General features: G+C 37.0%; 2 protein-coding genes across 2 annotated transcripts in view; both read left to right on the forward strand.

Annotated features, from left to right (window-relative positions):
- Positions 1–7,121: 7,121 nt before the first annotated feature.
- Positions 7,122–10,387, forward strand: LOC143583411 (putative serine/threonine-protein kinase PBL22). Its single transcript, XM_077065723.1, has 6 exons — positions 7,122–8,124; positions 8,471–8,715; positions 8,925–9,066; positions 9,150–9,289; positions 9,884–9,971; positions 10,053–10,387. Exons 1-6 carry the CDS (start codon positions 7,128–7,130, stop codon positions 10,385–10,387), a joined length of 1,947 nt encoding a protein of 648 aa, XP_076921838.1. The 5' UTR covers positions 7,122–7,127.
- A 52,663-nt stretch (positions 10,388–63,050) lies between these two features.
- LOC143583420 (uncharacterized) overlaps positions 63,051–72,089 on the forward strand; it is a 9,064-nt gene continuing 25 nt past the window's right edge. The window contains exons 1-6 of the mRNA XM_077065730.1: positions 63,051–64,205; positions 64,710–64,969; positions 65,728–65,893; positions 67,254–67,343; positions 70,819–71,117; positions 71,849–72,089. The exon at positions 71,849–72,089 is cut by the window's right edge and continues 25 nt beyond it. Coding sequence (XP_076921845.1) covers positions 63,164–64,205; positions 64,710–64,969; positions 65,728–65,893; positions 67,254–67,343; positions 70,819–71,117; positions 71,849–72,058 — 2,067 coding nt within the window. The 5' untranslated portion in view covers positions 63,051–63,163 and the 3' untranslated portion in view covers positions 72,059–72,089. The remainder of the gene's footprint in view (positions 64,206–64,709; positions 64,970–65,727; positions 65,894–67,253; positions 67,344–70,818; positions 71,118–71,848) is intronic.

The following is a 72,089-nucleotide window of genomic DNA, read 5'->3' on the forward strand; positions in this document are numbered from 1 at the left end:
TCTTAAGAATTGAAATTGATAATTTAAAATTTGAGATAAAAAATTTAAAAAAGAATAATGAATATCTTGGAGAAAGATTAACAAGAATAGAAAAAGGAAAATCCATTGACAATAGTATTGAAGAAGAAGAAAATTTCTTGTCTGTAATTGAAAGGATAACGTCACAAAAATGGCATATAAAAATTAAACTGTTAATAAACAATGATTTCACAAAAGATTTGATTGCTCTAGTTGATAGCGGAGCAGATTTGAATTGTATCCAAGAAGGTATTATACCAACAAAATATTTTCAGAAAACAACTCATAGACTTAGTTCAGCTAATGGTGAACCTTTACAAATTAATTATAAACTGTCTAAATCTTATATTTGCAATAATAAGATGTGTATAGCTAATAGCTTTATTTTAGTCAAAAACCTTACTAATCAGATTATACTTGGAACACCTTTTTTAAATCAAATTCTTCCTCTACAAAGGGTGGATAAAAATTCAATTGTTGGAACATATGAGGGGAAACAGGTAATTTTTAATTTGTTTCTGAACCAATTACAAGGTTCATAAATAATGTAAAAGAATATTTGTTACAAGCAAAAGAGAATCAAATAAACTTTCTTAAACAAGAAGTAAATTACATCACAATAGAAGAAAAGCTAAAAAATCCTAAATTACAGGAAAAAATAAATTTAGTCCAACATCAATTCTCTTTACAAATATGTAATGACCATCCTAATGCTTTTTGGGATAGAAAGAAACATATTGTTTCTCTTCCTTATGAAGAAGACTTCAAGGAAAGCCAAATACCTACGAAAGCGAGACCATGTCAAATGAATTCTGAATATTTACAATTATGCAAAAAAGAAATAAAAACCTTAATTGAGAAAAGTCTTATTAGACCCTCTAAATCTCCTTGGTCCTGCACAGCTTTTTATGTAAATAAACATTCTGAACAGGAAAGAGGAATTCCAAGGTTAGTAATAAATTATAAACCATTGAATAAAGTTTTAAAATGGATTAGATACCCTATTCCAAATAAAAAAGATTTATTGGATAGATTACATAATGCTGTAATCTTTTCAAAATTTGATTTAAAATCAGGATAGTGGCAAATCCAAATATAAGAAAAGGACAGGTATAAAACTGCTTTCACGGTTCCAATAGGACATTATGAATGGAACGTAATGCCATTTGGATTAAAAAATGCTCCTAGTGAATTTCAAAATATTATGAATGATATATTCATTCCTTATAGTGATTTTATAATCGTATATATTGATGATATCTTAGTATTTTCAACAAATATTGAAACACATTTTAAACATTTAGAAATATTTAAGAATATAATAATCAAAAATGGTTTGGTTATAAGTAGACCCAAGATGGTTTTATTTCAAACTAATATAAGGTTTTTAGGACACAATATTGAAAAAGGAAATATAATTCCTATTAACAGAAGTATAGAATTTGCTTCAAAATTTCCAGATGAAATAATTGATAAAACCCAATTACAAAGATTTTTAGGAAGCTTGAATTATATTTCTCCTTATTATCAGGGTCTAGCAGATGATACTGCTATCTTATATGATAGATTAAAAAATAATCCTCCTCCTTGGACTAAATATCATACTAAGGCAGTCCAAAAAATTAAACATCAAGTAAAAAACCTACCATGTTTAATGTTAGCTAACCCAGAATGGGAAAAAGTTGTTGAAACAGATGCCAGTGAAATAGGTTACGGTGGCATATTAAAACAAATATCTCCAATTGATAAGAAAGAATTTCTTGTTAGATTCCATTCAGGAAAATGGAATAAAAGTCAGAAGAATTACGCTACTATTGCTAAAGAAATCTTAGCCATAGTCAAATGCGTTTTGAAATTCCAAGACGATTTATATAATCAAAAATTTATTATAAAAACTGATTGTCAAGCTGCTAAATATATGTTTAATAAAGATTTTAAACATGATGTCTCCAAACAAATGTTTGCAAGATGGCAGTCTAATTTAGCACCATTTGATTTCGACATAATATATAAAAAAGGTACTGATAATAGTTTACCTGATTATTTAACAAGAGAATATCTTAACCATATTCTGCAGGAATAATGGTGTATAAGAGACCCGTGAGAATAATTATTTCATCAATAGATAGAAGAATCAATTTTTATAATCAAATGAGCACAATGCATGCTTTTCATATCCATAATTTAAACATGGATTTTTCATTATCATCTCATCAAAAACAATTTCTTTTAAATTACGAATGGCAGCAATATAACTGCTACAAGGATCGAATTGAGATTCTAAAGGAAAACAAGAAAATAATTTCTTGTGGATAACTTATATTTTATTTCAGGTATGTATCCTCGTGGAAGAGGAAATTATTTTCATTCCTCTAATAGAGGAAGAGGGAGAGCTAGTCAAAATAATAGCAGAGTAATTGCGCAAATTGGGCAACAAAGGCTAATAGCTGCTAATATCGCAAATATTGCAACCACTTCTAGTAATACTGGAAGTAATGAAAACCAGGATTCTTTATTAGAAGAATTCCTTTCATGGAAAAACTCCAGAAAAGAGGCTAATAAACCCTCATATGTGAACATTACTACAGAAGACCCAGATGATGGAGCATATAATCAGACTCCATACAAGGAGATAATTGCTCCTAGAATTTAAAGATCTTAAATATAAAGATCAACCATGGATTTTAATCCAAAAATATATGGATACAGGATCATATCCTGCAGGATCTTATAAACCCAGATTATATTATGAGACGATTCTACGATCCACAGAATCTTGTGAGATTACACATTATAATTCGGGTAATACCCAGATTTACAATTTCAGCAAAGTAATAATTAAACAGATAATATCCGTTGAGACATGGGGAACATCTCCTCTTAAAGAAAGAGAAGTTTATCACCCTGAATCTAGGGCACCATTAAAATTTAATTATTGGGATTATATAGAGGCATTTAATAAAGCCTTTTTATATGAAAATTCAAAGAAGAAGCATTCTTGGTTCTTCAAAATATGTCCACAAGTTTATAACTTGGATATTCCAAATTGGTTTAATAAATGGTGGATGTCATATGGTCCAGCTATAAAAATTCTACCTGAACCTTATAAATGATTTTTTCAGAAATGGTCTGAAGTTTCTCCAACTCTAATAGAAATGGAGTATAATAATATAAATATTGAAGGAATATCTTCATTGCATTATTTCACTCAGTTTGGAATCCCTTGGATCTGGAAGTGGTCTCCAGAAGTTGGTTATACCCAACAAAATATCCCATGTTTAAGAAGGACTTTTTATACAAAGTTCTGGAAGAAAATGAATAAAATGGATGATCAAGGTAATATTGAAGGCCAAGAAACGATAGACTTAATAAAGTCTACAATTGAAGAATATGAAGAACAAATACGTTTGAAACAACAGAAAGAGGCTCCTAGTCCATTCAGACAAATTGTCAAGAAGATTCAACTATCAAATGATCAATTATCAAAAGATGAAATTATTCAGAAGTACTTAGAAGAAGTCAAGAAGGACCTAATTAAAAACCTTCAACCAGAAAAAAGGTCTGATATGTCTATAACATCTTCAGAAAATAATGAAGCAGCTGAAGATGCTCAAAATGTTTATGAAGATGAAGAGCTTGATGAAGAACTTCTGGAAGCTGAATTAGCATCGTTAAAGGAATCCCTGACAACACAGAAAGACAAGAAAAAGATGGTCCAATAATACTGGATAAAGAAGAATCTACTTTAATAAAGCTGACTACTTTAATAAAGGAGAATCTGCTTTAATAAAGCAGGCTGCTTTACTCAATTATAGCAGACATAATTATGAAGACTTTTAAAAAATTTTCAAAAAGCAGAATTATTGTAAATTATTGTAGTTTGTTTGTATACTGAGACTCTCATTATAAAAGGAGCTCAGATTAATTCAGGAAGGGATCACTTCCTTCTCTAGTATCTATGATATCTTAGCTATTGTAAAAATTCTCTCTATTAAATAAAAAGTCTGAAGTTTGTGAAGAAAAAAAAAAAATAAAAAATTAGGTTGGTTCTATATTAAAACAGGCATAATATTAATATCGTGGTCGAATTATGGTAGCCCGTTTGTTGCCGTGTTGATTAAAGGCGTTTCTAGGGCGTGGCCTGTACTGACCGCATGTTAATACTATTAGCCAGTTGAAATATGAGTAAAGAAACCATAGTACCTAAAGTTTCATACACGATTCTTTACAAGTTTCAACAAAAATGAAAAATGGTATCAACAAAAATGGTATCAACAAAAATGACAACAAAAATGGTATCAACAAAAATTATTTTAATAATAATAATATTTTAATAAATACAATAATAATATTTTATTAACAATAATGTTTTAATAAAAACAATAATAATATTTTAATATTAATATTAATACTAATAGTTTAATAGTAATAATATAATAAAAAAAGTTAATAATAACGGTAATAGTATGGGAAACCTGGTTTAAATTTGGGAGGCCCGGCGAACTATGGTTACCGTAAAACTGTTCAGGCTCATGTAGGTGGTGTCTATATAGTAGGCATGGTGTAGTATACCGGTCGGTGCCTAGACAAATTTCAAATCGTTATCATAACGGAACCCAAATTACAATTAAATACATTTTGGTTTTTCAAAAGTCCCTATAAAGTACAAACCGTCTCTCTTGATATCACATAACAAAACTAAACCAGTCACCAAATCTCTGTTCTAACATGTACAACTACCGACTTCATACTAAATAAAGATAAAACGAAACCTGGTTCATGTCGGGTAGCCACGACGTGCCAGGCTGATCACTAGCGGCGTAACCCGACTCCTCCTCGTCCGACTCTGGAAATAAATGGTTGAACCATGACATTTACATGTACCAAAAATTGTGTTGTTGTGTTGTTGGTTAAATGAAGATGGTGAGGGTGATGTAAAAAAAAAAAAAAAGAGAAATGATGGAGAGGGAGGGGAGCTGGGCTCCAATAATATAACCCACCCAACACGCCGTATAGGGATATACGCGGCGTATTAGGGTACGATATGACAACCCAGCCTAACTTTTGCAGGCTAGGACGTCAAGTCGTACCTAATACGTCGCGTATAGCCTTATACGCGGCGTATTGGGTGAGTGTCCATAGTAGGACCCATATAAAATCTACCTTTTTTTAGTATAATAAAATATCAAAAATCTTTTTATATTCTATATACATAGATAGGAGAAAGTATTATATAATTACAGTTATAATTGTAAATTATAATTATATTATATTATATTATATTATAAGTAGATTTAATAAGCATGGTGTTGTCACAGCGCTTTTGACCGATTCACATGAGAGTTTTTTTTTAACTGGTGTTGGTGAAAAAAAATATTTAACATTTTAATATTTTTTTAAAAATAATTACCAAACTAGTGTTTTCCATTTATTTTGTATTCATATTTTAATTTTAAACCAACACATTAAAGTCTTTTTAATTTTTCTATTTAGTTTCTATATTATCTATTTTTTATTGTATTTCCTATATATTTTTATCCAATCAAAGTAGTAGCTACCTTTTTATATTATCAATCAACGTTTTCTTTTGGGTTTTTTTTACATATTTTCTCTTACTTAACACCCCTAATTACATATTTTCTTACGCCTAAACAAACAATTACATAATTTCTCTTTTCATCAAATTACTAAGTCACCCATATCCCTTACCATTAATCAATAACGGGGCATTTACGTATATCCCATTGCTAAGTTCCCTTATTACATCTTTACCCACCCTTAAAAATCAATTACATATTTCCCCTTCCTAAATCACACATATTACATATCTCCCTATTTAATTAAAATAAACTAGTTAAATAACTGTTTACCCCTAATGACATAATTAAATAAGTATTTACGTATATCCACTTCCTAAAAACATCAATTACATATCTCCTCAAGTTCAATCCAAACCGAGTCGGTGTTAAGACGAACATATCAAACACTAATAAACCAATTAGCATTGAACTTTTTAATCAATGGTCAATATAAAAAAGTTTTGTATTTAAATTTTTTTACTAACAAAAACAATTCAAGTATAATCAAAAAGTGTACATGAGTGTCTCAGCAAGAAACTGAAGCTGCTACTATGTCACAAACAAAAAATATTAAAACAATTTATACAACACCCTTGTTAGCCGTAAAGTCTTCTTCCTCAGCTTTTCTTATTACTTTCTTCTTCAAGCTCTTGTTTTTTTCTTTTTCATTTCTTTTCCTTATGCAGTAGTATACGCATGAGGTAAGCTTTTTTAACATTTTCACCACCACCACCACAGATAACCCATCTCCATCATTTTGCTCAATCCCATCTCCGACGACCAGCATTACAGTCATGTAACCATCTCCGATGTTCATCTGTGGGGTAGGGAAATTGGCGTCTTTGGTGAGGTCGGGTAGAGGGAGACGGCATGATTCAGAGGGAAAAAGTGGTGGTAGTCATTTATGGCGGTGATGAGATGGCCGGTAGCTTGCCGGAAAAATCGAGCTTGCCGGAAGTAGGTTGGAGAAGATGATTTGATTGTGTGGGTTTAACTTTATAATTATTAATATGACTTTGTTTTTTAATTAATTTATTAATGATAAGAGATACGAGTAACTTGGTAATTTGATACGAAAAAGACAAATATGTAACTGTTTGTTTAGTTGTGGAAAAATACGTGATTATGGGGTTAAACAAATAGAAATATGTGAAAATTCCAATAACTTGTGGGTAACCTGTTAGCTGTCTTTTCCATGTGGCCCCAAGAAGAAAAGGCACCACACGTAATCATATATCCCCACTTGTTATTTATCAAAGACTTTGTGTCAACTATTATTTTTCTATGTATATATGGAGACACTATTTACTTTATTATTCTTGAACAACATGAAGATTCCTTGTGAACTTTCGTTTGCATATAAATTATTAAGTTATTAAAATTTTATAAAATGCAGATATTTAAATCCTAGCCGCCTTTATTGATAGGAGGATCCTTCATCTACATTGGCATTGAAGTATTTTGGATAATAAAACTCTTAAACGATCAAGAGTACTTTCTTTGGCTCTTCTTCGGCAGTATAATCAAGAAATGGTCTCTGTATTAGCAATCAGTGATGAAGGGAAATTGGAATCATTAGCAACGGAATATGCGTTTCATCGATTTTCCCTTGAAGAGATTCAGTTAGCTACTCAAAACTTTGATGAAGATTTGGTCGTTGGAAAGGGAGGTTTTGGGAAGGTATACAAAGGTCATATTATTGGTGGTAGAGATACTACTCCACGTCTTGTGGCCATTAAACGGCTGGGTTCGCATTCTGGACAAGGGGCAGCTGAGTTCATGACTGAAATTGAAATGCTTAGCAAGGTGCGACACTGTAACCTGGTGTCTTTAATTGGTTATTGTTCCGAAAACAATGAGATGATACTAGTTTATGAGTACATGCCCAATGGGACTATTGAGCATCATTTGCACAAAGCTGATGCTCCTTTATCTTGGATGCATCGGCTAAAGATAAGCATAGGCTCTGCACGAGGATTAGACTACCTTCACACTGGTGTGGGTACCCGAGAAGGAATCATACATCGAGATGTGAAAAGCTCAAATATTCTACTTGATGAGAATTTGGAAGCAAAGATCGCAGATCTTGGGCTATCAAAAATTATAGATCAACAATTTTCAGTTGTGAGTACCCGACTTAAATTCACATTTGGGTATGTAGATCCAGAGTATTTAAACACAGGGCACTTGACCAAGAAGTCTGATGTTTATTCCTTTGGGGTTGTATTGTTTGAGTTGTTATCTGGGAGGCGTGCAGTTGATAAAAGGTTTAGAGAGGAGGAGTGGAATTTGGCAAATTGGGCTAAAAAGTGTGTCAAAGAACGGCGGTTAGATCAGGTTGTTGATTCCAATATTATAGCACAAATTTCTCCCAAATGTTTGAAGGAGTTTGTCCAGATTGCAGATAGATGTTTAAATAGCTCCAGAAAAAAACGCCCCACAATGGCTGCTGTTGTGGTTGCTCTTCAGCAATTAATGGAATTACAGGAGCAATTTAACAGTTCTGCCCAGGCTTCAAGTTCAACGGGTTTCACCTATATGCAGAATCTACTTTTTGGGTCTAGACAAAACTCTGGTATAGCCAAATTCCTCTATAGTGACGTGTCATATATTTGATTAAGTTTATTTGCGTATGCTATTTAATAAGCGGTATCTTATAAGTTTTCATTTTTAGCATTAGTAGAGCAATGAAATACGAAAGTCATTTATATTAACAAACATTAGAAGAACTATATTATTTTTGTCATATTGTTAAAAGACTTGCAATCAGCCATTGGAATCAATTCAAGATTTTAGAGCATTCTAATTCTCATGTTTTTCGGTTGTTACATCTTGAATATGATTTATTTTCTTGTTTTTCCTATGTTATTAAGGTGGGCCTGACACACAGTCATCTACGCGTATGGAGCATTCTTTTAGAATATTTTCATATAGAGATATCAAACGTGCCACTAGGAATTTCGGTAGTCACATGTTGTTGGGCCACGGAATTCATGGAGAGGTATTTAGAGGTTGGCTTAATAAGAAGACCTATTCCCCTTCAATGTCTGACAGTGGATTGATCATTGCAGTTAAGAGACTCTTTACATACAAGTTTAACCCTCATATGGTAAAGGAGGTAAATCATTACTCCCTCAAAAAAAATGATAGAATGCATCTTTTGATTGTTTGACACTGTTATCTATTTTCTTAAAGTGATATAACTTTTCTGAAAAGATTTGGTACTCAAACACTAAACTTGTTTCCTTTTCGTCTTGCCTTTTCTCTTTCTGCAAAGGTAGTACAATTTTTTGATTTCCATGGTCACAAGTTACTTCATCTTCACAGATACAGCAGAAGATGAAAAGTTTGGAAGAGTTTAATAATCCCAATGTTGTTAAGATCTTAGGGTATTGCGCAGAAGAAGATTCGATACTGATTATTTACGAGTTTATGCACCAAGGAACACTAATTGATTATCTATTCAGTGGTAAGCGCCATTTATTTATACTTAGCAAGTAGCAGAAACATAGCAGCATATGAGTTCTTGAGATAAAAGAAGTTGTCTTGCAGATGAAAGAAGAACAGAGCGACACCTATTTATTTCGAGGGTTAAGATTGCAATAGGAGTTGCTAGAGGTCTTGTTTTCCTGCAAACACAGCCTGAACTTGCGGATTGCTCATTGCAGATGCACAATATATTGTTGGATGAGGTATTTGTGCTTTATAAGATTAAGTCTAATAAAGTTCCTTCAACATGCCTTAACCCAATCTAGCGTGGGTAGGCATGCAAATGTTGAAGGAACTTCATTAGTGTTTTAACCCAAACTTGTCCGGATAGGCTATTAATCAAACATAAATAGGTGAGGGTGAGCTACTAGGATTGTGAGACATGATAGAATGATATCACTCCATCTCCATGCATAATTTATTTATACACTACTCATCCAGATCTTTAAAAACCATTTGGTGTGGTCTCAGTTTTGGCAGTTTGGGTCTAAATTACTTGCTTTTTTTGTTGGCATATATATAAGTAAGTCCATATGTTAAAAGATAAAGAAAAAATCCTTCTACTGATCCTAGAAAACATAAATTTGGAATATCTTTTTAAGAAACGAAAGAAACCGTAAATTGGTATTGTATGTTTAAAACAAATTAAAAAAAAAAGAAATGTTCGGTTAAGGAGGGCCAAGTGCACATCCCTAACCGAATATTCGAACCGGTTCAACAAGATTAACTACCATGACTTTTTCCTTCTTTGGACATGCCAGTAACAATTTTTCTATTTCTCTTAACTAAAATCCCAGGAATTTAACGCAAAGATTTCGGATTTTGATGTGGCAATGTTGGTACCGAGTAGTGATGCTCCCTTGTATCTCCAACCAAATTCATCGTGTGAGTTAACTTTAATTCGCTTCCTGCTGTTTTCGTTTCCATGATTTTCGATATAGATCTTACAGTATATAAGAGTTTCAGATGATTTGAAGGTGAAGAATGGTGTCTTTGGTTTTGGAGTGCTATTGATGGAGCTACTAACTGGGAATCCAGTTGCTAGTGAAAGTGATCTGACAGCAACGAGGCATTGTTTACCAGGAGAACATGGGTTCGTTTCATTGCCAAGCATTTATGGTGCATTGGACTGCAGAATAAGATTAAACTTCCTGCAAACAAAACCAGCAGTCCAATTAGCTTTACTTGCTCAAAAATGTGTTGCGGATAAATACTATCTGCGCCCAACCCTTGAATCAGTCTTGGAGGAACTAGAAGAAATCTATGTTGTTATGTTAAATATTGAAAATAGTGGTAACTAGAGGCGTGATCGCTTAAGCATTAATATTCATTGTAGAAATACCTTTTAAAAGCATTCTTTTGTCTTTTGAAACTTGAATAATCTTTGCTAGATACAGATGTAGATATTGTTTGTGTTGTTTATATTTTTGAGGTACATGGATGTGAATTAAGCTAACCCCGTTCACTGATGCCAAATCCGATGATACCTTGATCAATAGAACCGTTTGAAAACTTAAAATCCTTGTACCAGCCTCCAAATTAAGTCATTTGCCTTAAGATTTTCCATGTAATGACTAATCAAACTAACATAATACGTGATATGTTCTCGCGTTGCTGCAAGGCACATCAAGCTCCCAACGTATAAAAAAAACGAGTCCATAGTTGTTTCGGGTGAGGGCTTGGTTGTAAACCAAAATCCATATGGATTGATGAAGGGGACATATCTATCATGTTGAACTAATTAATAGTTAATTCTTTGGCATAGGTATAGCATTTCCTATTTGTTTCATTAATACATATCATCATTCATTATATGTGCATGACTATACCATTTACCAATTTCACCAAATTGACTTGTATCATTTCTAATAATAATTTTAAGGTCGAAACTATTCTTATAAGTGTGATTGATTAATTGAAACCACTATATGTTATCGGTTAAGTAATTCATGATGTAGGTCCCAACGTGGGTGGATCTAACAACGTGTCTTGGATCAACCAAACTTAGTGCTAGCGGAAATCACACTAAGTCACCTAAGAGGTCTCGAATCTTGAGAGTTATTTCGGGTAGAGAGAGAGAGAGAGAGAGAAAGAGCTAGAGAGAAACTAAGTATGTGAGAGTTTGAGTTTTGGCTAAAAGTTGTTTCTCTCATGCCATGCTTCCTATTTATAGGAAGCATGCATGAGAAATATGTCATATCAAATGCCCAATGGGCTTGTTTACATGGTTTCCCTTGGGCCTAAATACATATAACAAAAACATCACAAGCCCAAATACATACAAATCCAATATAAAAGACTAATATAACAAAATGGGACCTAACAATCTCCCTCTAGTCTTTAATATTGGAAACCGTCGGTGTTGTATTCCAGATATTCGTCCTCGGTCAGTGGAAGTTCAACAAGTGTTTTGACAATCTTGTTGAAGGCTTCAACTATCCGGTCAGTGTTTTGACGACCCAGATCCTCGACGGTCCCTAGAGGTGAGTTGTAGAGCTTCTTCACATCTTCAATGTGCAGACCCATAAGCTCGTGCTCGTCAAACACACGAATTTCGTGCATGTTCTTGCAGTGGATGATGGCTTCACCTGTCTTGTTATCAAATTCCCAGCCAATGAAGTCTCGAAGAGTGTTAGGAAGATAGGGCTCACCATGATAGATAACGTGACAGTCTTTTGGTGCCCTGTATCTCCACATGATTCGTGGCTCTCTGGTGGCTGGGTCTATCTCCCGTGGGTTCTTGTACTTGCGACCCTTATTAACCTCAAAGTCCTTGTAGTCCACCTTTGATTGATGATGTAGATAAGTGGTGACCCAACCTTCCAAAGTATTATCATACTCACCACGGCCTAGAGCTTTTCTGAGATAATTGATGTGAAGCTCTGGTAACAACTTTAGCTCGTGGTGGTTGAGATAGATCAGATCTCCGCTATATCTTCTGATGGCCCAACAACTATTATCCTTATCGTACTTCGCGTAGACAATCAGCGAATCATCATGATAAGGGTAGTTGAGCGAGCGGGCACATGCACGACTTGACACAATATGGGTCTTTCTCTTCTTCTTTGGTGTTTCGTGTGTCAAGCCTGCGGTTGAGTTGGAGACTGGATCAGTTGCAGGAGCCTCTGAAGCTTGAACTGGTGGTGTATCTGGATTTGGCAAGTAGTTGATGTAGTCGTCTTCTACTGCCTCCTCTGTTCTTTGTACATTGAAAGGTTCCAGGCTCTTTCCAGCTTCAATAAATGCATCCATAATACCTGCAATGTTACATGCAGGAAACAACTCTTTATATATATCGTCAATTCTTGAGTCGTCTTCCCTGACTTTGCTAGCAGAGTCGTGTGCAGCAAGGTCTTGAATATGTTCCTGAGTGTGTGGAGGTGATTGAGTGTTACCTCCACCTCCACCTCCTGCCGCACTGGTTCCAGCATCTCCACCGTCTCCACCTGCACCATCATCATCATCTTCATCAAAACTGTCGTGAACGTTGTCGTCCACATCATCGTCGTCCTCATCATCATCATCACTGTCTTCATCATCACTTTCTTCTCCTTCTTCATCACCACCAACTTGGACCTGAGGTTGTGCTTGTTGTTCAGGACCCAAGCTGGTACCCACACCACTTCCGGTTGGCCAACCTGTTGTACAATACGACGAACAGTTGCCTCGCCCTCCGAATCCACAACCTGAGCTCCTCGCAAGGACACACTTGGACCCGCGGTAGGTTGTGTTCCACCAATCCTAGAAGTCTCACCAGACCTTCTCCAACTTCTGAACACATCATCAAGTCTGTCCTCTAGCCCATGAAATTCGTCGTTATGCATACCCATAAGATCGGAGGCGGCTTGATGCTTGCTCACAAACTTCTCATTTGTATTTAATTGAAGTTCATTCAGGCGGTCGTGCTCCTTGATCTTTGTGTTGATGGCCTTTATCTTGGTTCTGAATTGATTGTTTTTTGCCATAAGTGTATCGAGAGAGGCAGAGGAGGCTAGCTGACCTTCAAGCAATGAGACTCTGGAGTTTGCGGCTTCCTTTTCAACATCCCATTTGGTTGTGGAATCCTCGATCATCGTTTTCAAACTTTCCTCAAGAGCATTAGCAGTTGGTAAGCTCTTCTCCAGTGTCTCCACCCTATCAGACACCTTTTTGTATTCAGCTTGTTGATTTGCATTTTTCAGAGCTTCAGTGGTGAGCAGTTGTTGTTGATTCTGAATACGGTCTTGGAGATTGTTGATCTGCAATCTTTGACTTTCAATTAGAGCATCATTTAGCTCTTTCTGTTCCTCCAAGACCTGAACACGTGACACTAACTTTGCATGTGTAACCGCGTCTTCATGCTCTTTCTTCTTTTGATTCTTTATATACTCTAGCAGCACCAACTCACGCTCAGCCTTTTTATCGTTCGATTCCTCCAGGGCGATGATCCTATCGAGGATAGGATCAGCATAGCATACACTGGAGGCGTCGAAGACTTCCCCTTGGTGATGGTTTTGGTGAGAATATTATGGATGGTGGAGTAATGGACATAGTGGGTGGTGAGGTGATTTGGAAAGGTACGGTAATGGATTGGGTAGGTATTGGTGAGGTTGTGGAGGTAGGTGGTGTTGAGATGATTGGTTTTGAGAGAAGAGGTGTGTATGGTATGGGTTCTAAGTTTGATGGTTTTGGTTGTCTTGTTGGTGGTGAGGTAATGACAGTTTGGCTCCATAGGCTTGTGGTTTGGATTGGTGAGCTAAAGATGGATGATGTGAATATTGCGTTGAATGTGGGTTCAGTGGTAGGTTGTGTGAGTGGTGTTGTGGTTTGGGATGGCTCGGGCTCGGTTTGGGTTAGTTCTAGTTGTGGGGGTGGTGTGGATTCTAAGGGTTTGGTTTGGATAGGTTGTTCGGGTGGAGTTGTTGGTTGTGGTTGTGATTGAGGTGGTGATGTAGGTAATTTTGGGAGGAAGGTTGAAATGGGTTGGTCGTGTGGTGAGGGTTCGGGTGAGGAGTCGGGTGAGTCATAGAGCATGGTTTTGGTTGGCTTGGCCTTAGATTTCTTTCTGGTTTTGGGTTTCTTATAGGCAGGAATTTGGATTTTGGCTACATCTAGGTCTTTAAGGATTTTGGCTAGGGTTTTTGGTGAGGCAATATGTGGGTCAGGGGTGGAGGAAGACTTACCTTTTGAGGAGAGCTTGACGACGAGGTTGGATGACTTATTGGAGTCTCCAAGTCTCTTGATACGCTTGAGGGTCGGCTGCTCCTCTTCCTCCTCTTCTTCAACTTCAACCTCCTTGACTTTGCCAGAAAAACCGCCAACAGAAGGCTTGTCGGTAGCCCGCTTTAAATCATGTTTGGCCTTAGTTCTATCCTCTGGTGCTTCCTCAGACGAATCACCTTGTTCTGCCTCAACTTCTAGTTCAGATGAAACCAGCTCACCACTCTCAACATCAGCCTCGTTCCCAGCAGACTCTGTTTCCTCAAATAAACCAAATTTAGGACCCGAACTTGGTCCCTCATACTGATGGCCTTTGCCCTTCGTGCTCAACAACACACCAAATATCGATAGCTTGATTTCGTTTACATGATACGGCTCTGGTAGTGACTTCTTGTCTTTGGCTTTCTTGGAAGGTGGCTTGGGAACATCGGGAATCATATCATCTAGAAGCATCTGTACAAATCTTGGGTACATAAGCCTGTAGACTCATTCTTGCCGTTGGCCATCATGCACAAAAATAACCTCCGAGAGTAGTTGAACTTCTCTCGAGTTGTCAACGCAAACATAATCCGTACCCAGTCGATCCTCATACTGTCAAAACCACCACGGATATCTGCAAAGCAGTGAAGCACTATATGGAAAAGAAATCTCCAGTATGGCCGCAGATGCTTCTTCTCTAGGCTCTTCCAATCAATATCATACCCCATCTGAGTCACAAACTCACTCAAACTGGCTCTATCTCCCTTCTCATTCTTTTAATCAGACTCGTCATTGATCTTTAATGCTCGTCTAATATCTCCTTCTATGATAGTCAACTCCTTTCCATCAACTTTGGTAGTAAATGACAGAGCATCAGCAACTTTTGCAAAAGCCCAGAAATCCAAAACCCATTTGGAGTAAATTGCGAGGTTGGCAGTGATGGCATGTGCAAGGGGTGATTGTTTTAGCCCCTTGACCATGGAAGTAAATACTTTATCTGCTTTAGCCTTCGGTTCCTCGAGAGCACAATATATATTATGACCCTGAAATCGAACCTTAAGATCATGAGAATCATTAATTGACTTAAACAAAAACAAGATAAGTTGTAAACAAATGTCTTAACATACACAAATTACTTGACTTAATTAATTTCATAAAGTTAATTAATTATACACAATTAAGTTACTATAAGTTATAAGTTGATTTATGTACATTAAAAAGTTAATTAGTCCAATATATACAGTCTTTATATGTCCAAAACAGTCCAAGAGTCCATTCAATCCATTAGTCTAAAACCAGTCTAGTAGCATCAGTTACAAACTCCTGAAAATTGTGCTAAGTATGAGTTTTTCGCATGTGCATTTATTTCGCTTCGCATGAGGTCATGCGAAGCGAAACAGAAACCCCATTCGCTTTGCATGAGCCCAAGTGAAGCGAAACAGAAATTTCATTAGCTTCGCATGATCTCAAGCGAAGCGAAACAGAAAACTTCATTCGCTTCGCATTAGCCCAAGCGAAGCGAAACATAAAACTTCATTCGCTTCGCATGCTTCATGCGAAGCTAAAAAGCCTCTCCATGCGAAAAATTGACTTAGCCATTTTTTGATCCCCTTTTCTTTCCACATGGTCGTCTAGACCCGAATTAGGTTTCTAGAGATTTTGAAGCAAAACCCCTTTGGCTAACATGGTCAATTGGACCTTTAAAACTTTGAACAAAACCTAGATCTACAAACTTTGCAAAAGAAACCTAAGACTAGAAATTAATGATGATAAACATAAACTAAAGCTTATTCGAAGGTCCTAAGCAAGATAAACAACACAGATCTGAAGATCTGTTCTTAGATCTAGCCGACGGTTCGTTTGAACCGCCGTCTCGATCCACGAGAACCCAGAAACAAAGATGAATGGACGATCCATGGTGTTGTGATCTTATACTGAGTGTGACAGATCTGGATTCATGATCAGAGTATGATAAATAGGGCCGGATCTTTGAAGAAGGAAAGGTTAGGGTTTGAAGGAGGTAGTAAGATAGAGAGAGAGTGAGAGTGAAAGAAGAAAAGTTAGGTGAATAGTTAAAGATATTTTGGAAGTCCCCTTTATATAGGGTCAGCCTATCTTGCGATAGGGTCAAAACATCGCTAGTATTCACCGAAAATTCACTCTCAGTCCTCGGTCTTTAAAAATATTTGCATTTTCAAACCCGAAAAACATTTACTCACCGAATCCAAGCACTTGATTATTTTTGAATTTTTTTTTGTTAGTCCATAACTGTTAACGTTTGCAAAGTCGATCTCAAAACTAAAACAATTTGTAACTTAAAATAAAATAAGATAAAATTAAGAAATAAGTAAGGTAAAAATAAAACAACACAAAATAAAAATAAAAGTAAATATAAAAGTAAAATTAAAAAAATTAAAATATTAATGTACATAATATTCTACAAAACAAAATTTAAAACTAAAAAAAATATAAAAATAAAATTAATATTAAATTAATTTACATAATTTCGTTAAGAACGATCACAACGTGGAATTATATTGATTTGCAAAGCCCTAGATCACGTTTCCATTTTGATATTATTGTGACACAAAATCATAATTGATTGTAGATATTGTCCACCGGTTTAACTTGACAAGTGTTTTGATGTTAACGTGATACATTTAAGGTTCAATTAAGCACGGTACTTATGTGATCCCCACTTAAACATACATGTTACTGATTCCATCATATCTCGGGCCTAGTTTGTGTTAACATATCACCTAAACTTGACTTAAACCTTTCTTAGTTGATCACAGTGCCCTTATTAACATACTTGACACTTTTGACTTTGTACACTTGACACTTTGTGCTTTGCACACTTGACTTGATCTACAAAGATTAAAATAAAGCAAAAGATTCAGGGCCTTAACAATAAGATCTTGTATGACTACAAACAGAGAAAGTCCAAGGTTTGAATCAAAATAAATGAAGAAATAAAGAAGAAGTCAAAAATCATAAACTTGATTCTTTTTCGACTCTTTTTCTTGATTTTTCATTTTCTTTTTTGACTTTTTTGTCTTTCCTTTTCTTTTGCTTTTCTTTGAAGCTTTTCTTGACTCAATGAAAATTAAAAATAGACACATATTTCATAAGATGACTGTGATCAGGTAAAGAGAGGCTTGGGTATGACATGTGTAGTTACATTTCATCCTTCATTGTTATGACTTTAACGGAATCATGCAATCACTTCATAAACGTATAGCCACTAGTATCGGCAATATTTTAAGTTTATATCACCCAAAACTTACTTGTTTGTCAAGCCTATCTACATATCGATGAATGACCTTGTAGCCTTTTGATCTAAGCTTTTAACGCGCTAGGGTCATTACATACCAATGTACTATCACTTTCCATATGGTCGGATCAAATTCTTTAATTGAAAATTTTAAATATCCGACTCCCTCTAAACAGAAGCTCCCTCTAAGCGGGATAATTCTTTTTTGAATTTTCTTAAAGTTTCTTAATAGGAGTAAAGATGAAGTTAATATTATATATAAAAATAAAATCTTTTTGCTAAGTCAAGTGACTCGATTTTGGTTTTTCTTAAAGTAAATTTAAAATCTTTTTGGTGAGTTAAAGTTAACTCATTTTCTTCCTCTAAAATTGTGACATATTTCAAAAATATTTACAATTTTAAAACAAAAGATAAAATTTACTCAAAAGAAAACATGCCCAATGATTCAACGAGAAACAAAAATCGGGCACGACTAAAAGCTTTGTAAAGAGATCAGCAAAGTTAAAGTTAGTATGGACCCTTTTTATATTGACAAGCTTACGACCAAAACAATCACGAATAAAGTGTATTCGGATGTCGATGTGCTTAGTCTTTGAGTGCTGGACTGGGTTTTTAACAATTGCAATGGCAGCCTCATTATCACATTTGATCGATGTATCATAGAAATTTAAACCGTAATCCAGTAGCTGATGCTGGATCCAAATCACTTGGGAACAGCAGCTGGATGCAGCTACGTACTCAGCTTCTACTGTGGAGGTAGACACAGTAACTTGCTTCTTGCACTGCCAAGACATCAACCGATCTCCCAGGAATTGACATCCACCCGATGTTGATTTTCTGTCTAAATTGCATCTCCCATAATCACTGTCAGTGTAAGCATGAAGTTCAAAGGAGGACTCTTTTGGATACCAAAGTCCCAAACGTGGTCTTCCTTTCAAGTATCTGAAAATACGCTTGATAGCTGTCATGTGGGATTCTCTCGGATCTGACTGATATCTGGCACACTGACAAACAGGGAACATGATGTTCGGTCTTCTTGCAGTGAGATACATTAGGGAAACAATCATGGACCTATATAGGTGTTGATCGAATGGTTTTCCCAATGGATCAGGAGAGAGAACAGGTCGCGTGGCGATTGGTGTCATGAAAGCAGACAAGTCCTTAAATCCGAACTTCTGAACAATGTCATGAACGTACTTTTCCTGATTAATCAAAGTCCCGTTTTTCTTTTTTTCAACTTGTAAACCCAGGAAGAAAGTCATTTCTCCCAAGGAACTCATCTCAAATTGCTGTTGCATAACCTCTGAAAACTCCTTGCATAGATCCTCATTCGTGGACCAGAAGTTAATATCATCAACATACACTTGGACTAAAGTCAGATCACCATTAACCTTCTTGACAAAGAGAGTTTGATCGACAACTCCTCTTTTGTACCCATTCTTCACCAAATGGTCATCCAGTGTGGCATACCAGGCACGAGGTGCGTGGTAGAGACCATAAAGTGCCTTGTCAAGTCAGTAAACATGATCAGGATGATCAGGATCTTCGAAACCTGGAGGCTGACTGACATAGATTTCTTCTTTCACTTTCCCGTACAAGAAAGCGGTCTTGACATCCATCTGATATACTTTGAAGTTCATATACGAGGCATAGGCCAAAAAGATGCGAATTGCTTCTAGTCTTGCCACCGGTGTATAAACTTCATCGTAATCAAGTCCTTCACGTTATCAAAAGCCTTGCACAACAAGCCAGGCTTTATTTCTGATGATAACACCCTTGTCATCCTTTTAATTTCAGAACACCCATTTCGTTCCAATCGGTTTCTTATGTTCTGGTTTCTTCACAAGCCTCCAAACACTCAGCTTCTTGAACTGTAACAGCTCTTCTTGCATTGCTTCGACCCAAGAATTCTTTTTCAATGCGACTCGATAGTCCTTGGGCTCGACCTATGAAATAAAACAAGCAAAAAGACATCTGTTAATGTTACCAGAGGTACTGCGTGTTTGAATGCCAGCAGACGGATCTCCAATGATGTTCTCAGTCGGATGTCGTCGATGAATTGGTAACTGGAATTTGCTTGACATGCTCGACTGGTGTTGCCTCAAGCTCGATTGATAAGCTCTCTATGGGATGAAAGACAACAGTCAAATTAACCGGAGCATTTGGTTGAGGATCATTTGCACCCCCATCTTGATTAACCAGATGTTCTGGAGCAATAAGACCTTCCCATAGGTTGTCGTAGAAAGGCACAACAATTGCTGGAATGGAAGTTGAGTCGGTGCTGCCAGAAGCTCCATTCTGAACTTGTTCATTCTGCACATTTGCTTGATCAGTCTCCTCGACATTACCATGATTTTCTTCTTCAGAGGGAGGTGTAGGAACATATTCAACCACACTTGGTTCTGCTGGAGGATCCACATCTTGATCAGTCTGGACGTTTTTAACATGATTTTCCACATTATCAGCAGACTCATACGAATCGGTATCCGAATTTGAGTCATCCTCGACAGTGGGCATCTCAGTAGAGTCTACAGAAGGCTACACTTCATTGATCGGGGCAGGTTGATTAGCCACGGGTGGAACATTAATAACTGGTGCAGGTGAAGCTACTTGAACATCTTCCAGACCTCTCAAAACAGTATTCATTAACAATGACTGATCATCTTCAACTTAAGCTGGTGGTGTCACAATGGTGGGAACAGGAGAAACAGCCGGTGCTGTGTACATTCCTCGAAATTGCTTGAATAGACCTTCATAGTTAAACATCCAATTTGGATCAGTGTGTGCATCTGTAGGGTTAAATTCTTGCTAATCAATGTTGTACGATTCCAAGATCACTTGTGTTTTCTTGTTATAGACACGATAAGCACTTTTGTCAGCGGAGTAACCAACAAAATAGCACTCATCCGCCTTTTCAGCAAACTTGGAAGTTGTAGCAACATTTGTTTGGAGCACGGTGCAAGCACATCTAAACGTCTTGAAGAAGTTCACCCTTGGCTTGGTTCTATAAAGACTTCATAAGGTGTGCAACACACGATTCTGGGTAAAGAAGACAGCGTTGATGGCTTCACCCCAGAAAGATAAAGGAAGTTTGGAGTATGACAGCATTGTTCTAGCAGCTTCAACTAATGTACGGTTTCGTCTCTCAGCCATCCCATTTTGTTCGGGAGTGTAAGGTGCGCTGAATTGACGAAGGATCCCTTTGTTGTGACAGAAATCGTTGATGGTTTTGTTGCAGAATTCTGTTCCGTTGTCACTTCTGATACACTTGACTCTTTTGTCTATTTGATTTTCAACCAACACTATAAATCTGAGCAGAAACTGAGATGTCTCATCCTTTTGTCTTAGCAGAAAAGTCCAACTGAAATGCGAGTAATCATCAGTAATAACCAGACAATAGGCTTTTCGACCTATTGTCATTGGTTGAATTGGACCGAAGAGGTCCATATGTAACAATTGAAGAGTGGAGTGTGTGGAGTTGACAGTCTTGGGTCTGTGAGGGAGTTTGTGCTGTTTGCATTTTGAGCAAGCTAAACATTTTTCAACACAATGAAAGGATTTTACAGGCAAACCCCTCACATGGTCACCTTTAACCAACTTGTTCAAGTTCTTAAAGTTGACGTGACCTAGACGTTGATGCCATAAAGATGAATCGTTCTCCGAGGCCTTGGACATCAAACAAGAATTGGTACGCATTGTATAATTACTTCTTATGTCCAGAATGTAAGCATCATTGTGCCTCAGAGTACGCAAGATAATCCACTCTTTAGGGACTTTAAAACCTGGTTTAAGAATAAGACATTCATTTTCTGTAAAAAGAGTAGAGAATTTCTTATCACAGATTTGGGAGACACTGAGCAGATTATGGGCTGTTCCACAAGATTGACTTCATCAAAGGTCAATGTACCATTGGAGACATTGCCTTGTTTCGTGATTTCTCCTCCTATGTAACCAGCAAAGGAGACATGTCCGCCGTCGAATGGTTTGATGTCAAACAACAGGGACTCATCTCCTGTCATATGTCAGGTGCAGCCACTGTCCAAGTACCAAATACTATTGACAGGCTTTCCAGGCTGACCCTACACACATGAGCAGCTAGTTAGTAGAGAGGCCCCGAGGCACATTTTTCTCGGGAAAATTAAGCAGAAAATCACCAAGTTTAATTTTATGATTCATAAAAATATAATCTTTTGGAGAATCAGAGTCTGAAGAACAATCCCTCGAGGAACTTGAATTAAAATTTCCACGGTTTTGGAAGGGTTTTCTGGATTGCCTTCGCTTCGGTTTGGACTTAACAATAAAGTCCTCGGTGTGTTTCTTGTTGAAAATATTTGAAGGGCCCTTTGGCTTTTCAGCTTCCGAACCCTTTGCTAACCTTTTTCTTTCCCTTTGGGTTAGCCAAAATGGTTTCTTTGGTTTCTGATCACGTTTGGATTTGAAATCCATCTCACTGGTAATTGAGTGAGTTTGGTTAGACATTTTCTTAGCAATGTGATTAACCTTAGGAAATGTCTGACCAAACACGTTGTTTAGTTCTCTTTGTTGCTTGTACCAGTTCTTGCAATGTCTCGCAAGATGAGATGGATTTCCACAAATGAAACAACATTTTCTTTGGTTGCATTTATAGACATCTTGCTCACTGAGATATGAGGGATAAGGTGATGTAGTTGGGTTAACATGTTGGTAACCTCTATCTGACTGATAATTACAAACATTTGAACGATGAGTTGCAGAATAATTTGATTGCCTTGGTTTCTGTCAGGAGTAGTAATAGGCACTATCAAATTGATCATAATATTGAGAACTATTGTTATAATTTGTATTTTGAGAAAATGAGGTTTTCTTAGGTGGCACATATTTACAGGAAGTGTTTGGTTTATCATTTTCAAAAATTGATTCTTGTTTTCTCACATTCTCAACATGATGATCAGTTGATGAGCAACTAGGACTAGTCTGTTCGTTAACCTTAGCTTCGATTGTTTCATCAAAAACTGTTTCACACTCTGAATCAGAAGAAGAACATTCAGTTTCATTACAAACATCATCACAACTATCATCATTAGAAGTTTCACAAAATACAGCTTTGAATCCTGACATTAGACTACCCAACATAGATTCACAAACTTTATTACAAACAAGATTGTTAATTGTTTTGGTTAGATCCACACAAGACTCAAAACGTGTTTCTAACCCTCCATTTGGCTTACAACCCATGTTAACCTTCCCACAATCACCATTGATTACATCACCTGCTTCACAAGACACATTGACGTTGGACTTATCAAATGATTGAATTGGAGAAGCAGTTTTTGATGCCGCAGGAACAAATTTCACCGGTTTTGGTATTCTACCAACCCCATATGACACTTCTTCATCGGAAAAGTATTATAGCTAAAGTTGGGCAGGCTGGTGTAATTATCATTCAAAGGTGGAGGTACAGTAGTATAATCGTACCCCAGCCCCGCTTTAACTTTAGTACTTCTCTAGGCTCCAATAAGATCATCTAATTGCTCAGATGATGTTTCAAATCTTTCGACTATCTTTTCTTCTTTCTTTCTATTAGAAGCATCAAGTTTTAGTTTCTCAATTTTATCTTTTAGTTCTGGAACTATGTTTTTAAAGTAAATTCTTGATCCTTTTGAAAAATTTTAACTCTAAGATTTGCCACATCATCATGGGGAGTTTTAATCCTTTCCACATAAATCTTGTCAGCCTTTACATACTCGGTGTTTAATTCTCAAAGTTTTGCATTTTCTTTCAAAACTTCATTCTGATGATGTCTATAATATGTAACCTTATCAATGCAAGCCTGAGAACAGAGATTGTGATTTACCTCATCGAGTGGTGATGCATCAGAACTTGCAGCTGAAGATGAAGAAGCTTCATTGTTGGAAGAGAAAGCCATTCCAGCTAGGTTGAGTGGATTATTCAGCTCCTGAAATTGATCATCCCAATCCAGAGTCTGGACCTCTAGTTGATAGACAAGGGCTCTTGAGGTTGAGCTTGAGTTTCCCTTGTGTGGATGACCTCATCTTCTTGGAGCAGAGCTGTTTGGCTTGTGCACTTCATGCTTCTTCCCAGCTGACTTGATATTTTCTTCATCGGTCACCTCAGTCACACGAATGCCATTTGCTGGTTTGGAGGATTAGTGCATTCTCTTGCAAAGTGACCCATCTCACCACAGTTGTATCATCGAAGCTTTTCCTTATCAAAATCCAAGGTTGTGATCCAAAAACCCTCAACTAGTGAGCCGAAACTCTGATACCAATTGTAGGTCCCAACGTGGGTGGATCTAACAACGTGTCTTGGATCAATCAAACTCAGTGCTAGCGGAAATCACACTAAGTCACCTAAGAGGTCTCGGATCTTGAGAGTTATTTCGGGTATAGAGAGAGAGAGAGAGAGAGGGAGAGAGAGAGAGAGAAAGGGCTAGAGAGAAACTAAGTATGTGAGAGTTTGAGTTTTGGCAAAAAGTTGTTTCTCTCATGCCACGCTTCCTATTTATAGGAAGCATGCATGAGAAATATGTCATATCAAATGCCCAATGGGCTTATTTACATGGTTTCCCTTGGGCCTAAATACATACAACAAAAACATCACAAGCCCAAATACATACAAATCCAATACAAAAGACTGATATAACAAAATGGGACCTAACACATGAATTCACCACTTTGGTTTGATTTTGACACAATTTTCATTTCCAAAATCAAAAACAAAAAATCCATTTGCAATTAAGCCTTGGATTATGATTAATATCAACATCGATGATGTTTATAATCATTAGTGATTATCATGACACAATATAGAGAAAAGTTAACTCTAGCTAGAGCAAACCACTTACAACCTTTGTTGCCAAATTCTTGAACAAAATAATCTTTAGACTTTCAACGTTGTTTAAGTGAAATTTCAAAAGTAACCTATATAGAACAATTTATTATAAAAACTGATTCCTGTTAATAACTTTTGAGAAACCATTTACTTCCTCAGCATGGTCTAATTGCGATTACATGACACGAACCAATTAATCCACGAGACAATAACAGAATGAATACGAGTTGAATGATTACGTGTATATTGATAACCGAATGATTCCAATCATTCATGCATACATACATATAAGGAGGCTCGATTCGCCACGATGTGCACCTCCTATCATTCTAGAGAGATTTTGGCATGGTAACAGTACAAAACTGAACATAATGGCCAAAAGGTCCCGAAACCGGAACTAACAACAAGTTCTTGAATCAATCCCACTTACTAGCTAGCGGAAATCACTAGTAGGCAACCGGGATCTCGGATCTTGGTGGTGTTTATTATTTTCCGTGAAGAGAGAGTTTGGAGAGAGTTGATAATATGGATAAGATAGAAAAACTGCAAAAAGGTTTTGTTTGCATGCCTATGCTTCCCTATTTATAGGAGAAGAATGGCAGGCATCGATCTATTATATTATGAACGGCCCAATGGGCTTAACCTTACATGGCCTCGGCCCAAACATACATAAACGAAACCGAAAAGCTAATAAAATACATATTGATAGAATCATATAATACAAAAGACTAACATACAAAATAGGGCCCAACAATCTCCCTATAGTCTTTAGTATTATATTTTCTAGCTTCATAAGTTGGTCTCATAATCGAAGTGGGAAGAATAATAAAAAAGTTGGTTATCAAAAAGATAGCGAACAAACTTGTTGAACTTCTCAACTAGTTGGTTGGTGTTGTCCCTTCGAATATCTTCCATCGTGGACAAAGGAGAGTTGTAGAGCTTCAACAAGTCCTCCTTGTCAAGACTAGCAAGCTCATGCTCGTCGAAGAAATGAAGCATGTGCATGGTCTCACAGTGGATAGTGGATGAACACTTCCGCTTGCTGTTGTCAAACTACCATGCAACAAAATCACACAACATGTTGGGAGTGAATGGTTCACCATGGTATATTGAATCACCATGGTCTTCATACATCTTGTATCGCCATGACTTTATTCTCTTGCCCCACTTCAGTAGGATGAAGGAACGATCTACCCTTGTTGAGAGTGAAGTTAGGGTAGTCTTCCTTCCACTCTCTGCTTAGGAAGCGCTTGAACCATCCTTCTAGGTTCTCGTCATAAGAGCCTCTTCCCTACTGCTCTCCTAAAATCATTCATGTGAAACATTGACAATGAATGCATATCAGAGTAGCTCAAATAGGCCAGATCCCCGTTGGCCCGCCTGATTTCCCATCTTCTGCTGTCAGTGTGCCATTCGCACAGGATGGGAGATTCATCATGATAGTGGTAGTTACGGCATCTGAGACTTGCCAATTTGCCGATAACACACCACTTCTTCTTCCTTTTTGGCACTTGAGAAGTTGCAGCACCAGCTGATTCGAGAGCCACCATAGTCATGGGCTCCTGAATCGTTTCTTCAACCACACGAACCGGCGTGTTCAGGTTTGGGGAATATTTTATGCCGTCGTCATCATCATCATCTTCCGTTCTTGGAGACTCGGTACTTGCACATTCAGTAACGTTAAAAATGGATAGGAATCCCTTCTCCACAGCAACATCCATGTTTTTGATTTTCTTGGCAGCATTGGTGATTGGTTGCTGGTTTTTCGGTACATCATCATGTGAAGCTGATGGTTGGCCAGCTCCACTGCCACTGTCAGCACCACCATCGCCACCATCACCACCGTTATTATCATCCGAGTTTTCATCATCGCTCGGATGTTCATTGAAACTATCATGAGGATCATCATCCTCATCAGTTTAATTTTCCTCCTCATCATCCGATTCATCATCCTCACTTACTTCCTCCTTGGCTCCAACTTCCGAAGCTATAATGGTTTCACCACCAACAGAGCTAGCAGGCACTATTGTTGCAACTACGGTCTCCACACCGTTTTTCATCACCACATCCACACCGCTTGTCACAATCTCATTAACACCATTAGGACCAACCTCAGTATTTTATCCTTCTCCGCCTTTCCCGTTCCTCATTCCTTTTCTGGGATTCACCCAACTCCCAAAAACAAAATCAAGTCGACCCTCGATATCCTCCATATCCTTATCATTCATATGCAAGATCTCAGAGGCGGCGAGGTATTTGTTGGCAATTTCTTCGTTTACTTTCAAATGAATCTCGTTCAATCTATCTTGCTCGGCCAACCTTTCCTTTATCCTGTCAACTTTGGATCGGAGTTCGGTATTCTTGGCAATGAGAGTGCCAACGTTCCTTGAGGATCCTTGATCACCCTCAAGTAAGCAGTCGATCCTGGCTTCCAACCTTTCCGCCTCTTGTAACACCTGATCAGTCCACTTCTCCAAGTCATCTTGTACCTTGCTTGAACACGAGAGGATGATGGCTAGTCGCTCTCAAGAAAGGAGACTCTTGATTCAACTCTCAACCCTTCATCGTGTTTCCTAGAGAGTGATAATGGTTGATCAGTCATTAGTTGTTGTTGATTTTCAACTCACTTCTGGAGAGTTTCTATCCACCGTCTTTGACTTTCATTCTCTAGATTGGCAACCCTTTCCACAAGCTCAGCCTCCTTTTTCCTCTGTCCCTCACAAACTCTATCATTAACAATTCCCGTTTAGCATACTTCTCATTTGATTTCTCTAGTGCCTGAATCCTTTCAAGAATGGGATCAGTGTACACTAGAGCCTTGGTATAACTTCCACCTGACAGTAGGATTAGGGTCATGAAAGTGGCTTGGGTAATGGTGAGAGGGGTTGTTAATCGAGTAGGCTGGGCTTGGGTTTGGATTGGCATGGTTAAGTTTTCGGTTAGCATTGAAATGTTTGAGGTTTGGGTTTGGATTGATGTGGTAAGGTCTAATGGTAGAGTCATTGGTTCTATTGTGGTTTGGGTTATTGGTGAAGTGACTTGAGCAGTGGTGGATGGTGAGGTAAAGGTTTGTGACCAGTATGTAGATGTTCTAAGTGGGGAAATGAAAGCTGGTGATCCTATAGGTGAGGTTATTCTGGGAGGTGATTGGGTTTGTTGGATTGGTGAAGTGTGAGTTGAAGGGGTAATGGGTAGGTTTTCTAAGATAGAGGGTATTGGTTCGTTTAGTCTTGTTGGGGAGATGTCTGGTGAGGTTGTGGGTTCGTCTTGGAGTTTCCTAGGGGTGTGGTTGGATTTGGTTATGGATTTGGTTTTGGGTTGTTTGCCTTTCTTGGTAGATATGGTGCGGGTTAAGGTGGTGGGTGAGGTAGTGGTAGGTTCGGGTAATGTGGTTTGGGGTTGAGGTGCAGTTGTCTGGGCAGACTGTGTTTGTGTCAAGGTGGAAATAGGAAAGATTACCTTTAAGGGTGGCATCTTTGAAGAGACAGGCTTCTGGGAGTCCCCGATTCTCCTCAAAAGTTTCAAGGGCAGCTCAAGTTCTTCCTCCTCCTCTGATTACTCATAAGGTCCACCAGTAGAAGCCTTATTGACAGCCTTTTTCCTCTTATCGTGTCGCTTCTTTGTTCTATGCTCACCCTAAACCTCTGTATGTTTTCGTGGCCTCATCATCTGATGCATCACTACCCCGTTCATCATCACTATCATATCATCGTCATCTTCACTGTCATCATCTCCTCATTCTTCACTTGTTTTTTCACTATTGGGTTCAATTTCAGAAAATAACCTGAACTTGGTGCCAGGAACTTCTCCTTGAAAATTGCATCCACTCCGCTCTGGAGGTTCCAACATTTCCTTGAACACAGTTTGTCTCACCATCTTGACATGGTGGGCCTCGGTGGAGGCAGCTCATTACCATCTTTGTCATGATTTATCAGGTGCACAGGCCTCAGAGCTTCAGGAATTAAGTCTCCAGCAGTAGTTGCACAAATCTTGGATACATCATCCAAGTGTGCTTTGATATAGCATTTCCATGCATGCATTCATTCAAAGAATCTTCTAGAGTAGTTGCACTTAACCTTATTTGTCAAACAGACCATCACCCAACCCAATCTATCTTTAGTTTGTCAAATCCTCCTTTCTGTTCTGATAAGAAATTTGTTGTGATGTGAAATAAGAACTTCCAGTACGGAGGTAAGTGTTTCTTCTCAAGCGTAGACCACACGACGTCATATGCATATGAGTGACAAACTGTTCCAAATCCTTCTTCTTTATATGCTCGTAGTAATGATGTGGGGCATCTTTGATGTTTAGATCTCGTCTGACGTCTTCTTCAGATATCCTTAACGTCTTTCCTTCAACCTCTGTGTCAATGTATTCACCACCCTTAACTGTTCGAGTGTTTGTCCAAAATTCTCTAATCCAACCCCAATAAATAACGGGATTGGCGGATATTGCATGCATAAGCGGACACTCGCGAAGCCTTTTGATAATAGACGTAAACACTCGACGCTTCCTCTTTCTTGGTAGATCAAGTGGGTAGTACATAATGTGTTGCTGTAACGACATCAATAAACAAACCATTAGGATTGTTAAGTAAGTTAAAAATGAAAATAAAACAAGGCAAAAAAACAAAAAGATAAAAACAAAAAAAAATGAAAACCAGAAACAGTTGAAAACTGCCAAGTGTAATCTAATTGAAGCGAGATATGATGTAATCGAGTCGAGTTTGAAAACTCGATTTGATTAAGACCAACTTTGATTCGATTTGTTTTACGTAGATTCATCTTGAAAATCTTCCAACTAAAAAGTAATCGAATAGAGTTTGAAACTCGATTCGACTAGAATCCAATTCGATTCGATTATAATCAGATTTGATTCGATTAGAATCAAATTCGATTGGAATCAAAATCGATTCAATTAGAATCAAAATCGACTCGATTAGAATCAATATCGATTTGATTTGTTTTTCCTTGAGAATTTTTGCATAAAGTCTTGATTCAATTCGACTTAACCGTGAACTTGATTCAGATTTTGCAATATGTCCAAATCTCAATTCCACTTGTTTCTCGGTTCCACCGGACCCGATAATTGCATCGGTACAATATTATGCTCTAAAAACAACCAACACATGGTCAATCGGACTCCTAAACGTTCGAAGAACCCTAAAAACCTAAAAGACTACACAAATAACCATAAGAACATAATTAAAACAGTCCATAGGCTATTCAAGATGTCGACATCAAGATGCCAACATCAAGTTGTCCAAAAAACACGATATAATATCCCATGATTCTCTTACGGTTCCAGTTTTGAACCGTTAAGAGCCAAGGTAAGAACAAACATGGACTAAAGAGTGAAATGATGTAATACCGATGGTGAGAGGTCCATATTGATGATCTATCAAAGTGTGAAATACAATAATGAAAGTAGATGTTTGATTGTGAAGAAGGAGATGGCGATGGTGGTGTTAGAAAAAGAGAGGGGGAGTTGAGAGAAAAAGAAAGCATGTGAAAGTGGATAAGTGAAAGAGATTTTGGTTTCCCCTTTATATTCTCGAGTTTTAAAAGATTTTACACTCTCAACCCCCGTACTCTGAAAATATTTACAGATTCAAGCCCGAAAAATATTTCCACACTAAGTCTAAACACTTAAATATATACAAAATATATTATCGGTCCATACGTTGTCAACATTTGCAAATTAGATCCTTTCGAAAAGCAATTTGGAAATAAAAGGGAAGCAAAATAATAAAATACATTAAAGTTTTTAATAAATAAAAACAAGACAAAGAAAATAAGAATAAAAGTAAAGTAAAAATAAAAATGAAAGCAAAAAATAAAATAAAATTAAAATTAAAATAACTTAAACAAGGTTTTTCAAGTTAAAAACACAAAATAAAAAAAAATAAAAAATTAAAAGGAAAACAACTAAAATTAATATAAAGTTAAAACAAGAAATTTGAATATATTGGAGTATAGATGAAATTAACATTGTATTAAGACTATTTACAAGATTTTCTGATTATAATAATGGTTTTGCGAGAAAGATCACGACATGAAATCATATTGTCTTATAATGTCCTAGATTGCACTTCTATTTCAATATTATTATGCCAAAAACCTAGAGTCAATTGTAGATATATTTTGTCCACTTTAAACTTGACAAGTATTTTGATGTCAAAGCGATATATTAACGCATGTATTAAGCACAATGCTTGTGTGGTCCCCATTCAATCCAACACATTTACTGACTCCATTACACATCGGGCATAGTTTGTGTTAACATATCACCTCAACTTGACTTAAACCTTTCTTTTTTTTTTTTTATCGTAGTACGTTTATTGACACCTTACTTTGGACAATTGACTCCATCTAGAAAGATTAAAATAAAGAAGAAGTTCAATGCCTTAACAATCAGGTCGGATATTACCATATTATAGCGTAGAGAAAGTCCAAGGCTTGAACAAAAGAAAGAAAGCAAAACAAAGCAGAAGATTCAGCACCTTAACAATCAGATCTTGTATGACTACCAACTTATAAAGTCCAAAGTTTGAATCAAAATAAAGAAATAAATAAATTAGAAGTTAAAAATCCTAATACAAACATCCTTTCATTTTTGTTTCTCTTTTCTTTTCTAATTCTTTCTGACAAGAACCAAGCCCCGGTGCGGAAGCGTGAATAATGGTCGTTATTAACGGAGGAACTCGGATATGAGATAGGATCGAATCGTATTCACTCTTGAAAGGCATTTTGGACAGATGAGTGGTGTTTGGGAGAGAGCCTGAATCGATTACAATGAACAATAGACTGGATGAAAAAATATATGCAATCGAAACACAAATAAAGAAGTGGTAGTATGATATCATTAGTCAAAAGATTGTCAAATAGAGCACTCATACATACACACATACATACAATAAAGATCAGCCACCTCCAGGAGAGCTCATCCTGGAGGCGGCGGCTCTCTCTAAGAGATAAAACCCTAGATCTCACACAATACACTCATACTAGACAAATTAACAGATACATCTATTTATACTAGTCTAGTATGACTTGGTCTTCAAGCCATCCACCCTTGGTTGAAACCAAAAATATTAATTATTTTTCATTTATAATAATAATAATTCGATGCGTCGGTCTAAAATATAAGTCCCAACAATCTCCTCCTTAGACCGATACCATCGAATTTCTTCCATGATCACCTCAAAAACTCGTTGTCTTTCATTGAAATTCTCCCCCTCACGTTAAGCTTCTCCCGTCGTTCATTTTAGATCATTTCTCCTATATCACATTTAGATACATTTGTATGGGCATATGAACGAGGCTTTGAACTTCAAAGATCAACTTCAAGTAACAAGGTCAACACAAAAAGAAATAAACTCAATGTGATCATCAAATAATCTTCAATTATTTCAAATCTGTTTCTTCCCTTGTAAATCATCTTCAAACCATTCCCTAAATCAAGATAGCCTTCAATTCAACCATAACCCGTTCTTGATTGTCAAGTGACTGTTTTCATAGGAGGTTAAACTCTACTGATCATCCGTTCACCCTGTTACTAGTGATGAATCTATCTTCTCAACCGTACTAGGAAATCTGAAGACTCACAAACAATGAAACATCTCTAAAGAATCTTGGATTATTGATCTTGATCAACTTTTCCTTAACTTGAGTCTTTTCACTTGATTTGAAGCAAGAAATTTGCAATGAAATTCAAGAATATTTACTCCCCCAATTTCGTTGCAATTGTCTTTGAAAACTGTGTCTTCAAATCAAGTACAGGTGAAACAACCTTGACCATCCTTATCAAGATTGTTGATTCTGTAATAAACAAAGATAAACAAAACATTATGTTGGTTGACACTCATAAGTGATTAAATTCGTAAGCTTGATCAACACTTGTTCTTGTAAAGCTCTTTGATGAAGTTTGTGAAAAATTGATAAGGCTTTGATTTCCTTTTGCTTGTTGACGATTGGATAAAATTTACCAAAATACCCCTGGTATATATCTTCCGTAAAGGTCAGCTTGGTCAAACGGTGAAAGGCACCAAAAATATCAAGTGTAATTCATTTACGAGCATGGATTTAGTCCACGAGAATATATAAGTCAAAGTCCCTTCACGAGCATACTCAGTTTTTACTCAAGCATGCTTAAAAACACTTGTGTTTTTTTTTTCTTTCATTGAGCATGTTGAGGAGCTTGCCTGGGGAGCTTGCTCGAGGGCTTGCTCGAAAACACTTTTTTCTTTCATCGAGCATGCTAGAGAGCTTGCTCGAGGGCTTTCTCGAAACCTTGCTCGAAGCCTTGCTCGAGAAAATACTTGTATTTCTGTCGTTACTCGAGCATGCTTGTCTTTACTCGAGCATGCTTGAGACCATGCTCGAGACCTTGCTCGAAAATACTTAGTCTTGTTCTGTCTGTTATCGAGTATGCTCGAGACCATGCTCAAGACCTTGCTCGAAAATACTTAGTCTTTTTCTGTCTTTTCCTGATCATGCTCAAAAGCAAGTGTGCTCGAAAACACTTATATTTTTTTTCTTTTTTCATGGGCATGCTCAGGAGCCAAAGTGTGCTCGAAGAAGGTTTACTCAAGTAGAAAAAAGTGTGCTCGACACCAAAATATAGATTGTTGAGATAAACAAGGATGTGCTTGGGGTTCATGTGCTCGAATCCAAACTTGATGTGCTCGACTTTGCATGCTCGAGCAATCGATAAGCTACCTTTTGAGTAAACATATCAATGCTCGAACAGCAGAATCATTCCGTTGTGCTCGAAAGACTTCATGAAAGTTCAGGACTTGTCCACTATGCTCGAGAAATAGATAAGATACCTTTCGAGTAAACATATCAACGCTCGAACAGTAGAAACATTTCCTTGTGCTCGTAATACTTCATGACAGTCTTGTCCATTATGCTCGAGCAATAGATAAGATACCTTTCGGGTACACATATCGATGCTCGAACAACAGACCTTTCTTCTGCATGATCAATCAATGATTTTCCAATACAGAACCTGCTTGAATATTCCCTCTGTATTTTCCATCTGCTACTACGAACAATGATTAGATTGCTCCTAGTATCTGTTCATTCTTGACTTCTACATATCAGATTGTACCAGCAGCAATGTTCTTCAATATTCCCTTTACTGTTCAAGTAGCACACTCATATCAGAAACAATTATGAGCCCATAAAACCCTAATTTTCAGATCAAGAACCAAGCTTCTTCATCTGAAATTAATCATTGTAGCAATATCCCAGTCATCTCGATATCAACCATCTATCTTCAATCTATCAACAGCCGTTATAGATCTGAAAATCATCTTCAATAACAGTTTTGCCTCAAACCGAGCTGAAACACTGTTACATCAGATCTGGACCGATATGACCAAATAAAAATGAAATTGATATTGAATCTCCGAACGAGTCATCAACCCAAACATCAATCCACATAAATTTTACCCAAATCATCAAATAATTTCAAAAACTCTAAAAATTTTTCAACAAACCTCATCGGTTTAACGTCCATGGTGGATTCAAGAGCGAGATGAATCAGATTCAGCAGTTAGTCTGAACGATTCGGCAACCCTGCTCTGATACCAACTGACAAGACCCAAGCCCCGGTGCGGAAGCATGAATAACGGTCGTTATTAACGGAGGAGCTTGGATTTGAGCTAGGATCGAATCGTATTCACTCGTGAAAGGTGTTTTGGACGGATGAGTGGTGTTTGGGAGAGAGCCTGAATCGAATACAATGAACAATAGACTGGATGAACAAACATATGTAATCGAAACACAAATAAAGAAGTGGTAGTATGATTTCATTAGTCAAAAGATTGTCAAATAGAGCACTCATACATACACACATACATACAATAAAGATCAGCCACCTCCAGGAGAGCTCATCCTGGAGGCGGCGGCTCTCTCTAAGAGATAAAACCCTAGATCTCACACAATACACAATACACTTGTAAGGCCCCGAACCCCGGGAGCCCCACAGTTGGTATTCATACAAAATACTTATTAAAATAATTAAAACTTGAAGACGGTTTCTTCCATTAAAACAAACATCTCAGAGTGTTCAAATTCAGCGGGAATTTTTCAGCGGAAAACATAAATAGTGAAATAAGTTCCCTAAAACCCGGGAATTTTTCCCAAAACCAATTTTAAATATAATTCATAAAACCATTTAAAATAAAATTGTTCAAATTACATTCTTCCATCCATGTATGCCCTTCACCATCCAAGTAGCTTCGTGCACGTCCAAGCGATAAGGCATCCTCTTCATAACCTGAAACTCACACTAACATGCACACAAAGTTAGCTTGAGCTGAGTGAGTTCAAGTTTTAAGTAAATAATATCAGTAGTAACAATTATGATAGTCATACCAAAAGTTTAAAAATAAAAGAGTGCATCCATTAAATCATCATTACCGAAAACTAAACATTCTCATACATACATATACAAAATATATATATAAACATCCTTTCAAGTACATCCCTATATATATAACAATATATATATATATATATATATATATATATATATATATATATATATATATATATATATATATAACATCCACGTATAACATCAGGGTCGAGCAAACGTAAAACCCAAACACGTAACATCAACGCATGCAAACACAAAGTAGGCATACGCAACATCAGTAGTAGAAACGACTACAACATCGCCAAATATAGGCCAAGCAATAATGTGTGTATATATATATATATATATATATATATATATATTTAACATCCCAAGACCTACCATATACTAGCAAGCCTATATAAAATCGTTTAAAACATTTCATCATGTAAGAAAACACTTAGGTGTGCATGCTAGCCCAAATTTGAAAAAGAGTTAAAAAGGGGGCATCATGAACTCACCTGAAATCGATTGAACACCTGCAACGAGCTAGGAAACCCCTAAGTGCACACAAGTAAGGGCTTGTAAATAGTACACAACGCGTTACTAAACTAGACCGTGAGAACACTCTTGCCTAATGGGACGTTCAAGCCCAACACTTTGGCCTAAGGCCCAACACGTTGGCCCAAGGCCCAACAACTTGGCCCAAGGCCCAACACGTTGGCCAAAGGCCCAACACTTGGCCCAAGGCTCAACACGTTGGCCCAAGGCCCAACCCATACCCAATTACTTTACCTCAGCCCCTAAAACCTTTCAACTAACCAAATCCACCGGTTAAGCCTAAAACGAACTTATAGATTAATAACGAGTAAAACGTGTAGATTTTAGCATGCAAAGATGCATTTAATTACATAGGATAACCTTTGAAATAAATTATTAAATTTTTACCAGACTTTAATAAATGTCGTAGGTTTATAAAACTATTTTTATTATATTTTTCTATTGGACACAAAAATTATAAAAATTCCTCCAACACAGAAAGGTACGTTCAGCTATTTCAGTGCGCAACAAAATGGTTTTATTTTTATAAAATTCATTACCAAACAAAATTAAACGATTCCAATTGGGTTTGGTTCCTAACTCAAAATATTAACTTCCAGAAGTGGAACCAACCAATTTGGACCTGTCGAAAAAAGGTTATGACGTCGGGAAGACAGACCAGAATCCGTCATCCCGCATCAGCTTTGACACTCGATTTTATAAATTCATAAAAACCATTCAAATCTCGTCCAAAAATTACGTATTATACCTTTCTGGAAACTAGACTCAAAGTAGAACACCATGGAATCAAGAATCGATAAAAAAAATGGATTATCATCGCGTTACAGACCTTACAATAAACGTATACGAATATGTCAGCAAACTGTTATCATCAAAACTCAACCTTAACGACCAATAAGCGCTCTAATATGATCAATTAAGGTGTAAAAGACATGGGGGATCATAAAACCGACCTTGAATTGAAGTTTTCACGGCTGAAACTTGGCTGGGCAGAAGAAAAACGAGCAGGGGGGGGTCTTGAGGTCCGATCGGCTGCTAGAGAGGGTTAGGGGTTAGGGTTTATTTGTTTTATGATATGAATAAAATAGTTACATCCAAGTCCCTCCAAATTGAAGTGTAAGGCAAAATAGAAGGAAAAGTTAAGTTCTTTAACGTATCGGGATAACGTAAAGGCTTTCGAGAAACTTCGGATAAATCCCGAGAATTATACATACTCTATAAGCTTTAATTCTTGAAACCGGAATTAACGGGCGTTACAACACTCATACTAGACAAATTAACAAATACATCTATTTATACTAGTCTAGCATGACTTGGTCTTCAGGCCATCCACCCTTGGTTGAATCCAAAAATATTAATTATTTTTCACCCATAATAATAATAATAATTCGATGCGTCTGTCTAAAATAGACACTAGACGGCATAAGTGATCAGGTAAAAAGGGTTTAGGTATGACGTGTTATTTACCTTTCTGCCTTCATTGATATGTAATGCAACCGTTTCATAAACGTATAACCACTAGCACAGGCGAGTATTTTAGTTTATATCACTCTGACATTTACTCATTTTTCAAGCCTATCTACACATCAAGCAATGATCTTGTTGGCTTTTGATCTACTATTTTCATGTTCTAGGATCGTTAAAGATAATTTATTATCAGTTTTCAAAGTCGGATCAATTTCTTAAAATTTATAGTTTTTAAATTATCCGACTACCTCTAAATAAGAGCTAAACGGGAAAATATATTTTGAAATAACGTTTTGATTTTCTTAAATGAAAATAAAATCTTTTGATAATTCAAGGGACTTAATTTTGTTTTTCTTAAAAACAAACTGAAAATTTTTTTGGTGAGTGAAACTTAACTCATTTTCTCCCTCTAAAATTATGACATATTGAAAAATATTTATAATTTTTAAACAAAAGATAGTTTAATCAAAACAGATCATGCCAAGCGACTCTACAAATTATAGAAATCGAGCACAGTTGAAAGCTTTTGTGAAAAGATTAGCAAAGTTGTGATCAGAATGGACCCTTTCAATATTGACAAATTTCCGATCAAAAGAATCACGAATAAAATGCATTAGGATGTCACTAAGCTTTGTCTTAGAGTGTTGGACCGAGTTTTTTCACAATGTAAACTACTACTTCATTATCACACTTTAGGGGTGTTAAAGAAATTCAAACCATAATCCAACAGCTGATGTTGGATCTATATGACTTATGAACAACAGCTAGATGCGGCAATGTACTCTACTTAAGCTGTAGAGGTGGATACCGTGACATGCTTCTTGCATTGCCAAGAGATTAATTGGTCACCCAGGAACTAACATCCACCGGTAGTTGACTTTATTTCCAAATTGCATCCCTCATAATCACTGTCGGTGTAGGCATACAGTTACAAAGGAGAGTCCTTTAGATACCAAAAACCCTAACGAGGTTTTCCTTTGAGATACTGAAATATACGTTTGATAGCATTCAAGTGGGATTCTTTTGGATCGGATTGATATCTGACACATTGACAAACAGGGAACATGATGTCCGGCCTGCTTGCAGTGAGATACATGAAGGAGCCAATCATTAACCTATACAGGTGTTGATCAACTGGCTATCCGAATGGATCTGGAGCTAACACTGGTCTTGTAGCAATTGAAATGATGAAAGGAGATGCATCTTTAAACCCAATCTCTGAAAAATTTCATGGACATATTTCTCCTGATGAATCAAAATCCCGTCCGTCTTTTATTCAACTTGTAAGCCCAAGAAGAATGTCATGTCTCCCAACAAACTCATCTCGAACCGACGCTGCATGACCTTTGATAACTCTCTATACAATTTATCATTCGTAGACCTAAAGATAATATCATCAACATACACTTGCACTAGGATCAGAACGTGTCCGACTTTCTTGACAAAGAGTGTTTGATCAATAACACCTCTTCTATAGCCGTGCTTCAAAAAATGTTCAGCCAAAGTAGCATACCATGCACGGGGTGCTTGGTGAAGCTATAAAGAGCTTTGTCAAGACGATATACATAGTCGGGACGATCGGGATCCTCGAAACCTGGTGGTTGCTTGACGTAGATTTCTTCTTTTACTTTACCGTACAAGAAAGTAGTCTTGACATCCATCTGGTACACTTTGAAGTTCATGTATAATACTTAGGCCAAGAAGAGACGAATGGCCTTAATTCTAGAAATAGGAGCATAAACTTCATCATAATCAAGACCTTCACGTTGCAAAAAGCCTTGTACCACCAGTCTAGCCTTGTTTCTTATGATTACCCCTTGTCATCCTTTTTAGTTCGGAAGACCCATCTTGCCCTAATAGGTTTCTTGTTCTTTGGCTTCTTAACCATCTTCCAAACATTTAGCTTCTTGAACTACAACAGCTCCTCTTGCATAGCTTCAACCCAGGAATTTTCTTTAAGATCCATCTTGTAATCGACCTACGATAAAAACATAAAAAAAGACATATGTTAATAGTACCATACTGGCTTCGCGTTTGGATGCCGGTTGAGGGAGATCCAATGATGTTTTCACTGGGGTGAGAACGGTGAATCAACAGTTGAGGGATTGGATCAACATGCTCAATTGGCTTTGCATGTATTTCCACTGTTAAGCTCTCTATGGGATGGAAAATGGTAGGAGCATTGACAAGAGCATTAGTGGCTGGTTGAAAAATGTCTGGTTGATCAACCACATGTTCTTGAGAAATGGGTCGATCCCATAGGTTCTCCATGAACAGAACGACGATTGATGGGACCTAGGTAGATTCAGTGTTGTCAGAAATACCAACAGGAAATTCATTAGCAATAGTCTCCTCAGCAGCAACTTGGGCATTATCTGATGTGGGAGGTTTGAGAATAGACTCAACCACACTAGGTTCTGCTTGAGGATTCACTACAGACTCAGTCTGGTTTGGGTCAACGTTGTCAGATAACATGAATGAACCATCTGAATAAGAATCAGAAGCATCTTCAACGTTTACCATTTCAGCCGTATCTAATGGTTGAAGTAATGGATCAACAGAAGTCGGTTGAGGTGCTATAGGCAACAGATTCATGTTAGAGGGCCCAGTAGATAGATGGACATCTTCCAAACTATTTAATACATATTTTATTAAAACGGACTGAGACTTTGTAGCATGGACCGGAGAATTTGCAACATGAGGGGTATACATTCCAAGAACTGATTAAACAATCCATCGTAATCAAACAATCAGTTAGGCCCCGTGTATGCGTTAGTCGGATTAAGCTCTTGTCAGTCAACATTGAATAACTCCATTTATCATTTTTGCTTTCTTGTTATTAACTTGATAAATACTTTTGTTGGAAACATATCCAACAAAATAACACTCATCTTCCTTCTTTGAAAATTTTGAAGTTGAGTTGCATTAGTATGAAGGAATGTGCATAGACATCCAAACATCTTGAAATAGTTAACTTGTGTCTTGGGCTTGCAGGAGACTTCATAAGAAGTCTTGTTCAGACATTTATTCAGCAACAAACAATTCTGGATGAAGCAAGTTGCATTAATAGCTTCACCCCAGAAAAATAATGGAAGTTTGGAGTATGAGAGCATTGTTTGAGTAGCATCGATCAGCGTTCGGTTACGTCATTCAGCAACTCCGTTTTGTTGTGGAGTGTATGGAGCACTGAACTGACGGTCTATCCCCTTCGAATGACAGAAGTCATCAACAGCCTTGTTGCAAAATTCTGTTCCATTTTCGCTTTGAATACACTTGACTCGCTTGGCGGTTTGATTCTCACCAAGCGTCATAAACTTAATCAGAAAGTGAGCGGTTTCATCTTTGTGACCTAACAGAAAACACTAGCTGAAATAAGAGAAATCATTAGTAATAACAAGACAATAGGCTTTTCGGCCTATTGCCAAAGGATGAATTGGACTAAACAGATCCATGTGTAACAGCTGAAGAATGGAGTCTATGGAGTTGACAGTTTTGGGCCTGTGAGGGACTTTGTGTTGGTTGCATTTTGAACAAAAAAGACATTTTTCAATGCAAGAAAAAGATTTAACAGCAAAACCCCTCACATGCTCACCTTTAACCACTTATTCAAATTCTTAAAGTTGACATGACACAAACGTCGATGCCAAAGTGATGAGTTGCTCTCTGAGGCCTTATACAATAGACATGAAGCAGTTTGTAGTGAATATGAACTTCGCATGTCTAAAATATAAGCATCGTTATGCCTCGAAGTACGCATCAGAATCCATTCCTTAGTGACTTTAAAGCCAAGTTTCAAGAATAAACATTCATGTTTTGTGAAGAGAGTGGAGTATTGCTTATCGTAGCTGTTCCACAAGATTAACATCTTCAAAGGTCAGAGTACCATTTGAGACCTTTCCTCTCTTTGTTATTTTCCCTCCCAAATCTCAAGCAAAGGATACGTGTCCACCATCAAATGGTTGAACGTCAAACAACAAGGACTCGTCTCTTATCATGTGTCGGGTGCAGCCACTGTCTAAGTACCAAATACTGTTGACAGACCTTCTTGACTGACCCTACACGAATGAGCAGCTAGTTAGACAGGGGTCCCGAGACTTAGATGTCTAGGGAAGATTAACAAGAAAGTTACCGAATTTTATTTTATTTAGTGATGTGACGAGTCAGAGTCAGAAGAACAGTCCCTAGGAGTCCATGCAGAAGCATATTTCCTGTTTTAGAAGATTTTCTAGACCGTCTTCTTATTGTTTTCAAAACAAAATCCTCGGTTCTTTCAGCCCCTGAACCCCTTTTTGATCTTTCCTTTTTGGTTATCCAAAAAGGATTTCTTGTTTTATGACGATTGTTGGATCTCACGTCCATTTCATTGGAAGAACTTTCAGATAGACCAGTCTTTGTTCTGGTATTGGTAGCAGCTTTGGAACGAGACTGATTAAACTTATTGTTCATTTCTTTGTGTTGTCTATGTCAATTCTTGCAATGTCTTGTAATGTGAGAAGGGTTACCACAAACAAAATAACATTTTCTTCAATGAACAATATAGAACTCATCTGAACTAAATATGATTGATGTGGTAGGAAAGGTGATGCATGGAATGGAACATGATAATAAAAATTGTCCGATTTGTGGCCACTATCATCAAAAGCATTTATATAAAATGAATCAACATAATTTTGTTAATGAGGACCATAGTAGTTGTTATCAGAATAGTGGTATGATCAAGGATTCTTCAAATAATTTGTTGTTTGAGAAAATGAAGTTTTCTTTGGTGGGATATATTTACTTGAGGTACTTTCCTTTTCATTTTCAAACACATCTCTTTTGTTTCAGTTATCCTCAACTTTACGAATTGCCAATGAGCAACCAGTTATTCTTATCTCATGAAGTCTATTCTTATTAACATTATTTTCAACAAAGGTTTCATCATAAACAGTTTCGCAATCAGTATCTGAAACAAAACCATCATTCAAAACGTTTTGAAAAGTATTTAACATCAACATTATCACTAACTACATTGTCACTCAAATATGATGCTAGTGTATCTTTCATGGATTCACATGTATTATTATTACAAACATAGTGACAAATGATTGGTTTAGATCAACATTGGAATAAAAAAGTGAATTTAAAATGCTTTTCTTTCCACAACTCATGTTCATTTCCAAACACCCACTTTCTTATACATCACCTGCTAAACAAGACAAATCACCATTAGAATCAACAGGGATAGGCATTGGATCAGCGGTTTTAGAAACAGGAGTAACAAATATCTTTTGTTTTGGAATGTGGCCAATTCCATAGACCATCTCATCCTCGGGAGGGGTATTAAAACTAAAGTGAGGTAGGGATATGTAATTCTCATTAAGGTGGTGGCATTGCAGCATATTCGTATCCCAAACCTGTCTTTTGTTTCGTACCCCTCTGTGCTCCAATTATGTCATTCAACTTATCATACGCCATTTCAATTTTTCTACAGCTAATTTTCTTTGTGAAAGCTCTAGTTCTAGTTTCTCAATTTTAGCATTTAACTCGACTATTCGCTTATCATGGAACACAACTGTTTGTTTAGATTGAAATAATTTAGCATGCAGTTTTTCCATGTCGCCATAATGAGTTTTGATTTTAGTGGTGTATATCTTATATGCTTTCTTATATTTCTCTTTCAGATGTTTATTGCTCAAATTCTCTTTAATCACTACAACACTATAAGGCCTATTGTATTCAACTTTATTGATACAAGCTTGAGTGCAAAGGTGTTTGTGTACCTCAGGAATTTCAGGAGTGGCAGGGTTTCTTTCTAGTGTAGAGCTTGAAGCATCTTGCTTTGCATTCACAAACACCATTCCTACAAAATTTAGTGGGTTCACCAGTTTTGTGAATTGATGATCCACCCAATCAGGTTCAGTTGATGTAGCAGATTGAGTGACAAGGGCCCTGGAGCTTGAGTTTGAATTTCCTCTACTTGAATTTCCTTGAACAATCCTTGGAACCCCTTGATCTGAAATTTGACCCACTGGTCTCAGCTATTCCTTTCCACCTTCACTATCAGAGACTTCAGTTATCTTAATGTCATTTGCAGGCTTGGTTGGGTTTGTGCACTCCCTTCCAAAGTGCCCAGTTTCATTGCAATTGTAGAATCGAATTTTGTCTTTATCAAACCCAATCCCTTTGCCATTAGAATCTCTGAAACTATTTTCCCATATTTTCTCATGAAGTTTGATGCATGATGAACAGCCATGGCCATCTGGTACTTAATGTCCATCTTCTTGAGATCTTTCTTGTTGATTTCAGGAATGTCTCCTTATTGGAATGAGGGAGGTTGGAGTTTTCCTTGCAACAACTCCTCATGACTTTCCATCACCGCATGGAATAGTGAAATATGAGAGTCTTCAACTTGAGGAGCGAGTGAGATGAGCTATTAGCAGACTTGTCAATCCCTTGAGCCTTGAGGGCCCGCTCAACTACTTTGTTTACTGCTTCTTGGAATGAATTTGAACTAGATGATGTTGGCTGACTTGTAGTAGACTTGAATGCAGTGTTCTATGAAGGTTGAGCAGAATATGCTTTCACTCAATTGACTGAATGAACTGTCAGATGAGATTGACTAAGGAAGGTAGAACCGATTCCAAAACATGTAGCAATCCCAGCTTGATTCAGAGAACTCACATGGTTATTTAGTCTAAGCTTGTCATCCATCTCAAATGACTTGATGGTAGAGATCAAGTCTTGTAAGAGATGATGTTAGGATTTGTTGTTTGCGTGATGGTGATAACACTGTTATTCCATGTATATGGTAAGGAGGAGCAGCTTGTAATTTATCCTTGACAGGTCAGTGTCGATTTCTGCACTTCTCATCTTTGTGATTAAATTCCCAAAATCTCCTAATGAGATTTCCAACAGCCTCTCCCTGAACATGATTGAACGTGTTGAATTCACCCTTCAACATGGCTTTTTGTTGTTTCTCATTTCCAAATTTCCTTCAAAGTTCTCAACAAGTGCATCCTAGATTCCTTCGGCATATGTGTGGTCTCTCAAAGTTTGAGCTATATCGGCTGACAGACACACACTCAAGACTCCATATGCCTTTTGATATTCAAGAATCATTTTCTTGTCATCTTTTCCATAGCCTTCAATGGGAGTATCAACAGCTCCGTCTAGTGTCAAAGTCATAGGCTTGTGAGGACCTATTTCAACAGATATAACGAGAGCAATGTCACACCACAAATCTGGGCCCGGGAGTGTGACCAATAGTTGGTACATGTTTTGTAAATACATCAGAGTTGCGGGTTATTAGCGGAAGTCTTTGATTATAATAAAATAATAATTTAATAAGAAAATCTCTTGGATAATAAATATCCAAGCATTTAGTTTACAAACCTTGTTTATTATTGTTTTAATTTTTAAAACTGAGCCATCTCCATCTGCGAGCATCTAAAACCATAAATGACTCTTATGCCTTGCTATCTGTACTATGCTTGTTTTCCTGTAATGTGGGAAAAAATACGTCAGCGATATGCTGGTGAATCGTTGACTCTGAAAGAATTTAAATAACAATTATAATACAAATATAGATTGCTCAACATATCCCAGTAGATATATTGCTATACCCGGTATTTGTAACACTGCCCTACACACGTACAAGTCTCCGAGCCACGTAGCCTATTCCGGAGGACAAGATATGACCGTTAGCCCGCGGCCACGTAGCCTTTGATTGTTTAGGTTGAACAGTTATGTTTAGATCCAGACACATGCGTATTCGGTCTGAGTTGTTTTGTTCTCTAATTTGTATTATAAGGTTTAGAGATCACGTAATCTCATGTAAACGTTTGACTGACGCTATAAGACAAACAACCTGTCTATCTTACAGAGTATAAATATGTTTTGACTGATTATAAAGTTTTAACGTATTCACGTTATAAAAAGGTTGAACATATTCACCAGTGATTGTGATTGCCTGTCTGAATGATGTGGTGATCTCGTTTGAAAACCTTTATGAATGAATGATGATTGACCTATTATAAAATAGGTTTATATAAATACCTGGACTGTCACTTGATCTAGCTACAGACCTTTAGTCTGGTTTTGATAGCTTTAAACCTTGACTGATCATTTGTTTGAATAAAATATTTAGACCAGTAGTCTTTTCATTTGTTTACAAATCATGTGTTGAGTTTCTTCTTCATGAAGAAACATCTATTGATAGGTTTCTTCTTCAAAAAGAAACATTGAATAACTATAACCCTGATATGTAAAATCTTAAGTTTCTTAATCATGAAGAAACATAAATTTTAACTATATCTTTTGCCTATAATGTTTCTTAATTGTGAAGAAACTATTTCTGACTCATATCTTCTGAAATATAACCTGTGAATGTTATATTTCTTAATCATAAAGAAAAATTATTTTTTTGACTATATCCTTTGTATGAGAATGCTTACGTATCTTAAGCATGAAGAAACATTAATTTGATCATAACTTTCTATTTATGAAAAGTCAATTATTGCTTAAATATGATCAAGGTTTGGCTATAGCCCCAACTATGGTCTAAGCCAAATATAATAATAAAATAATATTTAGGTAGAACCCCTACCTTACATGGGTATACGAAGTTTATATGCCTAAGCTTGTACGGGCAGTACTTCTATTCTCTATCGCATATCGAGGCTCAAATCATCGGAACTTCAGGGCTTGGGACGCACTACGAGGTTCGACACGCAAAACGAGGCTATGTGTGTGTAAGTGAGGGTGTTTGGTGTGAGTTAGAATGTGCTGTGAACCTCCCCTTTTATAGCTGATTTTGGGCACCATCGCGTAACGCGATGGTCCCTTCCTTTTGAAGAAAGAACTGATGAAATTCTATACTACAAAAATCGAGTTTGGATTCCCACTTTCAGCATTCTGCGTGACTTGATCATGGACGAAGCCCATAAGTCCAAATACTCCATTCATCCTGGAACAGATAAGATGTATAAGGACTTGAAGGAGTATTATTGGTGGCCCGGTATGAAGAAGGATATAGCCACGTACGTCAGCAAATGTTTAACCTGAGCGAGGGTTAAAGCTGAATATCAAAAGCCTTCGGAAATATTGCACCAACCGGAAATACCACAATGGAAATGGGAACAAATTACCATGGATTTTGTAACACACCTCCCAAAAACTTCCCGAGGAAATGATGCAATATGGGTGATAGTTGAGCGACTAACCAAATCCGCACACTTCCTTCCAATTCGAACCACGTTCACAACCGAAAAACTTGCTCACATTTACATAATGAAATCGTATCCCGACACGGCGTACCCGTTTCAATTATTTCTGATCGTGATAGCCATTTCACCTCTCGTTTCTGGCAAGCCGTACAAGAAGCTTTGGGAACCCGAATTGACCTAAGTACCGCCTACCATCCCCAAACCGACGGTCAATCTGAGCGAACCATTCAAACCTTAGAAGATTTGCTTCGCGCTTGTGTACTAGACTTCAGTGGAAATTGGGATCAACATCTTCCACTGGTTGAATTTTCCTACAACAATAGCTATCACAGTAGCATTCAAGCGGCACCATATGAAGCGCTATACGGGCGGAAATGTAGATCACCCTTGTGTTGGACTAAGGTGGGAGATACCCAAATTACACGATCTGACTTGATTCAAGAAACCACCGAAAAAATCCATAAAATTACAAGTAAATTGAAAATCGCCCGAGATCGACAGAAAAGCTATGCTGATGTTCGTAGAAATCCGTTATCCTTTGAAATAGGCGACAAAGTTTTCCTGAAAGTATCCCCTTGAAAAGGCGTCATTCGATTCGGAAAAACCGGTAAACTAGCTCCGCGATACATTGGACCATATGAACTCATTTCTAAGATCGGTCCTGTAGCTTACCGACTGAAATTACCTTTGGATTTGAGTTCTATTCACGATGTCTTCCACGTTTCGAACCTGAAAAAGTGTCTTACCGATGAAACCGAAATCGTACCATTAAAAGACTTAAACATAAACGAAAAACTAAATTTCGTTGAAGAACCGGTGGAAATATTAGAGGGAAAAATAAAACAAATAAGACACGAAAAATCTCTCTAGTCAAAGTTCGATGGAACTCAGAACGGGGACCCGAATTCACGTGGGAGCGGAAATCCGAATTCAAAAAGAAATACCCTCACTTGTTTCCAAACAAAGACAAAGTTGAATAATCAAATTTCGGGGACGAAATTTTCTAACAGGGGGAGAATGTGACATTTGAGCCAAAACAAGGTACACCTAAGTACGTATTTACCGATTAAGCAAATAAACGCCTTTTGCGTAACAAACGAACGATTAACCGAACGGGTCGGGTTATGACCCAGATATCTCGGGGAGGCCATTTATAAGTGATATACGTTTAATACAAGCTAAAACATTAGAAATATTGCCTTAGTTTGATAGCAAACAAGTTAAACGAAAACATGTTCGTTTAACTACCCGCTATAAATTTAAACGCGAAAGATAGTTACAAACCAAGCATTGTATCATCCGTTAAGCCAAAAAAGACTTACCAAAGACTAATTTGAAATGTTTTAAGCGATCCGTGAAAATATTTTTGATTTTTACAAATATATAGTATGTTTTTATAATTTTACACAAAACTAGCAGAAAAACACTCGTTTTCGCGCTATTTAACGCACCCGATAAGTTTTTTCGCGCCAAAAAACGAACCCAATCTAAATTTGGACTAGGCTTTTCGTATTTGGGCTTGAGAAATCAGAAACTTGGGCCAAAATGGGGCCAAAGTGGGCCCATATGGCTTCCGATCGGACCAGCCCACCCCACCCCCATTTTTTTAATACAACTTGTTTTGTAAGCTTGATCATTTATTTTAGTTGATAAGAAGTTGAGGTCCAGCAGCTCTAAACCTGATTTTCCAGAATCCTTCAAACTCTAAGGTAAGGAGCTTAAATAAGTAACTTTTGTACTTGTTTAACCTTGATTAATACCATAAAAACATGTCTTGATTACTAAAAATCATTCCTAACCATGTAAAAATCCCAAAAATGGTCCATAAACATGTTTTGATCATACACATGGTAAGGAACCTGTTTTGATAGTTTTTTTGGCCATAAACACGGATTAAAGGGTTGAAACGGCGTTTTTACGGTTCAAAAGTTCGTTTTTGTGCACTAGCCGAAACCCTAAGTTAATGGGTTGTTCTATTGATCAAACCGGCTTGGTTTGTGATATAGGAATTGTAAATAGCTTTCATAGAAGCACAAGAACCTAAAAATTTGATTAGAAAGTCGGAAACGAGCCAAACCCGCTAAGGTAATGCCGAAACACTCGCTTACGGGCTATTTAGGTTAAGGTTGTGATGTGCATATTTTCAGGACTTGAAATTTTTCAGGGACATCAGGGACCATGTCAATGAGTCCCTGTTCAAATTTGGTAATTTTTCGACCAACCGAGAATATTTGGCGAATTTATTACCGAATTAGGACATTTATTTGGGAAAAATACCTAAAATATCTCAAAAATTATGAAATTTTTCTAGGAACTCAGATTTAATGTATTTTGATCACATATGAATTTTGGGATCATTTATAGAAGTCTAATGGTGTTTTGTTTATATGCGTTCGAGTGAATTTTTATAGCCGAATTTGGGCTGAAAAGAATATCGCATGAACTTTTTACATTTTAGAATTGATACAGGTTGTTTTGGAACATGATTTGAGCATTCAGGAATTTTTGTGGAATTTTTGGAAATGGTTTGAGGTAAACGGACGATTTTCAGGCGAAATATAGCTGATAAAATGAATTTTTATAAATTAATAAATCAGTAATTAATTCCGGAAATATTTTTATAGAAATCTACATATTTTAATTGATAAGTGGTTAAATTTTCATAATTTAATAATTAACGGTTAATTAATTATGCTAATCTGAATATTAGACAAATTCAATTTTTATAAAAACGGGCAAGTTTGCAACTAACGAACCTACGGGAATATCAAAACATCAAGAGTGATCAAAAATCATATTTTTGGACTAATTAAGTGAAAATGAACTTTTCCACGAGAAACCTGGACAATCCGGGTGGATTGTGCGCGTTTCTTCTCAAACCAAACTTAATAAACGGAAACGGGTCACGTGGCTAATCCGGGACCCTAGTATGTGATCCTTCTTTATAACGTAATCATTTTATTAACCAATACATTTACCCAAGCTTATTTTCCCATAAATGTTTTCTGAACGCGTAAACGAATAACTTGGTCAAGCTGGGAAAACGGGAATCTGAGCCAAATTCAGTTTTAAGTACTAGACATTGAACAACATCACAACCTAAGCCTATTGCCACTTTCTCGGCGTTCCAGCTACACCCAGATTAGTTATACAGCCCAGTTTAGTATTGAGATTATAATAATATTAAAATATTGATTATAGGAACTACTGATAGCGGACCGAACAAACCACGAGCTGATACAGTACTGATTATCTACTAAACCGTGAGTTTCATGACCCCACTCTTTAAACAGTTTTACGAACTTTTGGGATGAAAAGCATGTTTGATTACATATACATACCTGAAACATGTATTGATGTGAATTATCTAAGTGCTAACACACGAAAGTCCCCACTAACACAGTGATTAACTTCGAGCCGGTGGCTTGTTAATAGTACTATTGGTTTGACAAACCCAAACGGAGCCGGCATGTATTGCTGAGACTTTACCCCATTTGCGCATGACCATAATTATACAACACGCTATGTAGTGTTAGACATAGCTACTTGGGGTATGTTGTGGGAGGAAAGTGGCCACAGTGGTTGATTGAGCGTGCGAAATGGATGCACGCAGCACATACAGTCAAGGCTTCACTGTAGCTTAGCATAATTACATCATTTACATACATACATACTTATTTCATGATTACAAGTGTTGGCTTGTGAATACTCATTACTGTTTTCTTGAAACTCGTGAAACTCACCAACTCTAGTAGTTTACCCGTTTTAAACTGCTTTTCAGGTGTACCTAAATCGGAATAATTTGGTGATCTGTTACTTGCCCAAGGTGTGTGGTTGATGCTATGTGAATAGAAGCAAGGATACTAGTAGTAAGATCGTATAGTTAACGAACTAGTTTTGTTTGAATCACCTAGACTGTAAAACAATGATAGAACAATGAAATGTAATAAATTGTAAATTAGTTTGTAATGTTTCTTTATAAACAATGCGTTGATACCAGTGATGTCTGTTACATTCCCGTTTTACGCTTCCGCATTGTGCTAGTCGGGGTGTGACAGAAGTTGGTATCAGAGCCATTGGTTATAAAGGATTAGGTTATCCCTTAGGGTACCTAAAATATAACCGTAGGCTCGATTAACTCTGGGAAAATATTTAAATAATAAATTAATATTATATACTGATGGATGCCAGGATGAACTCTTTGGGCAAGTGAATTATTGTGGTCCGTAACATAACAACAGACTTGCTTGTACGAAGGAATTCGGGGAGAAGTCGCGGAACGTGTGGTTAGGTAAAAGTGGCAACATATGTGTATAAAAGGCAATGTGAAAGTATATATATATGTAACACTCATATGTGGTTAATTGGAACAAGGTGTATGAATACGTGTATGTACGATACTGTTGATGACGGTAAAGTTTACTATGAATATTATATTCATTTATATTCAATATTGATTTAAATAATAATAATTAAAATTTTAATAAAACTAATATTATATTTTAATATAATTAATATTAAATTTGGTTTAATTAATTAATCTTTTCGACAATAGTTAGCGCTAGCAATAATTATTATTCTTATAACTAACCTTTGTGCAGAGTTATGTCAAGGAATAACGAGTACGTACCGGAAGAAGAACCGATAATCTTTGTTGAGGAGGAATCCGAGGAGGATCCAAAAGAGGAGGAACCGGAGGAGGAGGAGGAAGAGGTGGAAGAAGAAGTTATTTGTAGAGAGCTACCCAGGAATGTGCCTGATCTGTCCGGCTACAGATGCGATAGTTATCCACCCAGGTCACGACGCAGGGATCAAAACGAAGTTAACAGTCAGTATCGTTCACCTGCTAGAGTAGCCAGATCACCCACTCCACCTATTCACCTGTCGCCGACGACTTCAGCTACTGCACGAGTCCGACAGACTGCTCGTATTCGGGTAACCCTCGATTGACCCTACCTCGATTCCATTTAGATCTACCCACTGTCGGGGTGGACCTTCACGTTCTAGGGCGGATACTTCATCTTCCCGTTCATTGAGTATACCTACCCCTCGCCCTGACCTCCCAAACGCAGGAAACAACTCTTGGATGGCTGTCCTGACTGACCGTGTGATAGACCACTCGATAGCCATAGCTAACATTAATCAGGAGAGGAGGGACATGATCCAGTACTTATCGATGTTACATCAGATAGTACTGAACTTGCAGCAGTCAGATGCCTACCACCACTGGTGTTTGGATAGGGTGACAGTTCGGCTGTGGAACTGTTACTGGGTGATTACGGTGCTGTTATTTTTATGTTTGTGGCTAGCCTATCGTCTGTATGGATAGATGCGTAATATTACAAATATGTGTACGTGATCTTTTGATACTCCATGTATGTATATAGTAGTATGTTATGTTAATATGGGGCACAATTTTATACATTATTGCAAGCACTGACCCTTATAGGGTTAAGTCTAACCGTCACTTAGTGACAGATTTTGATATATACATGCAAGCACTGGCCTTTATCAGGCTAAGTCTATGTACCTTTTGATATCAATGTACGGAACAATTTGTGAAATGTTAGTATGTTATCTGGTTTACCTGTACAACATTTATTGTCATTATTATTACACAGTGCCGTAGACTGGAATTAGTACTAATTGGCTTATATTTTTTATCATTATAGAATGACCCCAAAGAAAACAAACCCTATGACTAAGGCAGAAATAGCCGAGATGATTTCTCGGAAAATGCAGGCAGTAATCCCACTTATTGTAACACAAGTAACTGCTGGTGTTAATGCCAATATACAAACAAACCAACAACAAATCAATAATGCTCCCCCAACCAACACTGAAACAGTTACAAATAATAATCCCCCACCGAACCCAAACAATAACAATAACAACCCTAATCCCCCTCGAAGGGAATATTCGATCAAAAACTTTATGGCCTGTAAACCGATTGATTTCAAGGGCACTGAAGGGCCAAACAGGTTAATCAAGTGGATCGAGAAAACTGAATCTGTCCTCAATATCAGCAATTGTCCACCCGAAAACATTGTCAAGTATGTTGCCTCTACATTTACTGAGCACGCATTAATGTGGTGGAACACTACGGTGCAGTTAAAAGGTCAAGATACGGTTAATCGCATGACATGGGCTGAACTCAAAACACTGATGCTGGAACATTTCGGCCCAAAGAACGAAATTCAAATATTAGAACATGAACTCTGGAGTTTAGAAATGAAAGGAGCGGATCATTTGGAGTATACAACCACTTCAACGAACTGGCTCGCCTAGTACCATGGTTAGTAACTCCCGAGGACAAACGAGTTGAACGTTATATCTGGGATTTAGCCCCAGAAGTGAGGAGTTTGGTGAACTCTGTTGGCCATACATCATTTGAGAATACCGTGACTCAGGCCGGCATCGTAACTTTTGACTTGGTAAGAAGCGGAGTGTTGAGAATGGCCGGGGAATCATCGAGTATGAAGCGAACTAATTATGGATCAGGGTCACAAGGAAGGCCACCAAGTAAACGTGCACGCCCGACAATACAAAATTATGCCATGAGTAGTTCTGAGGTGAAACGAGACAGGTACAAAGGACCATGGCCAAAATGTGATAAATGTAGTTTTCATCATGTGGGTGAGTGCAGGCCGTTAATCTGTCAGAAATATGGGAGAACGGGGCATAATGGCCCCAGTTGTAGAGTCAGTATGGGAATTGTCAACCGACCAACCCAAGCAACTCAACCTCGTCGTTTGCAACCACCTACACCGCAACCGATTCGTCAACAACCTATCCAACAAATCACAGCACCAGCAAACCGCCGTGCTTGCTATGAATGTGGCAGCACGGAGCATTTTAGAAAAGACTGCCCCAAGCTGAATCAAGGAGCAGTCACCGGTCGGAACCAAGCATCAACCTCTGGGGCGTCTAGGGGACGAGCATTTGTTATCAGGTCTGGAGAAGCACGACAAGACCCGAACGTAGTAACAGGTACATTTGTTGTTTTTGATCAATATGCTTCTGTGTTATTTGATACTGGTGCCGATAGAAGCTTTGTTTCCTCTAACTTTGTATCCCTGGGTAACATGCCAGTTAGTGAATTAACAAATCCCTAAACTATAGAACTCGCTAACGGTAACTCTATAACTGTCAACCAAATAGCCCAAAACTGTTCCATTATTCTTAATGACCACCCATTCCTTATTGACCTACTCCCAGTAGAGTTAGGAAGTTTGGATGTTATTGTCGGCATGGACTGGTTAACCAAGAATAAGGTAGAGATTGTGTGTAACGACAAGACGGTTAAAATTCCCCTTCCGAAAGGTGAAATGATTATGGTATAGGGAGAGAAGTCTGGTTTGATATTACCTCTCGTGTCTCATCTTAAAGTGTTGAAATGTTTACGCCAAGGTTGTATGGCATTCTTGGCAAACGTGACTATAATGAACCCTGATGAGAAACGTATAAAAGAGATTCTCGTTGTACATGAATACACCGATGTCTTTCCCGATGATCTACCTGGATTACCACCGAACCGACAGGTTGAATTCCGTATTGACTTAATCCCAGGATTAGCCCCGATTGCTAAGGCACCTTACCACTGGCACCTCTGAAATGCAAGAATTATCTAACCAGTTACAGGAGTTGTTAGATAAGGGTTTCATTCATCCTAGTTATTCTCCTTGGGGAGCACCGGTATTATTCGTAAAGAAGAAAGATGGAAGTTTTAGAATGTGCATCGATTACCGGGAATTAAATAAAGTTACCATCAAGAACCGATACCCTCTTCCACGAATAGATGACTTGTTTTACCAACTTCAAGGGGCAAACTATTTCTCAAAAATTGATCTTCGATCCGGTTACCATCAAGTTAAGATTCAAGAGGAAGATGTGTCTAAAACGGCGTTCCGAACTAGTTATGGCCACTATGAATTCTTAGTTATGCCGTTCGGACTAACTAATGCTCCCGCAGTTTTCATGGATCTTATGAATCGAGTTTGTAAACCGTATCTCGACAAATTCGTTATCGTGTTTATTGATGACATTTTGATATATTCGAAAACCAAGGAGGACCACGAGCAGCATTTACGAACTATCTTGGAGTTGTTGAAGCAGGAAAAGTTATATGCCAAGCTGTCAAAATGTGAATTCTGGCTACAAGAGGTACAATTTCTAGGGCATGTTGTTAACCGACACGGTATCTAACGTGTGCGAAAATATATATAAAATTTGAATAAAAGTTTCACACAAATCAGGTTTTAAAAATGGTTTTCACCAACAACCAAACCACACACGAAAGGCAAGTGTACCTATCGTTTGAAGCATAGTATCGGTAAGAACCGAGTGTCAATCCATGGACACGATTAACTTTTGATACTAAATCTTTGTAATTAATTTAACCAAACAAACAATCCAAATAATGTTTTTTAGTAACTAAACTAGCATACAACAATGACAAAGCAAATAAAATACAACTAATAATCAATCCAAACAAGGCTACTTAGACTATGCATCCACTCAAACTTAATGACAAGATAGCAATGATAATGACAAACATCTTGTATTAAGCACCAACATTAAATTCCAATCAAGGCAACCTAATACTAGCAACAAAACAACATGATGGGTTTTCAACAAGTTAATAACCATAGATTAGTAAGTTTTTCAAAACTACCTAATCTCATAATCAAAGGAAAGCTAGAATGAAAACAACAAACTAACCACCTAAAATCATGTAAAATAGACAAGTTCAAGAACACTAGTTAAACACATGAGTCTTTTAATTAGCAAAATATGAACCAAGAATTATGGCCTTAATCCCTAGCAAATATTAACCAACTCAAAGAATCATATTATCACCATACAATTTTCCAATATCAAGTGATAGGTTTCAGGCTTGTTAAAATTCATAACCAAGTTAATTTTCACTAGTCATTCCTAACTTATTGATATAAACAAAGTATGCATACACAAACTAAGTTCATAAACAAATACTTACCACATAGTTTTCCAACATATTATGGCTAAGCATCTATCAAACTAACAAGACTAGGAATTAAAACAAGCATTCAACCATCAAACTCTATTCAAGAACATATCATAAACTTGAAGAATACCAACTTGCCAAAATCATGCATAGATAAAATATCACATAAGTAGGAGTTTCAACATAATCTAAGTAGTAAAAGTATTAGCCCATAAGGCTTGATACAACAAACAAAATCAAAATAGTCTTACAAAGCATTGTTAGAAACAAGAAATTGCAAACTAAGATGAATGATGAATGCTACTTGCAAGGATGATCATACAAGATGGAAGCCTTGAATTCTCTCTAGCAAACACACAATAATTTTTCAGCAATTTAGAGAATTCCCCTAAGGCTCCACACTTGAAATGGGGGTAGTGGAGGTATATTTAAGCTTCTGGACGTCTGGCACGGGCTCGTGCACGGGCATGCACGGTCGTGCATATAAGTGGAAAGTCAACACCCTGCTTTAGCCTGACCAAAAGGTCAGATTTCTCTGTTCTGGCACGGTCATCGGCACGGGCCCGCACGGCCGTGCAGATCCTGCACGGGCATCCGCACGACCATGCACGGTCGTGCACCTTTGAATTTGCGACACTGGCTCTGGCACGGACAAGCATGGTCGTGCAAGTCTGGCAGATTGCCTGTTTTGTCCCCGAAACGCCCTCTTTTCATGTTTTCTTTGTCGGGCGAGCGCCCGGACCTGCAAATTCACAAATAACTCTAATAAGTACCAAAACCAATGAATTTGCATGGAGTTTAACACAAATATGAGGATAATTCAATGCAATAAGATGTACACTTTGGGTTACATCAGTATCCATGTAGACCCGAATAAGATTGAAGCCATCAAAAATTGGCAAGCCCCAAAGTCACCGAAAGAGATCCGCCAATTTTTGGGCTTAGCTGGGTATTATCGGCGCTTTATTGCTAACTTTTCCAGCATAGCCCAACCTCTAACTCTTTTGACTCAAAAAGATCGTGCTTACGTTTGGGGAGAAGAACAAGAAGCGGCCTTTCAATTGCTGAAACAGAAACTATGCCACGCCCCGATACTGAGTCTTCCAGAGGGAACTGATGAACTGGTAGTTTATTGTGACACGTCCCGGAAAGGTTTAGGGTGCGTACTTATGCAAAGAAACAAAGTCATAGCATACGCTTCTCAACAATTAAAGGTGCACGAGAAGAATTATACCACCCATGATTTGAAACTGGGCGCGGTTATTTTTGCACTTAAGATCTGGAGGCACTATTTGTATGGAACCAAATGTACAGTATACACCGACCACAAGAGCCTACAACATATTTTCGACCAGAAAGAACTAAACATGAGGCAAAGGAGATGGGTAGAGCTGTTGAACGATTATGACTGTGAGATTCGATATCATCCGGGCAAGGCTAATATAGTAGCAGATGCTTTGAGTAGAAAAGACAGGATCAAACCACTACGGGTCCGAGCACTTGGAATGATCGTCCAAACCAATCTCACCGAACAAATTCGTGTTGCTTAAAACGAAGCTCTGAAAGGAGATCACTTAGAAGATGAAAACTTGCATGGGACCGAACAACATTTTGAAGAAAGAACTGACGAAATTCTATACTACAAAAATCGAGTTTGGATTCCCACTTTCAGCAATTTGTGTGACTTGATCATGGACGAAGCCCAAAAAGTCCAAATACTCCATTCACCCTGGAACAGATAAGATGTATAAGGACCTGAAGGAGTATTATTGGTGGCCCGGTATGAAAAAGGATATAGCCACGTACGTCAGCAAATGTTTAACTTGTGCGAGGGTTAAGGCTGAATATCAAAAGCCTTTGGGAATGTTGCACCAACCGGAAATACCACAATGGAAATGGGAACAAATTACCATGGATTTTGTAACACACCTCCCAAAAACTTCCCGAGGAAATGATGCAATATGGGTGATAGTTGACCGACTAACCAAATCCGCACACTTCCTTCCAATTCGAACCACGTTCACAACCGAAAAACTTGCTCACATTTACATAATGAAATCGTATCCCGACATGGCGTACCCGTTTCAATTATTTATGATCGTGATAGCCATTTCACCTCTCGTTTCTGGCAAGCCGTACAAGAAGCTTTGGGAACCCGAATTGACCTAAGTACCGCCTACCATCCCCAAACCGACGGTCAATCTGAGCGAACCATTCAAACCTTAGAAGATTTGCTTCGCGCTTGTGTACTAGACTTCAGTGGAAATTGGGATCAACATCTTCCACTGGTTGAATTTTCCTACAACAATAGCTATCACAGTAGCATTCAAGCGGCACCATATGAAGCGCTATACGGGCGGAAATGTAGATCACCCTTGTGTTGGACTAAGGTGGGAGATACCCAAATTACACGATCTGACTTGATTCAAGAAACCACCGAAAAAATCCATAAAATTACAAGTAAATTGAAAATCGCCCGAGATCGACAGAAAAGCTATGCTGATGTTCGTAGAAAGCCGTTATCCTTTGAAATAGGCGACAAAGTTTTCCTGAAAGTATTTGGGCGTCATTCGATTCGGAAAAACCGGTAAACTAGATCCGCGATACATTGGACCATATGAACTCATTTCTAAGATCGGTCCTGTAGCTTACCGACTGAAATTACCTTTGGATTCTATTCACGATGTCTTCCACGTTTCGAACCTGAAAAAGTGTCTTACCGATGAAACCGAAATCGTACCATTAAAAGACTTAAACATAAACGAAAAACTAAATTTCGTTGAAGAACCGGTGGAAATATTAGAGGGAAAAATAAAACAAATAAGAAACGAAAAATCTCTCTAGTCAAAGTTCGATGGAACTCAGAACGGGGACCCGAATTCACGTGGGAGCGGAAATCCGAATTCAAAAAGAAATACCCGCACTTGTTTCCAAACAAAGACAAAGTTGAATAATCAAATTTCGGGGACGAAATTTTCTAACAGGGGGAGAATGTGACATTTGAGCCAAAACAAGGTACACCTCAGTACGTATTTACATATTAAGAAAATAAACGCCTTTTGCGTAACAAACGAACGATTAACCGAACGGGTCGGGTTATGACCCAGATATCTCGGGGAGGCCATTTATAAGTGATATACGTTTAATAAAAGCTAAAACATTAGAAATATGGCCTTAGTTTGATAGCAAACAAGTTAAACGAAAACATGCTCGTTTAACTACCCGCTATAGATTTAAACGCGAAAGATAGTTACAAACCAAGCATTGTATCATCCGTTAAGACGAAAAAGACTTACCAAACACTTATTTGAAATGTTTTAAGCGATCCGTGAAAATATTTTTGATTTTTACAAACATATAGTATGTTTTTACAATTTTACACAAAACTAGCCGAAAAACACTCGTTTTCGCGCTGTTTAATGCACCTGATAAGTCTTTTCGCGCCAAAAACCGGACCCGAACTAAATTTGAACTGGGCATTTCGTATTTGGGCTTGAGAAATCAGAAACTTGGGCCAAAATGGGGCCAAAGTGGGCCAATATGGCTTCCGATCGGACCAGCCCACCCCACCCCCATTTTTTTATAAAACTTGTTTTGTAAGCTTGATCATTCATTTTAGTTGATAAGAAGTTGAGGTCCAAGCAGCTCTAAACCTGATTTTCCAGAATCCTTCAAACCCTAAGGTAAGGAGCTTAAATAAGTAACTTTTGTACTTGTTTAACCTTGATTAATACCATAAAAACATGTTTTGATTACTAAAAACCATTCCTAACCATGTAAAAATTCCAAAAATGGTCCATAAACATGTTTTGATCATACACATGGTAAGGAACCTGTTTTGATAGTTTTTTTGGCCATAAACACGGATTAAAGGGTTGAAACGACGTTTTTACGGTTCAAAAGTTCGTTTTTATGCACTAGCCGAAACCCTAAGTTAAAGGGCTGTTCTATTGATGAAACCTGCTTGGTTTGTGATATAGGAATTGTATCTAGCTTTCATAGAAGCACAAGAACCTGAAAATTTGATTAGAAAGTCGGAAACGAGCCAAACCCGCTAAGGTAATGCCGAAACACTCGCTTACGGGCTATTTAGGTTAAGGTTGTGATGTGCATATTGTTAGGACTTGAAAATTTGCAGGGACATCAGGGACCATGTCAATGAGTCCCTGTTCAAATTTGGTAATTTTTCGACCATCCGAGAATATTTAGTGAATTTATTACCGAATTGGGACGTTTATTTGGGAAAAATAGCTAAAATACTTCCAAAATTATGAAATTTTTCTGGGAACTCATATTTGATGTATTTTTTATCACATATGAATTTTGGGATCATTTGGAGAAGTCTAAAGGTGTTTTGTGGATATGCGTTCGTGTGAGTTTCATGACCCCACTCTTTAAACAGTTTTACGAACTTTTGGAGTGAAAAGCATGTTTGATTACATATACATACCTGAAACATGTATTGATGTGAATTATTTAAGTGCTAACACATGAAAGTCCCCACTAACACAGTGATTAATTTCGAGCCGGTGGCTTGTGAATAGTACTATTGGTTTGACAAACCCAAACGAAGCGGGCATGTATTGCTGAGACTTTACCCCATTTGCGCATGACCATAATTATACAACACGCTATGTAGTGTTAGACATAGCTACTTGGGGCATGTTGTGGGAGGAAAGTGGCCACAGTGGTTGATTGAGCGTGCGAAATGGATGCACGCAGCACATACAGTCAAGGCTTCACTGTAGCTTAGCATAATTACATCATTTACATACATACATACTTATTTCATGATTACAAGTGTTGGCTTGTGAATACTCATTACTGTTTTCTTGAAACTCGTGAAACTCACCAACTCTAGTAGTTGACCCGTTTTAAACTGCTTTTCAGGTGTACCTAAATCGGAATAATTTGGTGATCTGTTACTTGCCCAAGGTGTGTGGTTGATGCTATGTGAATAGAAGCAAGGATACTAGTAGTAAGATCGTATAGTTAACGAACTAGTTTTGTTTGAATCACCTAGACTGTAAAACAATGATAGAACAATGAAATGTAATAAATTGTAAATTAGTTTGTAATGTTTCTTTATAAACAATGTGTTGATACCAGAGGTGTCTGTTACATTCCCGTTTTACGCTTCCGCATTGTGCTAGTCAGGGTGTGACAATATAATTCTTGAACCTCCTTTTGAAGCCATCAAAATTAGTTTCAAACGTCATAAGTTTGGAGGTTTTGTGGTGGTTCCAGCCTCATTCACCAACATCAAACAGTTCTTCAATAGCTTAGTATCGTTTGCCATCTTGTACTTAAATTAGAAGATCAAGCACTTGAACATAAAGCTATTTTGGACAAGTATAAATGAATCAAGTCGAGTCGAAAAGATTTGAAATGAATCGAATAAAACAGAATCGAGTCGAGTCAAATGAGTCGAATCGAATAATTTGAATCGAGTCGAGTCGATTCGAGTAGAATGAATCGATCCGAATGGAATTTGAATCGATCTAGTGTAGAGATTCGATTCGATTGAAATTAAATTCGATTTGATATGAATTGAACTCGATTCGATTGGAATTTCAGTAACTTCCAAAACCACTTTTTTACTTACGGATTTTATGACGAACACTCTTTTACCACTTTCGAACTTTTCAACACAACCACAAACTCAAGTACTACTTCAACAACCTTAAACACACCTTCAACCCAAATCTTTAAGCTTGTAACAACACTTGGTAAACCCGAAACAAACTTTTAAAACCCATGAACACACTAGTTTTACAAGAGCACACTTCTCAAACACACATACAATACCAAAACTCAAGGTTGTGACTCAAGAACTACAACTAATAGAGCCGAAAGCTCTGTTACCAATTGTAGGTGAAACCGAATCTAACAAGTTCTTGAATCAATCTCACTTACTAGCTAGCGAAAATCACTAGTAAGCAACCGATATCTCGGATCTTGGTGATGTTTGTTATTTGCTGTGAAGAGAGCAAGAGAGAGTTGATAATATGGATAAGATAAAAAAAATGTAAAAGGTTGTGTTTGCATGCCCATGCTTCCCTATTTACAGGAGAAGCATGGCATGCATCTATTATATTATGAACGACCCAATGGGCTTAACCTTGCATGGCCTTGGGCTCAAACATACATAAACAAAACCGACAAGCAAATAAAATACATCGTGATAGAATCATAATAATACAATAATACAAAAGACTAACATACAAAATAGGGCCCAACAAAAACTCTACTAAGCCATTCGCTGGACACCTATTTATCGACTTACGTGCACACCCCATATGCGGAGACTACAGACGTATGGGGTTTATCCATGCAAATGACAAGCATTCGCTAATACCGGCCTCCCATGCACTGACATGCGAGCGTATGAGATCTAGGCTTGTGGCTCATACGGCTATTTCTAGGCATATGACTGTTACAATACAAGCGTATGGCCAATATACATATAAACATATAAGCGTATGGCTATCCCTATTACATATATATGCCTAAACAACCCTTATAGTTATTCAAACAACTAGAGTCACTAAATATTGCACTAGCAACATTTTTACAGTTAAACTTAAAGCAAAATAATCACAAAATAGTAACAAGATTTAATACCAAGGGCTTTTGGTCTTAGTGGCACTCGCAAGATGTTAGATAGTTTTTCGTCTTAGTGGCACTTGCAAGATGTTAGATAGATGTTCCAGTGGAGAGGATTCAAATTTCCTAGTAGACAAATTGGTAAAGATTTAAAAAGTTGTTCTGAAAAAATTACCCAAATTAATAACTGTACCAATTAAATATCCTAGTTTTAACCATTTAAATATTTCACATTAAAAAATGACAAAAAAAAAAGACAAACCAAAAACTGTAGTAGTTCTCGAAAGTTACCAAATAACTCGAAATAACTATGATAAAATAATCAATATAAACTTGATTGGTTGTTGAAACAGTTGTAATTATAACCTATTAGAGCATTCACACTACGTTCCAATCTCCAACTTCGTCTTCATATTAAAAAATCAAAGCTCTTTAAAAATTCACTCCATTATCATCCCCATACTCATATCCCAACTTTATATTTTTATAGGAAATCAAACTTATCTCTTATATTTGAGGGAAAAGATTTAAAAGTCGCTAGGCGGTTGATCGGAAAGTTGGATATACTCGGAGTATTCTGAGAGTACTCGGATATAATAAATATAAAGAAAATTAATTTTTAAATATTATATATATGCCAAATATTATAAGTTTACTAATATTTATAACAAAAAAATATATATCAATATAAATAAGAGAAATACCATTTTTAAATACTAAATTATTCTAAAATTTGTTAATCATTAATTAAAAAAAGTGATATTATTTTTTTAATATTATAAAAATATGAATTTGATTTTATTTTTTTAAGTTAAAATTGCCCAAATTTACCGACTAGATGCGATTCTAGTTGAGGTTGACTATATTTGATCGATTGTTAGTAACTAGGCGGAATTAAAGAAACTATCCTTGACGTTATATCTTATAGCGAGTACTCGGGGAGTTCTTAGCCATAAAGACCTACTTTTACAAAATTGTTGAGGGGTACTTTCTATCCATCTTTTTGTTATCTTTGTGAGTGTGTATATGAGTTGAAAGAAAAAATAATTGAACAACCAAAAAATAATTAAATACGGAGAGATATGCCGGAATGGAATGTGAGAGGTTTTGAAAAATGGGAAGTAAATTTTGAAAATGTTTTTTTTTTTTTTTTTCATAAATTATAGGAATGGGGAGGAGGATGGAGTGTGAATGCTCTTTTACGCGTGGCCCAGGAAATAGAAGCACCACTCATTGTTATTGTAGCTTAAAATAATCATGTCCACTTGACCACTTGTTAACTCTCGAAGACATTAGGTTGTTACCAATTACCAAGTATTTTCTTTGAATTTGATTATTCTTGAATGAGATGTGGTTTCCTTAGGAACTTTCATTTACAAGTTATTAACTTCAAACCGTGTTTATTTGACAATATATGTTTGTCATTTTACTAGATGTGAATATTTAACTCCAAGCTGCCTTAATACCCCGTGGTATTGCGGATTTATAATACTCGAACTCGCTTTTCTTAAATTTATTTCGAATTCGAGTTTTATGCTCTTCTTAATCCTATGTTATAATATTTCACTAGTTCTTAGAAAGTTAAATATCCGATTAAGAGATGCTCCCTGTAGACGCAATGATCACTAATCAAGAAAAGTTGAATTCGTTAGCAACAGAATGCGCATTTCATCGTTTTTCTATTGCAGAAATTCAGGCAGCTACTCGAAACTTTCATAATGATTTGGTCATTGGAAAGGGAGGTTTTGGGAAAGTATACAAAGGTCGTATTAATGGTACTAGAGATACTACTCGACGTATTGTCGCCATTAAACGGTTGGATTCATTTTCCATGCAAGGGGCAGCTGAATTCATGACCGAAATTGAGATGCTTACCAAGGTGCGTCACTCTAATCTTGTGTCTTTAATTGGTTATTATTTCGACGACAACGAGATGATACTAGTTTACGAGTACATAACCAATGGGACTATTGAGCATCATTTGCGCAAAGCTGATGCTCCTTTATCTTGGATGCATCGTCTCAAGATAAGCATAGGTGCCGCTGAAGGATTAAATTACCTTCACACTGGTGTGGGTAACCAACAAGGAGTGGTTCATAGAGATGTGAAAAGCTCCAATATTCTACTTGACGAGAATTGGGTAGCAAAGATCGCAGATTTTGGGTTGTCAAAATTTATTGATCAACAAACTTCTGGTGTGAGTACCCGCCTTAAAGGCACGTTTGGGTATCTAGATCCAGAGTACTATATGACAGGGCGCTTGACTAGGAAATCAGACGTTTATTCCTTTGGGGTTGTTTTGTTTGAATTGCTAACCGGGAGGCGTGCAGTCGATACCAGCTTTAGAGAGGAGGAGTGGAATTTGGCAAAATGGGCTGAAAAGTGTGTCAAAGAACGACGACTAGATCAGATTATCGATTCTCATATTAAAGCGCAAATTTCTCCCAAATGTTTGAAGGAGTTCGTCCAGATTGCAACCAGATGTTTAAAAAGCTGTAGAAAAAAACGCCCCACGATGGCTGGTGTTGTGCTTGCTCTTCAGCAATCAATGGCATTACAGGAGCAATACGACAGTTCCCCTCAGTCTGCAAGTTTCACTCATATAGTGCAGCATCTATTTTCCGGGTCTAGACTTAACTCTGGTATAGTCATACTCCATCTATTGTCTGTGTGATGCATTTGGTTGTGTGTAATTGCATATGCTACTTTCATAATTGGTGTGATATACACTTTATCTTGCAAAATAATAAAGATCTTTATTATTTTTTCAAAATTCTAAAAGACTTGCAATCATTACGATTGAGAAGTCCTCTGCTATATGTTGCAGTTCACCAATCATTTTCAAGAACATACCTCATATTATCAAAAGATTCACACCAAACTGAATGTAGCCTAGCGGAACCAAGGTGTGCGATAAGGTGTTATTCCCAAGTGATCAAAGGCTCTAGCATATGGCAACCAAAAGTATATTTAGAATTAGGTTTAGGGATTGTGTGAGTTACCGTGTCTAAAAATAAAATCAAAAGATGATCTTCCTTTTTTTTTCTTTTTTCTTTTTTTGGTTATTTACATCTTGAATATGATTATTTTCTTGTTTTTTGTATGTTATTTTGGTTGATTATGTTGGACAACTATCTGTTTTGCAGTGGTTTCAACTTCAGCTAGCGCACCCGTGACACCTATTCCACATAGATTCTCTAGCCCACCTGTGACTCCTAGTCCACATAGATTCTCAATGTCTCCAAAACTTGATAAGATAGATCCGGTTCACTTGACCTTGAACCTGGTGGCAAGAGCCACCCAAAACTTTTCACCATCATTAAAGCTTGGTGAGGGTGGTTTTGGAACCGTGTACAAAGCTGAACTGCCGGAGGGTCAACTTTTTGCCGTAAAACGAGCAAAAAAGGTAATGTAGAATGAATCTCTTTCTGCATTATTATTCTTTCATCAATTTTGACATGAATGATAGATAACATGTTTTTTTGGATTTGGTAGGGCCTAACACGTGCTTAAGTGTATATTCCATAATGGGATCAAAGCTTTAACCTTTAGGTTAAACAAACTAATTGTCAATTTCAGAAATGATACATAATTTCCTTACTTTTTTTCTTCTATAAAAAGTTGATAAGTAAATCAAAGTTTATAATAGTCGTTATCGTTGCTATATGAACTATGAAAGGTTGAAGTCAAATCTGTATGACCTGAAAAGTCAAATCATGGTCCTTTGTAATTCTTGTTTAGTCCAGGCAAAGTTTAAACTTACTAATATGTCCTGGTCATTTTTGTCATTCAATATTTTTGTTTTGTGGGTCGGATTTGATGTGAGAAACGAAAGGATACACGATTGTGAGACATGTTTACCGAAATGAGCATTGACATTTGGTGGACCTATGTGATTACCAACCAGATCAAATGGGTATTTACTTATGTTTTGTGTTATTTATGAACTCGACACTTCTGTAACCTTAATTTACCAAATATTTTCAAAAATGTGACACTGGTAAACAATCCTTGGTCCATCATTGGAGACGAGGATTCGACCCACACTATGAAGAATGTGGGAAAACGAAAAAACAATTAAACTTTTAACATTCATTGTTTCAACTAAAATACAAGGGCTTTTTTTTATCTGTTTTTAACTCTTTAGCTGTTAAAACCGTGCAGGAACATTTTGAGGCTTTAAGAAGTGAATTTAGAAGTGAGGTTAAGCTTCTTGCAAAAATAGACCATCGGAATCTAATGAAGCTTCTTGGGTCAATTGATAATGGAAACGAACACCTAATCATTACAGAATACGTTCCAAATGGTACCCTTAGAGGACATCTGGATGGTATGTGTTTAAGTTATGTTTAACACTATATATAATACTAGGATAATAGCCCGTGTTACATACGGGTGGAAAACATATCAACAAACAATATAAAATATAAACTACGCATTCAGTCAACACAAATATTTGACATAAGTTTTTTACCCTCAAATGTTACAAAAGATGTTAAATTATATCTATAACATACAAAGAAAATACTTTATAAATAAACAATGCAAAGAATAAGAAATAATATAACATAAATGAACCATTAGACCTGAAAAAAAATAAAAAAACACATATTAGTAAAAGATTTTGTAATATTAATTGAAAACTAAGTTTACAAATACATACCAACTTTAAACTGTATCACATTAAGTTTTCGAAAATCTCTTTGTAAACAGCTTTATTTAATTTTTTTAAATGTTCCTAATTGTTATAAAGAGCGTTCTTTTCTTTTTTCATGTAGAGTGTTTTTTATAAATAATTTTCAGAGATATATATAATTTTATAGCATTTTTCATGTTATTTCTTAATAAATAAATAAATAAAACTTAAAAAAGATTCGGTTTGATCACCATTCACTGGTTCTTGTTTTTTCCTCAAGAGTAAATTAAATCATTGACAAGGTGGTTATTAATTGGAATAAATAGACTTAATCATGGAGTTAATTGTATTAATTTGAACAAATATATTTTAATTGCAGAATTAATTGAATTAAATTGGAATGCTTATTTTAATTTAGTGGATTAAAAATAATTATGAATATGTGAAAATTATTGATATAGAAATGTGATTACATGGAATCCTATGTGGATAGGCTAGAATAAGGACATGTGGAGAGAAACATCTTGTTTTAATATATTAGTAAGATATTCCTAATTTTTCTAAAGAACGTTCTTTTCTTTTTTTATTTAGAGTGTTTTTTATAAATAATTTTCAGAGATATCTATATTTTTATAGTATTTTTTATGTCATTTATTAATAAATAAATAAATAAAACTTAAAAAAGATTCGGTTTGATCACCATTCACTGGCTCTTGTTCTTTCCTCAAGAGTAAATTAAATCATTTACAAGGTGGTTATTAATTGGAATAAATAGACTTAATCATGGAGTTAATTGCATTAATTTAAACAAATAGATTTTCTTGCAGAATTAATTGAATTAAATTGGAATGCTTATTTTAATTTAGTGGATTAAAAATAATTATGAATATGTGAAAATTATTGATATGGAAATATGATTACATGGAATCCTATGTGGATAGGCTAGAATAAGAACATGTGAAGAGAAACATCTTGTTTTAATATATTAGTAAGATTATGAATATATACACACAACATTAGCCAAAAAATAAAGTAATTTGGCTATCTGTTTCAGGTGCTCATGGAAGCGTTTTGGATTTTTGTCAACGACTTGAAATTTGCATCGATATTGCTCATGGTTTAACGTATCTCCATATATACGCCGGTAATGCCTAACACAGATAATCATAATGCACTTTGTACTTTATATTCAAGATTTTACTTACATTTTTTTGGTTAGTTTAGTTATCATTTATTAGTCGTATAGTTTGGAGAGGGGAGCATGCCAAAGCTAGGGAATTTAAAAGGTAGAATCTATGAGTAATGATATTTACATAGAGAGATGATGAGTGGGTTTAATAATAAGACATGATATCAAACTATAGGAAAGAGGTATAGCACCGGCATAGTGAGGGAGAGCACTTACAAAGATGTGAGGGCGTAAGTCAGTGGCAAGGATAGCATGTCCATTAAGGCGTGGAAGTGTTTGAGAGAGGAAAGAGTTCAATGGTTAAGATATTTGTTTAATATTACATTTAAAAATTGAAAAGATGCCAAATCAGTGGAGAGTATAATTCTCTCTACAAGAACAAAGGAGACGTCCAATGATGTGCTAACTATAATAAGATTAAGCTCCTAAGTCATACTATGAAACAAGAGAAGGGTAGCTAAAACAAAAGTTAGGGGAAACCTCAAGTGAACCGATTTGAATTTATTGAAGGGTGGTGTAGTATGAAAGTGATACACATTATAAATAGATTTAACAATATTATCGAAAAAAAAAAGAAAAAAGAGGAGGGATTTGCACACGATGAACATTAACCTTGAAAAGGCTAACAACAACGTGTGAGGTCATGTGATTTGGGATAATATTAAGGAAGAGAGTTTTATATAATTTACTATAAAACGATTACAATAAAGTGGCAGGCAAACGGGCAACAAGCTGCGCCGCAACCCCCTTTTGAACAGCAAAGCCAATCCTGCTAAAAACGAAGCTTTGAGACCTAGAAGCTGAAGAGGTTCCGTGTACGACGCGCTGAACCCTACTCAAAAATTTCACAGCCTCTGGAGCCAGAAAACCAAATGTATCAAAGACAAATGGTAGAAAGACATGTTGATTATCTAAACAAGCTTTCTCGTGTTTAACAACTTTGCCCGATTCAGCCTTCAACGCAGCCTGACCCACAACAAACCCACGGTCCCTGAGCCCAACAAGAGGAGACACTCCTGTAAGATCCACACAGGCGTGTTTCCCCCCTGCCCACCCGAACACAAGAATATCAGCTGGTCGTAAAGTAGACCTCCCTTCAATAAGATCCGTGAGAAAGTTAACAGGGGCCTCCTTTTTAGCAGAAATCCCTGCCCGTTTAAGAACATCACACAGAACATCCCTAACCAGATCATGTCTGTATTTAAAGCCAGGCAATTCTTTGCAATGCACCGCATGGTCACCAAAAGAATCCAAACAGACATTGCGACAAATTGGGCAAGGTTCATCCGTCGGGAACATAGGGATCATTAACCGGTACTTAAGGATAGCCCGATACTGCAAACCCGACATACGTTGGCCTAATCCTTCAATGGGGATAGCCGTTAGAAAATCCTGAGCCTGAGGAGCCCGAAGGCATTCAAACACCGCCTTTTGGCGAGGGGATAGATCAAACTTCACTTCTAAACTCTTGACGATTCCACTAAATAAGGCACTCGCCACAACATGTTGGGCTTTAGGGGGGGCGGTTTCCTTATTAGAGAACCCGCTAAGATCAAAATCTGGAAGTGAAGTACGTAAACGATCCATCGCACACCCATAATCAGAGTCCAACCTATGAAGAGAGTTCGTGAGAAATATATAGAGGCATTTAGGGATAGGTATGACATGTAAAACGAGTGTTCATGTACTAGCGGAGACTACAAGTTTCTTCATGTGAAAATGGATCATCACCAAGGATGCGCGTAGAGCCCATTTCATTTTATAGTATTTATGGATGAGTTGTTCAAGTAGATCCATGAGATAATCATGTGGCACATTCCTTTCGCTTTTGATATGCCATTAGTAGCAGAATGTAAATTGGGTTTGAGTGAGTAGTGATGAGTAGCCTTAAAGACAAGTTACTCTAGAACCAAACCTAGTTTAAGCATTTAAGAGCGCTTGTCAAGAGTCACTAGGTCACATACAATTTAGGCCACCTCGTTCACACATGTTTTTGCATGCAGGGAGCAACCACAAGAGTGTAGTGCCGGTTTTAGTAAGATTAAGGGTAAATTTTATAGGGTTACAATTCGACCAACTATGCTATACGGAACTGGTTATGGGCCATAAGACATAAGCGCGGAGGCTATAGAGGTAGAAGATATGAGAATGCTAATGTAAATCTGTTCGCACACAAGGATTGATTGAATAAGAAATCAAGTTTTTCAATAAAAAGTGAGGGTGTTATTCATATTGGATAAGATAGGTAGGAGAGATTGAAATGGTTTGTAAATGTGACGAGACAAATGAAGGCTCTTGTAAACATTGTTGGAAACATTACAATTCAAGGGAGGAGGAGCATAGGTAGACACAAAATGAAATAGGGTGAGAAGATTAAATAGGATTTGCACCTAAAAAGGACATAATTGGGAGTACGATTTCTTAGAGATGTCAAATTAAAGTTACGGACTTTTAAGAGAACGTATAGATGTCCTAGACTTTTCCTAGGACCTTAGCCTTAGCTTTAGATGTTCCTAAGTATTTGCTTCATGTATATACAAATTCAATGATTGTATGCGTGCTTTTAATGAGGGTAGTTCTACCATTTGTTCCTCGCCACTTTATGGTATGCTATGCTAGCTAGTGGTAGTTTACTACTATCATTATTAGTATTTTGGTATGGTTGTTGGTTTGATTATCATATATTATGTTACTTGAATTATACACCGTAGATAACGAGAAACAAAAGAGGTTTTTAGAGCAGAGGGTCTTGGTTGGAGAAACTCTATCTCACCTATAACAGAGAAAAGGATTGTTCTTATCCCAATTCCCGACCATACCCAACCAACAGCTTTGTTGCGTGGTTTTAACAAGTTTATTTGTTTTCTTGTTATTTATAAGAGGTGTTAGGATTTGCGTCTTGAAGATATTACCTCATACTAGCATCAACAAAACTTATTATCTAAGGCTTTGATGAATTGGCCTAACTACTCATTTTTATAACCTCATTTCTCATTTAATGTGATCTTTTTTCATTATAAGTACAAATGAAAAATGTAAACGAGTCATACTTGAGCCCAGCTCGTTTAAATCTCCATTTCCAATTCTCTAATTTCATATCATAAATAAACTGGGATGCTGGAGGTCAACTCGTTTAGAGTTATCAAGCTTAAATTGTGAGTAAATTTCAAGCAAGAGCACGGATCGAATTCGTTTTGTCATTTATTGAGGTTAATTATTTATATAGGCATATAGTTATCATTTACTAGATGAACTCAAATATAGGCGTGGGCTCGAAGTCTCAGACTCGAGCTCGAGTTTCTTTAAGGCCGATTTGATTAAGGTTCTTAGTGAGCCAATATATTTGTATGCCTTATTTTATGTATTAGTTTCTTAAACAATTTGAACTTGCTAAAACACATTGGGTGATCATTCTTTTCATTTTAAACAGAAAAGAAAATTATCCATGGGGACATCAAGTCGTCCAATATTCTTCTAACCGAGAGATTTAGAGCGAAAGTGTCCGATTTTGGGTTTGCAAGACTTGGAGATGCAGAGACTGATGGAGCACAAGTTGTGAACAAAGTACGGGGCACACTTGGGTATCTTGACCCGGAATATATGAGAACCCATCAACTCACCCCAAAAATTGACGTTTACTCATTTGGCGTTCTACTTATTGAAATTCTAACAGGTCGTAGGCCCATTCAGTCCAAGAGATCTCCTGATGAGAAGGTGACACTAAGATGGGTAAGTTTCTTGTTCTTTTCTTTTCTGTTACTATTTTTTCCATCCCTGCGTTATCAGTTCATACCATCTGCATTAGTAGTCGTAGACTTGTACCATGCTTGAAAGCATGATATTAATTTGCTTGAACCCGATAGAACCTGGTTGGGTTCAAGTCTTCCATGGAATCAAATGGTCAGCTTCCATTTACTCGTTTAAATGGCGATAGTGTTTTATCTTGATTGGTTCAAATTGGAAAAAAAAAGGTAGAGTTGATTAAAAAGGAAATGGGTTAAATAAAGCGTAATTTTGATTTCATGTTTCTTAATGGAATCTTGATTTCATGTACGAATGACTGTTAAGTATAAATAACCGAGAAATACAAAGGTCCATGAATATATCGAATAAAGAGCTTAAACATAAAATGAGATAAAGCTTAGAGCATATACTGAATGGTTAATTTATGGTCAGGAGATAATTCTAGAGATAAGAGTATTGAGTTTATTTATTATTTGTGGAGTATTATTATGAATTAGAGTTGGAGTAGCAAGTCATTGTTTGTACAAATAGAGATGCTAGGGTATTGTGTATTGTGTTTTTTAGTTCTTAATTAATCAGAAAAGACTCATAAGAATTTCTCACAAAATGTCAGTGTTATTCGTGTGTTTGATATATGATTTGGGCTAACATTAAACCAGTTTCACTCACCCTACCTGCTGATTTTGCCACCTGACTGTATTGATGATTGATTTCAGGCATTTGGGAAGTATATTGAAGGTGACATTATGGATTTGGTCGACCCTCAAATGAAAGAATCCCTTGACATTGAAATCATCGAAAAAATATTTGAGTTAGCGTTTCAATGTGCAGCGCCCACACGAGCGGACCGCCCAGATATGAAGGTTGTGGGAGAGCAGTTGTGGGCCATCAGAATGGACTATATTAGAAATGGAAGAAGAGGGTGAGCTTAAGTTAACAAGAAAAAGCTTGACACTT

Source organism: Bidens hawaiensis, unplaced genomic scaffold, assembly GCF_021521415.1.
Source record: "Bidens hawaiensis isolate Kalapana, Puna unplaced genomic scaffold, B.hawaiensis_p1.1 tig00032395_1, whole genome shotgun sequence".
NCBI classification, from domain to species: domain Eukaryota; kingdom Viridiplantae; phylum Streptophyta; class Magnoliopsida; order Asterales; family Asteraceae; genus Bidens; species Bidens hawaiensis.

Excerpts from the sequence above, each read along its gene's own strand:
- LOC143583411 (XM_077065723.1), top strand. The coding sequence starts at position 7,128 with ATGGTCTCTGTATTAGCAATCAGTGATGAAGGGAAATTGGAATCATTA. Across the intron at positions 8,716-8,924 it reads ACCCTCATATGGTAAAGGAG|ATACAGCAGAAGATGAAAAG; the intron begins GTAAATCATTAC and ends TCATCTTCACAG. Across the intron at positions 9,972-10,052 it reads TCTCCAACCAAATTCATCGT|ATGATTTGAAGGTGAAGAAT; the intron begins GTGAGTTAACTT and ends TAAGAGTTTCAG.